The sequence below is a fragment of the Anabrus simplex genome, chromosome 7, assembly GCF_040414725.1.
Source record: "Anabrus simplex isolate iqAnaSimp1 chromosome 7, ASM4041472v1, whole genome shotgun sequence".
Classification (NCBI taxonomy): Eukaryota; Metazoa; Arthropoda; class Insecta; order Orthoptera; family Tettigoniidae; genus Anabrus; species Anabrus simplex.
Window position 1 is genome coordinate 244909864 of NC_090271.1, and position 72089 is coordinate 244981952.

The 72089-nt window shown below is 41.3% G+C and overlaps 1 protein-coding gene across 1 annotated transcript; it reads left to right on the forward strand.

Moving 5' to 3' along the window:
- Window positions 1-6148: 6148 nt before the first annotated feature.
- On the forward strand, window positions 6149-22093 carry Osi8 (Osiris 8). The gene is made up of 2 exons (XM_067152004.2): window positions 6149-6632; window positions 21777-22093. The coding sequence occupies exons 1-2, from the start codon at window positions 6149-6151 to the stop codon at window positions 22091-22093; spliced, it is 801 nt and encodes a 266-aa protein (XP_067008105.2).
- The last annotated feature ends 49996 nt before the right edge of the window (window positions 22094-72089 follow it).

Sequence of the window (72089 nt, forward strand, 5' to 3'; positions counted from 1 at the left end):
CTTGCTAAAGTAGGCAACTTATTTCGTTGCCAATGACTTCAAAATTCCACCTTGCACGTCGACGATGGATATAAACAAAACCAACTTTCGGCCACAGTCGGTGATAAGAGTGAAACCGAGCGAGTTGGCCGTGCAGTTAGGAGCGCGCAGGTGTGAGCTTGCAGTTCACCTTTCTCACATGTTAATTTAAGTATATTCTTTGTATTTTTCCTAATCCTGTCTCTATTGTATCTCTCTCTCTCTCTCTCTCTCTTTCCACATGTAAGTTGTGTTTAGATTCTCTCAAGTTTATAAAAATATTTATTCCGTTTTCCGTTTGGTAAATTTGTCGTTGTATTTCCGTCATGCTCTTTCTTCCTCAATTTGTGCCCGGTTTAACTTGTGCGATAAACTAAGTAAATAACTGGGAAACCATTCAGAGGGATCGTAAAAGAGGTCTTCCACTGACGATATCAGGAAAATAAGGAGAAGAGCCACGAAGGGCGTGAAGATGAAAGATTCCTTAACCCTCACAACCGTAATACCGTCAGCGTCCGTAAAGAATAATAATTGGCCATGGAAGCTAAGATAGAAGAGATGGAAATGAGGAGCCAGACGCAAGTAAGTGGAATAAATGCCCGACTCCATTAGGCGAACAGTGATAGCCGCCTCTTGTGACAGGCGGTATTTTTTCACCTCCCTCCCATAAGGTAGGACCCATGCAGGAAGAGCTAAATCGTCTTCAGCTTCCTTCATTTACTCCATCCTTGGCTAGAGTTGCAGTGCTCATTCGGTTCCTTTTATATTCTTGGTACAAAACGGTGGGAAGAATGACAGGAGAGTACTTGGAATTAAGAGATAACGTATAAGTTAGGAATAACCCGGATGGATGAAGCTGTACGTTTAAATCGGATTCGTTGGTGAGAATAATGGACTCAGCTATGGACGGTAAGAGAAGACGAGGGGGACCAACATGATGATCGTTAGACTCAGTCTGTAATGAGATTCCGCCCAATCTGAAGGCACATTACACAAAATACACTGACTGACAGAGCAAATGCAACACCAAGAAGGAGTGGTTCGAAAGGGATGAAAGTTGGGAAAAAAACAGAGACGGCACGGACGAATAATTGATGTTTATTTCAAACCGATATGCAGGTTACACAATGCGCACGGCATCGACTCAGTAGGATGTAGGACCACCGCGAGCGGCGATGCACGCACAAACACGTCGAGGTACAGAGTCAATAAGAGTGCGGATGGTGTCCTGAGGGATGGTTCTCCATTCTCTGTCAACCATTTGCCACAGTTGGTCGTCCGTACGAGGCTGGGGCAGAGTTTGCAAACGGCGTCCAATGAGATCCCGCACGTGTTCGATTGGTGAGAGATCCGGAGAGTACGCTGGCCACGGAAGCATCTGTACACCTCGTAGAGCCTGTTGGGAGATGCGAGCAGTGTGTGGGCGGGCATTATCCTGCTGAAACAGAGCATTGGGCAGCCCCTGAAGGTACGGGAGTGCCACCGGCCGCAGCACATGCTGCACGTAGCGGTGGGCATTTAACGTGCCTTGAATACGCACTAGAGGTGACGTGGAATCATACGCAATAGCGCCCCAAACTATGATGCCGCGTTGTCTAGCGGTAGGGCGCTCCACAGTTACTGCCGGATTTGACCTTTCTCCACGCCGATGCCACACTCGTCTGAGGTGACTATCACTGACAGAACAGAAGCGTGACTCATCGGAGAACACGACGTTCCGCCATTCCCTCATCCAAGTCGCTCTAGCCCGGCACCATGCCAGGCGTGCACGTTTATGCTGTGGAGTCAATGGTAGTCTTCTGAGCGGACGCCGGGAGTGCAGGCCTCCTTCAACCAATCGACGGGAAATTGTTTTGGTCGATATTGGAACAGCCAGGGTGTCTTGCACATGCTGAAGAATGGCGGTTGACGTGGCGTGCGGGGCTGCCACCGCTTGGCGGTGGATGCGCCGATCCTCGCGTGCTGACGTCACTCGGGCTGCGCCTGGACCCCTCGCACGTGCCACATGTCCCTGCGCCAACCATCTTCGCCACAGGCGCTGCACCGTGGACACATCCCTATGGGTATCGGCTGCGATTTGACGAAGCGACCAACCTGCCCTTCTCAGCCCGATCACCATACCCTTCGTAAAGTCGTCTGTCTGCTGGAAATGCCTCCGTTGACGGCGGCCTGGCATTCTTAGCTATACACGTGTCCTGTGGCACACGACAACACGTTCTACAATGATTGTCGGCTGAGAAATCACGGTACGAAGTGGGCCATTCGCCAACGCAGTGTCCCATTTATCGTTCGTTACGTGCGCAGCACAGCGGCGCATTTCACATCATGAGCATACCTCAGTGACGTCAGTCTACCCTGCAATTGGCATAAAGTTCTGACCACTCCTTCTTGGTGTTGCATTTGCTCTGTCAGTCAGTGTACATGGTAATCCTTTTGCTCCACGGAGCAATTATATTCTTTCCTTCTCTATATACTTCACCATTTCATGTCTAATAAGTACGCAAATAAAAAATAAATACTTGCATGCATAAATAAAACAAACATACTAACACAAATATATATACATTGTCTATTGAAAGAAGCGGCATGGATTAGTTAACAAGTTATGGCAACGATGGGATAGGAAAGGGATCAGAGTGAGAAGGAAGCCTCCGTGGCCTTAATTAAGGTACTGCCCTATCATTTGCTTGGTGTGAAAATGGGAAGCCACGAAAAACCATATTCAGGGCTGCCGACAGTGGGTTCGAATCCACTACCCCCCGAATTCAAACTCAGCTTGCAGACCCTATCCGCACATCCAACTAGCGCGGTGCACAGATTAGTAAAGGCACGGTTATTTATAGTAGTATTCCAAAGAGAGCCGTAGTGAAAGACATCGGTATTTATTTATCTTAATGCCTTTTAGTTCCGAGAGAGTCCGACTACATGGCCGACTCGTCTGGTGCAGCCCTTATAAGGCAAATCCTCCAACAAGGGTGGGCGGCAAATTTTGTGTATGGGAAATGAGTGTTTTTTCAGGGGAGGATTGTGTTGTGTTGTGTTTTCTGTGTGAGTTACGGGGATGTGGGGGACAGTACAAACATCGAGTACCCGAGACAAGGGAATTAACCATTTAATGTTAAATTCTCCGACCCGACTGAGATTCGAATCTGGGACTTTCTGAATGGAAGACGACTACGCTGACCATTCAGCCAAGGATCCGAACAAATACTTCAGTGAAAATAGTGTAAGTGAATGTCAGAGTGAGTGGTACAGCACTGACAGGCTTACTACCACAATTTGTTTGAAACATAACTTCACGTTAGTCATTACTGGGCATGAGTAATTCACCGCTTAAAAATCAAAGACAGTGCGATTTGTGCCTGTAATAAAAGGAGCTAGACAGTGAAGAATTAGATACTTCATTGTGATCCATTGCAACAAGTAACAAACATTTTAGGGTGAAATATGCTAGTGATTGCATCTCCCGCAATTTACACATACAGTAGAACCCCGCTTAACCGAACTTCCCTTAACCGTAACCCGGCTTAACCGAAATGCTCTGGCAAAATTGTATTTTAATATTTTCCTTTTACCTTCTCGTTCTTAGCCGTCGATATTAGTAATTCTCTTGCTATATGTGCTGAGAGCTACTAGACCAACCCTAATTTTAAATTATGACTTATGCCAGAATCACGTGTAGCATAAAACAAAACAGTTTCTTACCCTCTAGTTCGTTCAATGATACATTTTTTCTTGAACAAGCAGGAATTATTATTACTATTATTACTGCATTATTCGTCATGAAGTTTATGCAGACGACTCCGACCGTGACAATGGCAGTTTTGAGAATCGAGTTACAGCAGATGATGGATTTAATGCAATGGAGGTAAGATTGATTTCAAATGTTTATTGAAATACAGTAACCCACGCTTAAATTACAGTACTGTAATAAAATGACTGTATACAGTATTCAGTTCAGTAAAGCAAAGCAAAGCAAAGTCACCTCCGTAGAGGCCATGAAGGCCCTTGAAGGAGTGGAAGGTAAAGGCTTCTACCATTGTTAACCTCGGCACGTGATGGGGTAGAGTGGTAGTTCTACGCCCGGCCGCCTTTGCCCCCAGGAATTAACCTGGTACTCATTTTTGGTGTAGGCTGAGTGAACCTCAGGGCCATATGCACCTCCGGAAGTGGAAATCTCATTTCTTAAATTTTACGACTTCCTGACGGGGATTCGAACCGATCACGCCTTTACCGCCTCGGCCAGGCAGCCCCTATTCAGTTCAGTAGTAACAAAAAATTGTTTCATTATTTCAGATTGCTTTGCGCTTTGTTGAACAAAGCGATGAATCTACACCAGCTGATGTATTGTTGATTAAAAACGGTGGCTGACATAGCTGCATGACAGTGCTGCACTAAAAAAAAATCAGAAGAAAACCACTGATTTTATACAATGAGTGGTAATATGTAAACATGTTAATGTTAATATGCTGTATGCATCTTTGCTTAACAGATTTCATGTATTTTTATTTCAACATTTAACTTCAGAAAGTATTTACCGTGTGTCTTCTGAAAAAAACGCGTCAACCGAAGTGGCTCCGCTCCCTTTATTTCGGATAAACGGGGTTCTACTGTATATGGAATTCGGTAGACTTTGAATAACTGTAATAGAAAGAATATTTCATTAGAATGTAAGAATTTGCAATAATTTTTCTAATTAAGTGTTCATATGTAGAAATTCACACGTGTAATATTATTATTCGATGCAACTAATATCACTTGATGTAACGGAACATGCTCTAACAAAAAACAAAATGCATACATTCATCTTCACAGTATGTCTTTCAGTGTTCAGTCTGCAGATCTCTATCAATTAACTAAGCTCCTCCACAGTCCTCCATTTGTAAATAGCTCTGTGGCCTCATTTAGTACTGGTGGTGGTGATTATTTTAAAAGGAAGTACAACTGGGCAACCATCCCCTATTAAAAGTAATAGGAGGGAAAATTGGAAGGGGACAGACATTTCTAAAAATGAAGATATCGGCCAAAAAAAGACAAAGGCCACGAGGGGCTTGAAAATAAAAGACTCCCTAGAATTTGCAGCATAATAATGTCGGGGTCGAAAATAACAAGAGTTGATCAAGGGAGATCGTAGAGGACAGATGTAAGTGAGGAATCTGGTACAAGTAAGTGGAAGCAATTCCTAGACTCAGCTAAAGGCCCCGTGGTTGCCAACCCCCGCTGCCAAGTTAAGATACCCTGGGGCCTCTTTTAGTCGCCTCTTACGACAGGCAGAGGATACCGTGGATATTATTCTACCGCCACCACACACAGGGGGAGGTATCATTTTGTTCCACACATCATATCATTAAAAATTGAGTCTATCCAACGTCGCCTTAGTCTACCTCGTCTTTTCTCTTACCCTCCATGGCTAAATTATTTATATTCCTAGGTGACCTGTCCTCCTCCATTCACCTTAAATGTAATTATTAATTAATTAATTAACAGTTAATAAGTAATGCACTATCGGTCGCCTCTTACTATTTCTGTCCATCGTACATTTTCTCATTTGCCGTGATGGAACCTGACTTGGAAATTAAGTAATTAAAATCTAAAATGAACAATAACAGAGAGCGTTTCGCTGTTAACGAGTCGTTGGATATTTCTGAGGTAAGGCACACGAAGCCTGCGCTTGAGAGATATCGGAGTAGTAGACCGCATGTCATGGACTATTAATTGCGTTTTCTCTAACGAGAGTCATAAACTTGTTTCTGTGTGGAGAGCTTCTATCACGCACCGTGGGGGGAAGTCCATTTTCTAAATCTACGGCACTTGGTTTAAGGTCTAATACTAATAACTACACCTGTCTTCTCTTCTTACTTTCTTCTTTGCTTTTCTAAAATAACAGAGCATCTGCTCTACTTCTCCCCTCTCTCCGCTCTGTCCTTCCTATTCTTCAGTGTCTGGCCCCTTCCACTCCATTATACTTATTCATAACGTGATCGTCTTGCATCATGTCGTTTCTTTTCATCTTCTTTAAAGTGAAACCCCCCGGTGATGTTGGAAGAGTGGGGACTGGTCATATATAAAGTGAAGAGTATTTGATGGACAGCATACACTTGTTCCCTTCGTTCGGACACAGTGAAACAACATGAAGAGTGTGTTTGTACTCAGTGTCCTGCTGCTAGGAGGTGTGACCGCACGGAGTCTGGAGACAAACCATGTGGAGGATGAGTCAGGCAGGAACTTGGATAACGGGGACTCCTATTCTACGTCTTCACTCCTGGGTGACTTCCGTCACGTCTACAGGGTGTACAGTGAGTGTGCCGCTCAGGACCTGAGTTCTTGTCTCAAACTGAAACTCGTTACCGCCCTGGACCGTGCATCCAGGAGTCTGAACGACCTCAAGATTACAGACGGCTTGAGTTTTGTGCGTGATCCATCGGTGGAAGTTCCTCAGGATGGGCCGAAGACTGAACAGGAGTTGGAAGCGGAACTACCTCGCTCCCTGGTGGACAAGGAGGATTCTCTTGATGGGATGATCGTCGACAAAATTCTCAACTTTATGAAGAGCCACACCGTGCAGATGAAGTTCCCCTCTGCCGAGGATCTTCAGAGAAGCCTTTCTGAGGATGGTAAGAACAAATTAAATTATTTAATTATTTAATGTGTATTGTTTCCCTTGATTTTTTGGCTAAGAATTTAGGAAATATATCGGGGGCATGAATGGGATAGACGAGTTAGAAAACTGGACAGCCTTCAACACCACACCAATTCGTACGCGTTTCCGCTAAAAGTGCTGTGGAAATGTTATTTGTTAGGAATGGAAAGATAGAGACCTTCACTTAACTCAAAGTACAGCAGCGGAGTTTGCCTGACGTAGATATAGAAAACCACGGGAAATAATATTGAGGACTACTGGTGGTGGGATATTATCGTGAAATCTCAGAGGTTAACCAACATGGGGTACGGTCAATCTTTGGGTGATACCTGCTGGTAGGGGAGGGAAAATTAGCTCACCATCCTATCCGAAGAAAACTCCAACTCAGCATGTCTGAAGATCAGCAGGAGCATATAGAAATGAAGGGCAGACACGCATATGCAGACCTTAGGGGATGAGATACCTGAGTCCTATATCTTCCTGATTCTCCGTACAAGTGTCTACGGGTTCAAGGACTGCATACGACATAGCTTGATCCCTTGAAGTGCTATATATGGGACATTCCAGGTGACGTCGGGCAAAAGTCTGCAGGAAGAGAACTTGGATGTTTAAAAAAGATCACAAATTTTGACATACTGTAGATATAAATAAAAAAACGTCACAATCAGGATTCTGTTTAAAAACGTTTCTAACTATAATAGCGCTCACAGAAAGTGTCTTCAAAATTATCTATAATATTATTTTTCGTAACATCCCTGGCCCATATTTTTTCATTATCTTCATCATCATTCATCCTTAGAAACAAATAGTAGGATGAGAATTTATCTTTACGCATATAATATTCGTTTTTATCGACATGTAAATCATATGGGCTGTTCATATTGTTACTGACGTTATCATTTTTTAAAACAATATTCCATAATAGAAAAAATATTTGAATAAATGAATGTGTTTAGTTTCGGTATCCGCGAGTGATATAGAAATAAAAACAATAAAAAATAGCGATTGAGGAAAATTTCGCTAGCTGTAGGTCTCATGGTCTTGAAAACGTTCAAATTCTCTCGGGAGCCACAACGTTTGTGGGTTATGATGAGATTGAGCTCCCGCGAGAGGCAGGTAGCTACTCCACAAGCGGGCAGCCACGCAGCGCAGACATTTCAATCTCCTGACGACTGCAGTGCGTGTAGTGTTTCACAAATTGAGGTGTATGTTTCGAACACTAAAAAAACTAAAATCAACTTCACTTCCATACAATTACAAGAAGACCCCCAAAGTTTTATAAAGCTTTCCGTCTCTTGCTTTGAAGATAAAACCTTAGAAAGTTTCAAGATATTTTAAAATATATATTTTAACGTGGTTAAGTAGGTGAAATATAACAAATGTTTAAGGCAACTATTGTTGTATTTTATATAGAATTATCTTTTACAACTGCGTATAAATATAGCTCCTTTCAGTAATAGTTTTTTCATAATATTGTTGTGACGTCGGAGAAGTATGCTATGTTCAACATTTAATATAATGACGACTGTTCAACAGATGAAGCTGGTATTGAGCAGATATATTTATCTCCAACTGCTTTAATTTTCTAAGATATTATTTCAAAATTTCATAAAACATTCTTTTTCTCATGTTTGTTATCTGATTTCACACGGAATGCCTCTCAGAAGGAAATTCAGTAGGAATATAGTGTGGCGAAATCGAAATCGGGACTAAATAATCACCTACTGCTCTTTAGTTTACTTAAATGAGAATGTCAGTAGTGTTTCTTTTTAGTAAAATATGCATATAGTTGTTTCTACTATAGATTTCAGATTATAATTCCATTATAATTAATATAACATTATCTTATGTTGATTATATCATTTTACGTATTTCGCTATTTACTATGCATTCTTATTCAACTTCCTTATCTGTATTTTTTAAAGTCAAAATCACTGATTAAACAGAACAGAATAATTTATTCCTTAATTATAAGGGCCAATACATGTTATAAAATCGAGAATCATTTAATGAAGGAGGTCATGTCATTCACATTTCACTTTCTTAAACTGCGATGCTAACTAAGTTTTAAGATTTCTAGAAATACTGGTGCAGATTCAAGCAATAGCTACCATGATGATGTTCTAATTTCCCACCAATCAGTGCGAGAAATATGAGTCAGAATTCTTCAAAGTTTAATAGAGTGTTCAAGAACTTCCTCTTTCCTGTTAACATAGGAAATGAAACGCTTGGATGGTCAGTTTGTCACGACTGACTAATGATGGTCTTATAATTCACATTGTTTGGAAGATGCAGTCAGCTGATAGAAATGTCACGGTTAAATAACGAAAGAGCCTGAGAAGTGCCCGCGGTAAGAGCAGCACAGCAGCGGCCGCGATTCTCGTAAGGCATACTCTTTCAATTTCTAAAGTCATGTTGTCAGAATTTTTTAATCTTAGATGTCCTTAACTCCTTGAGACCCGAATTTTTGTGTGCTATACCAGTATTTCAATACAGTTTCAATATCATAATATTCTAACGAATCAAATAACACAGAGTATTTCTTTTCCTAAAGGGCAACATGGGAAAATACAACATTTGGATGTGAATAATTATCATTTTAATAAGTTTACTTTTGGTACACTATGCCTAAAGAACGAATTAGCAATGAATTGGGCTGCACGTGGTTGGTATGAAAAGGGATCCTCCAAATGAGGCTATTGCAGGTGGAACACTGTGAAAAACCCTGCAGACTTCATACACTTTTAACTGCCTGGGTCAAAATATGACTAGACGTGAGCAACGGAGTTGGGATAAAAGGAAAACAATTGAAGAGAATTCTGTAGAGAGAAACATTATTCTCTTTTATCCGCGTCACGGAAGGCTATCTACGATGAGATACCTGTTTTTTTGTTGTTGTTTTTTTACATTTTGCTTTATGTCGCACCGACACAGATACTTCTTATGGCGACGATGGGATAGGAAGGACCTGAGAGTAGGTAGGAAGAGCCCCAGCATTGGTATGAAAATGGGAAACAACGGAAAACCATCTTCAGGGATGACGACAGTAGGGTTCAAACCCACTATCGTCTGAATGCAAGCTGCTAGCTATGTGACCCAAGCCTCACAGCCACTTGCTCGGTATTGTACCTGTTTACTGAAATCTCTGCTCATACCTGGTGGACATGGCCAGGGGCGTCAAGTTGTTAGCCGGTTCGAATCCCGTTGGTGGGAGGCTATGAGAGCTGCTCGTCTTACTTGGAAACTGCAAGGAGCGAGGCAATATCTCTTCAGCCATATTGCTTGCTTTCATTGGTGGAGATAGCAGTGGTGATATCATACAGTTTCTAATCACTAGATTGCGTGCCAAAATTCTGAATTGATTCCCAAACCTGTGACAATATTCATATGGAGCGACGGCATATTACGCTGTACGTCGGAGGGAGATATTAACATACAGATAGTTGCTGAATGCATGTTCTTCAATGTGCCAAATTTTCTCGGCCACTCCGACAATTATCTCGTGGAATATTTCAGAAGTGACTTCCAGCCCCTGAGGAGTTGTGACGCTCCACTTCACGTGGAATGACTCAGTAATCATTGTTACTAACATAAAAAACGAGAACTAGTTAATTAGTACTGGCACTTGAGGGCACGCGGCCTGGTTCAGTTAGGAAGCAGGTTGGATCATCAGCAATAACACGTCCATCAACAGCTGGTGGGCAAAACAATAAATTGCGATAGTATTAGCTGTAATTCCTCCAACCGTTAACTCAGTTACATCAGCACGTTAAGTTCAGTATCTCCCATATGGAGGTCTGAAATACTCAATAATTTCGTATGCATTCTCACTAAACGTTTTCTAAACCCTATCGAGGATGTAATGCGAAGTATATAGTAACAAGTAGTACACCTCCATCGGGTACCTTAGCATGTTTACAATATTTAGACACTTTGGGGCTGACAAAACATAGCATTGAACTTCACCGTATCGGTTTCATTAAATAAGAATAAGGGTAGCCCGTGCCAAGCGAAATACTATATAAGCACTTCTTATTTGCTTTTGGTTAACTTTGAATGCATAAACCAATACTTTCAGAATAACGCATTCATTAGAGTTCAAGAATTGGAATGTTACATACAACAGACTGCATTCTGGCTTCGCAATGTGACGAGATTTTAATATTTTTCCTCAAGAGAGAGTGAAATGAAATAACGTATGGCTTTTAGTGCCGGGAGTGTCCGAGGACAAGTTCGGCTCGCTGGATGCAGCTCATTCGATCTGCTGCCCGTAGGTGACCTGCGCGTCGTGGTGTTGGTGATGAAATGATGATTAAGACGACACATACACTCAGACCCCGTGCCAGGGGAATTAACAAATTATGGTTGAAATTTCCGACCATGCCGGGAATCGAACCCGGGATCCCCGCGACCAAACGTCAGCACGCTAATCATTTATCCATGGAGCGGGACCTCAAGAGAGAGTATAAGGCAGGTTTGGGACGGTGGCATGAAACAGAATTGTTTCTTATTTTGGATAATTTACAGTGAGGTCTCATGCACTGTAATTTTGCGCATCTTCTTGGAGATTTTGACTGGTGTTTTCTGTTATCGCTGAAGAAGAGAAATGATCATTTTCTCGAAGCATATAGGATAAGGAATGATGAAATTAATTAAATTAGTAATCACCATATATTGTTTGTTGTGATGAAGGGATAGCGTGCCTGCCTCTTACCCGGAGACCCCGCATTTGATTCCCGGCCAGGACAGGGATATTTACCTGGATCCGAGGGCTGGTTCGAGGTCCACTCAGCCTACGTGATTGCAATTGAGGAGCTATCTGACGGTGAGATTGCGGCACCAATCTAGACAGCCAGGAATAACGGCCTAGAGTCGTGATGACCACACGACACCTCGAAATCTGAAGGCCTTCGGATTGAGCAGTGGTCGCTTTGTAGACCAAGGCCCTTCAGGGCTGTAGTACCAAGGGATTAGTTAGACATTTATATACTAATTATGCACATTAATTTGTACTGACAGCCCTATTTTTCTCACAGGTTGTTAAAACATAAGTAGTCAATACGGATTAGAATAACTAAGGAAATAAATTAAATCAGGAGAAAATGGAGGAATATCAACTGTCAATAACTACCTTTCTATGCTATTTCCACAGATGTTTGGAGTACGACATGTTATAACCCCTACTAATTTCGCAACTTCCCATGCCGTGTGGAAGAGTGGGCAAGGAATTACTTGAATCCAATTTTCATTCTTATCTGTTACTATACGAAATTCTAGATCTTAGTCACAACATCTAGGGGTTACTGCCTCCTCTGCGTAACGTAATCTGCTGTCCTCGAAGACTCGGGCTCGATTTCCGGTACTGGAAGAATCCCAGAATAGCAAGAGAGCTGGTATGTGGTTAAGAAAGGTACATGCAGCTCATCTTCATTACAGATGTGATCGAGCACACGACTTCAGACACTTTATGTAGCATGTTTAACGTTGTAAAAACATATGTACATATATTCTGGGACGCTACGATGAGAAAGAGACATAACTGTGAATATATTCGACATGGCTTCAATTACTATACAACCCCGGTATTTGCTTTGTGTGAAAATAAGAAACCATGGGATACCTTATTCAGGCTGGCTGTGGTGAAACCCACCTTCTTCCGAATTTAGAGCTACAGTTCATGTTGTAATAGTTTCTAATATCTCACGTTAGAAAGTGAACACGGAGAGTTAATATTGCGATGGGTGTCAAGGAGGTCATTGGCAATGAACTGCCCATTCAGTGAAAGTGCGCGTGTTAGAAGAGCGGTGCTGTTCACAGTCTGACGTGAGCTCAAGAGCTGAATACTCTCGCTGCTGGGGAAAGACAAACAACAGTCAACTGCGGATAGAGACTCACTTGAAAAATTGTGAAACATTTGTGGATACATCAAGCAATCATTAGACTTTAATGCCTGACATCTGAAATCGAATATTTCTACCGTCTTGACGTCAATTCACATCCTAATTTTTATTTATTTTACGTATTCAAAACGTGGGATTACAAAACTCTTTTTAGCATGCATCCACTTTAAAATTAACTAAATAACAAAATATGTGAAACAGAATGACGGGGGTAGATATAATTAAATGAGACGAGAAGCCCAGAATTCAGCAGTCCGGATAGTCTTGTCAGTCCCCGTTGACGCGCCACGCAATGCGCAATCTTCCTCTAGATGTCTGCAAATAAAAAATTGTTCCGGATTCTGCAGATTTCCGCAGACACAAAGCTCATATGCTATGATAAAGCTCCATATCTTAAGGCTGGTTAAGCGCCTTCCATGTTGCGCCTAGGAAAACTGATATATGATAATATTTCAGCACAGAACTCTGACCCGAAAGGTTCTGTCATCCAAGATTCAGTATTACATGAAATGTATCAACGTGTTTTCGCTTTAAGTGATACACGTTCTGCGGGTCGGTATTCCTCCCATCAATAGTGTCATATAGCTGTACTTCGAGGCGCAGCGACGATATATTATGTTATGACTATACCTCGGATTTGTAGGTTTTAATAGGTTAGAATGCAAATTAATTTAGTTTGTAGGAAGTGTCATGCAACCCGTTGAACCATAATGTACGAAGAGTAGCATAAATTCAGGGAGTTCTATATGCTGTACCCCTAATTTATATGCAAATCACATAGCATAACCGTTGCACAGTGTAGGGTATGCTTGTTACTGGCTAAAGTAAGTTTGCATTCTAACCTATCAGCACCTAATAATGCGGACTCTAGTTATGACCATGAGCAGACTCCCTCGTGTATGAAACTGCGCCACTGTTGTACTCGTCGAACTTCAGCTTTTTCTCGACCTCAGTCTCGAGGTTTGGGGTTTATATCCGAACATGGGGTGACGAGGATCGTTTTCGTGCCTCTTTTTCTTAACTTCTGCCGCTGCTTTTTCGTCAAACGTCAGGAGGTGCGATACCCCTCAGACAGTAAAGTTACTGCAATTGACATCTGTTACAACACTTCCTGCATGATTTAGAGCAATATAAAGTGGTCTTGCATGAACGGAAATTTGCCATGCTGGTGCAGAATACTCAGCTGCAGAGAAACATAAAGCAAGAGCAGATGTGCGGAGAGACGTCTCATGGCATTCTCCATCGATATTGAATAATTTCTCCTGAGAAACAACCCTTGTGCTCAAACAAGTTCAAGAACAATGTAGTCAGAAGAGATTTACAGCAAGATAGAGGAAATAAAGCATGATAGAAAGAAGAACGGTGTTCTACGGACATCGGAAGAGAATGGACTTCTACTAGACTTATATTCGAAAACCCCGATCAGATGTCCAAAATAAGTCTGGATTGTTTCCAAGAGACTGAGAAGGATATATAGTTAAAGGACATACGTGAAATCTCCGTAGTAGATGGAATTATTTTGCGTCTGAATAGCCAACTGTGAAGTTTTCTAGTGCATCAAAGTCTGCTCAGAATAAATTATGGGGGCTGCCAGACGAAGAACTATACAAAACTGGCAAAACAATAACATCACTCATCAACACTTAAGACGGCCGTAAACAAAGGAAAGGAATATAAAATTGATATAATATTAAATATATAGTACATAATAATAACGGTAAATGATATACTATGACCGAACGAGTTGGCCGTGCGGTTAGGGACTTGCAGCTTAGAGATTGCATTCGGGAGATATTCGGTTCGATCCCCACTGACGGCAACCCTGAAGCTCAAAGTCCCCATAAAGCCTATATGTATTGGTGCGACGTAAAGCAAATTGTAAAACAGAAACAAAACACAAAAAATGTTATACGATGACAGTTCTAAGTACAATGGGTTGATGGATGGCATTAAAATTTGGCCCACGCCTAAATGAAATGGAGACATTGAAGCTGACATTAGTGGAGACAAACAAAGGCTGGTGATAAATATATTTTTTTAATTTCTTTTAGTTGATACAGATTTTAAGTGACACCTTGGTATTTTTGCAGGAGTTCTGTCACCAGTGCCGTGAAGTCTGTCGTATTTACACTGTCAAAAATAATGATGACTAGACACGAAACCGGAATGTTTCTATGGAGTAAAACACTAATTTTGTGATCGGAAGCAAAATGACGCAAAATCACAAAATGATCGAGACCCATAACTCACATGTGAAACAAAATAAACATCAAATAATTTAGAGACATGCACAGAAGCATAGTTAAAACTTCACGGACTCATCTAAAGAATGACCTCTGACACACTCAAAAGGAAAAATCAAAATAGACACGATCGATCGACAAAATTCAAAACTGCCTAAATTGGCCGGAATCATATGAAAAGAAACCCAGCACAGGGCGAATTTTAGTTCCATAATTCATAATTGGCATGTTGTTTAGGAGGGAAAACTGAGGAAAGAAGGAAATACATGTGGAAATAAATTAAGGCTAGGAAACACCTGTGAATAATTTGCTTTCTCCTATTTGCAATAAAATAGGAATTATAATAAAAATGTTCCCAGCTACCGACAGGGCGTGACGGCTGGTTTCTCAATTAGTCTGGTCAATTAGTTTGTATTTTCAAAATGGAAATAACGTCACTGTCCTTCAGATTCCATGTAACAATAGACGTTCCATGACTATGGTCAGAGTCTCTTAACTTACAACAAGAGGTCTGCTAGCAAGACAAATAAAGGCAGCTTACGCGTTCAACTCGAGCTGGCGCACTACACAAGGCCACTGACTGCTACTTGGAGAACTTTCTGTTTCATTCAGTTCGTCGGACCTACCGCAGCCTAATTCACTGACATATAGTTAACAATTCCTCGCCGTTTGTTGTTATATTTACATTATGACAAATATTTTGTAAAATATTTTTCCTCGGAAAGAGAAACAAATGTCATGGATGTTACCCTTTTCTAAATCGTTCAACACCAGCTGAAGAGCAGTATGTATTGTACTGCCTGGCAGCTAATGTACACTTCCCAAAAAGTAGTGACTGGTTGAAAATATCATGGGCGCAACAGCTCCCAAGGGCTATGGCCTAACAAGCGACCGCTTCTTAGTCCGAAGGCCTGCAGATTATGAGCTGTCGTATGGTCGGCACGACGAATCCTCTTGGCCTTAATTCTTGGTTTTCTAGACTGGGGCTGCTATCTCATCGTCAGATAGCTCCTCAATTGTTATCACGTAGTCTGAGTGGACCTCAAACTAGTCCTCAGATCTAGGTAAAAATCCCTGGCTTGACCAAAAATCGAACCTGGAGTTTCCGCGTGAGAGGCAGGCACGAACGGCACTTGGTGTTCCCGAACGGTCGTCCATCTAAGTACTGACCATCAGCATAGTTGCTCAACTGCGGTGAATGACGAGAAACCGTGCATTCAGCATAGTATGGCCGTTGGTAGAGATTGGTTGAATAAAGTAAAATTCCCTAATGCAAACACAATCGAACACAATTATCATAGAGGTTCCTTGGCTAGCTGCTGTTTTGTGGTAACTGCTTTACGTCGCACGGACTGTTAGAGGTCTTCTGGCGATGGTGGGATAGGACGAGGAAGTAAATTTGACCTTAATTAAGGTAACATGGGAAACCAAAGAATGCTGCCGATGGTAGGGTTCAACCCACCATTTGCCAACTGCAAGCTAACAGCAATGTGACCCATACCCTGCAGAGAACTCCCTCGGCGTGCTGAGGTATTTCTGACGTAAAAATAAATCGAGATTTTTTTCTTTTAAGAAGTTCACAAACTTGAAGTTGCGTTTTTTCGCATTTAGACAATACATTCTGGCCAGTGGCCAACATTGATATGTAAGCATCCAAGTGTTACATCTGAATCCTGCGGGGTAAGAACATTTTTTTTTTTTTTTGCTATGGGCTTTACGTCGCACCGACACAGATAGGTCTTATGGCGACGATGTAAGAACATATCTTATACACTGTATTATTATTAAGAAACAAAGAATGGAAATGAAGAAGTCCTCTCCCTAGATTATTATGAGGAAAATGCTTTAGAATTATCTCAGGTCATAAATCATAGTTTTAAATTACCCTTACAGTATTTAAAAATAATAATATTATTGAGGGCAAACACTTTTCTGAAAGGATGCCGGAACACATACAACTAACTAAGAGTGTTGGCTGTCAAAGTACTGCTTCCCAGTCAGATTGCGTGCACCCATCAGACATCTTTTCAGTTGAGCTTAGAGAACCTCCTTCCTACCTTCAGTTTAGGATTAAAATCCTTGTTCATAGCTAAGAATCGAACACAGATTCTCCGATTAAGAGGCAGACAGACTACTCTTACATCACGAGGCTGGTTATTTTACGAGTTCCCACGCGCTTCAAAATAACTCCCATGTTATCTGATGGGGCAAGTCAATTCTTATCGCCATTTATAACGCCTAGAAGGTATGCACAGTAACTTAACTGCGAGGACGGACAAGTTGCCGGCTTAACTCCTAGCCATTCCAGTGCAAGGACACCTGTAGTATCACTACTGTACAACGTATCATCGCCACCCCGGGCTGAATAATCCTGCTGTACGGATAATAATGCGAATGGAGTTATGTTCCAACCTGGTAATTGCTCCCCATCGTTCAGAAACCTCTTGATTCTGATCACACTCTTGCAGTCACTTCCCAGTGTATTGCTAACCTCATGTCTCTTTATGATTCTATTGTCCGTATTTGCGGTGTTCATTATAATCCTGCAGAGATAGTACCGATTTAAAAATGATATGTCACGGAGATCAGGTCATGAAATCTGATTATCTGATTAAATATACATACATATATTCAGAGAATTAACACCTCCCCCGTAAGAAGGTTGCCCATGAGGACAAAGAATATGGGAAGAAAAAACCCTACAATTAGACGAAAGTGACGTCATTATGCATGCAGTTTTAAGTAGAGTGCACAACAGGCAGACATACCCACCAAACCCTGCCTTTCCATTAACCTAAATACTAAGCACAGCAACTGAACTGAGAAATAAATAAGTTATCTAATACGTAAGCCTGGCTTACTGGTGTACTGGTCGTTGGTTTAAGCGTCCCTAGGTTCGACCAGGCCGAGAATTTTAACTTCATATATGTAATTCCTTTGGCTCGGGGATTGGGATTTGTGATCGCCTTAATACACAATTTCATCATCATAGTATATAGCACGGTACCAACCACTACAGAAGCACGTGGCAGAGAAAAGACAAGTTTACAGACAAGAAGGGCATCTGGCCGTAAAACTGATCCTATTCACATTACTGCATAACCCAGACAATTCGAAGAATGCCATGAAATAAGAAATAGTTTTCTAATATGTGTCTCTCAATAGTTTCTAAGTCGTAGAATATGTGGTCAGTTATGCTGAAAATTGTTTTAAGAGGAAGTGCAAATTGGTAATAATCTTTTCTTAACACCAATCATAGAAAAAAGGACAGGTACGGCCTTAGAAGAGTGAATAGTGAAAGGCACGAAGGGTGTGAAAGTGAAATACAACCTAGGCCTCGCAAACAAAGAACGTCAGGTTGGAATGGAAGAAACGTTGGTCAAGGGACATTGGATACAAAATTTGAAACTTGGGGGGCCGGAACAAGTAAGTGAAATCTTTTTTAGACTCAATTAAGAGAGCAGTGGTCGCCAATCAACGCTCCCAATGTAAGAGCCCTTGGGGATTTCTCTTCCAGTCGCCTCTTACGACAGAAATGAGATGTGAACGTCTCCATCCACAGGGGAATTTTTACATACTAAATTATTATTTTATTGCTGGGGATGATTAGCTGAATGTCAGGCTCCTTACAAGAGCAACAATTCATGGTGTATTTCATTATTTAGATGGGAGATCATAATTATCTCTTGTACTCCTAAAGAACGTAGGAGATTCACAAGTCTGTCATAAAGAGGCTTCATGGAATGTCTTTACTTGTTCAGCGTACAGTGCAGAGAATGGGCATGAATTAACCTTTATTTTTACGAGTTTTTTATCCTCAGAGTTCCTTGAACTTCAAGCGCTTAGATTGTTCAGGTTCAATGACAGCAAGTACGTAACCACAAGGTCGCACGGAAATGAGCGGAAGACAGATGTCTGATATTATATAATTTAATATTTTGTATGATGTTGATGTTAGTGATTATTGTTTTAAGAGGAAGTACAACTAGACCACTATGCTCTACTGATGAAAGTAATAAGAGAGGATAAAAAGAGAGTGAAATCCTTCTAGACATAAAGATATCGCTAAAAGAATGAAAGGCGTCTAAATGAAAGACTCAATAGGTTTCAAAAACGGTATGCCGTCGGGGTCGAAGAGAAGAAGAGTTGACCACCGGACGTCAGATAGTAAAGATAAAAATGAAAAGACTGGCACAAGTAAGTGGTAACAATGCCAGACTCAGCTAGGGTGCCGTGGTTGTTACCCACGCTCCCAAGCTGACAGAACCTGCTGCCCCTTTTAGTCGCTTCTTACGGCAGGCAGGGAATACCGCCTCCATCCACAGAGGATTATGTAATGCTGTAACATATGAAAGAGAAGGGGCTCAGGTGGCAGAGCGCTGATTGTCTGAGACCAGGATGGGTGTTAGAACATGTGATCAACTACCCCATCTCATGTCGATAGATGACGAAGAACTCGCGCGAAATATAATTGCAGAATTCCAAAGCAGTTAGCGGGATGTGAAACAATAGCATAATCAGAAATTACCACCACACCGAATCACTTCCAAATCGTTTGCTGAGTGAAAGCAAATAGAGCACCTTAAATAAGCAGGAAAACCCGCCGCCGGTTTTTGGACACACACTATGCAACTGTGAGCCGTACAAAAAATAATACCACTGCCCAGTGAAGATTCAGGAAGTTCCACACGGTTGTCGGATGACTCCTTGCTTATTTATTTCACCATCCCAGACAACTCCTTTCACTGATTAACTTGGGTGTGGTTAGTAGTAGGCCACACGGAGTTCCAAAAATTGTAGCCTACTGGCCCGGTTTGGATGACAAGCATCTCCAAAGCAGGTCACTTGTACTTCCCTTTTGAATAGACTACAACATATTTATGTCCTTATTCGGACACACCGCAAGAAACCACATTCTGGTGAGGTGTAAACGGAGTATTCTTCGTAATAATTTAACAAACGATTTAAATGATCTTTCATAATCAGAGAACGAGTATATTGCCCCGCCTCAGACAGATATATTCCAATGGATTTAACTGCTTTTGCTTTTGAATGTTTCTTATTTAATTCGTTCTATGATCTAACATTTTATGCTTGTTGGTTTGTCTTTTAATAATGAAAGTGCTGGTATAATTCGTTTTTTAACCGAGTAGACTTTGCAGAGTCTGTTAAAGTTCTTTCTTCTTCTGCCAATACGAGCGAGAAGTACTCAGTACATGGTAGTTGTAACATCATAACCATCTTCTTCAAACTTTGGTATGGTCCTGATGGTGAACTATTTTTCCATATGTGATTTAGTTGTACAACCAGATTCCCTTCGTGATGTCAACCCTATGCAGAAGAATGCGTTTCTGTAGTGGTTCACAGTATGGTGTGGCGAATGTTTTTCCTCTTTAGGTGTAGTGAGATTTGAAGAAGTAAAGGAATATGAAAAGACAATCAAAACTGAAGAGGTGTAGGCCTATTTACCATAAAATAAACTCATGGACGTGACATAGTTTCTGGTGAAAAAGTAAACAAATATGGACAGTGAAGAGAGGGGAAGTGGTGATCTATATTAACTGTTAGAATTACTGTGTAAAAATAATAGATATCCTACACGTGATGAACCGGACGTAAATCTTGTTTATGACGCAGACCGTTGGTCCTTAAGAGCTGTACACGTAAAGAGAATTTGAAACAGATACTATCAACTCCTGTAGAACTTGAAATGATAATCTAATAAAAGTGATTGAATAAAAAAGAACATGGTTAAGTCAACAAAATATTTTAGAACCATCAGAAAGAGAAAGTTTGAATAGCATATCAATGTGTTTCGATATATTTTACTTCCTCCACATTATCATAAAACGGGTGATATTGAAGGCAAATGAAGTATCACATTATACTTCGTTCTTTATTTTCCAGGTTTCTGCTCTTTTGGCCTCAGTATTTTTCTTAACGTCCATTCAGCATCTTTCTACCATCATTCGTTATTTATATTATGTTCTTTTATGAATTAATCACCTTCAAGTTCTTAGATTTGTTCTGAGTTTTCTTTGTCCCTATTCATTCTGAGAGTACGTTTAAACATTTCCTAATATGTTTTGTACGTGCATAAGTACGGTCGTTCTGGAGCATCCAGTAACTCATCATAAAAATTGTTCATTCATAGCTTCAATAGATATTTTTATTTCAATTTCCGTACGTTTTCTTTGCTTCCTTCCTCACAACTTTCTATACTTATATTTCCCTTCGTCTCTGGAAGCTTCCTCAGTTGTTCCCAATACCTTTCACAAGTCTGGTAAAGGAAGAAAGTAAAATATTTCACGAATGAATAGATATAATCACCAAATCCCTACAGATTGTTTTTGTTACACATTACTCGTCAAGTACAACCAGCAAACCATCCTAGTAGGGGAATGGGTGATGCTGAGTACTTGATACTCCCTGCTAATGCATTGTACCCCTGATTGATGGATCGTTCGTTCTACTGATGAAAAATTAATAGCTCATCATCCTTAAGAGATAAAACTGGGAAGATTTATTAAAGGTATTTGACTTAAAGGTATGAGGTAAGTAATTAGAACATCTAGCCCAGAATTAATTATTTTTATATTACTTTCATTCCCCACCCTGAAGGGGTGAGGCGGGCAACCCAGAGAGATATTCACTGTCCCGGAGAATGGGCATGTTAAAGGAGGAGAGAAGGGTGGGTGAGGTGGATGGAAGTACGTTGTAAAATATTAGAGGTACTTTTTATTCTGTTTTGTATCTATTTCATGTAGTAGTCAACAAATATATCATTATTAACGTTCACTGTGCATGTGTGATACGGGAAGAGTAACAAGATTCGGGCAACACAATTAAATAACCTAGAACTATTTTCTGTGATAGTACTGTATTATTTGTTTTTAGATGTTAATTATAACACTTTGTAAACTGCAACTTTAAAACCTGTAGTCAAGTTTCACTAAACCCACCCCCTTGTTTCAGGTCGTGGCAAGAAGGGCAAATTGGGCGGGCTGCTGCTCCTGCCCCTCATGATGGCTGCCATGATGATCCCTCTCGCCCTTGGAGGGTTGGCACTCCTGGCCGGTAAGGCACTGCTCGTCAGCAAGTTGGCACTTGTGCTGTCCGCCATCATCGGACTGAAGAAACTGCTGAGCGGCTCTGGAGGCGGCCACGAATCTTCCTACCAGGTGGTGTCTGTCCCTGGAGGAGGTGGCCATCACTACGGCCGTAGTCTGCAGGGTGAGGCTGCGCAGCAACTCGCCTACAGAGCATACGCCCCTTCAGCCCCCGTGTCGTAAAGAAACTCTATCTCCTCCCCATACTGAACAAAACATTACCTTGAAGAACGCACACTTTTTGAAGAGAACATAATTATGCCATCGTCAAATAATGTATGTTTTATTTATATATTGTATTTATTTTGCATCGTCTAGTTGTACAAAAATTATTATTAACTCGAACGCGTACTTATGTACAGGAAATGCGCAGTACAGATCCTACATGGTAGATTTTATATACATAACTGCGAAAGAATTTCCTCGCTTATTCCCTATGTTGATTGTGGATAATTAGTTGAGTTACAATTAATTGAACAATTAATTGAAAAAGTCATATAAAGTTCCTGTTCAATGCCAAAGTGGGACTGACTACCATATCCTGGCCGTATTTAAACGCTTCTATCTTAAATTTTTCAGATCACAAATTTCATATTATTTGAACTCTCTACTGCTGCTCTTTCACTTGGTACAGTGAATGGAAAGAAAATAGACGATAGACGTACCCAATCTAGAATATATCTAACTATTCAAATTCCTTCGCATTTCTTCACTTAATCTACATGGACGACTCACACTGGTGCTAGTAACATGTTGAATGATAAATTGTAACTTCTCGAAATGTCTGATTTTCCATTTCCGTTAAGACGACAAACAAAGAATGTTTAGTTATTTTTAAAATACAAGATGAATATTTAGAAAAAATATAGTATTGCAGGATAAAACATATATTAGGTTTCAGTACTGAGAAATTGTGCTTTATTCTTCAGACTAATTTAACAATTCACGCTATGACTTAATCAACGACTACACAGACGAATGACAGTTAATTTTGTACAAAGAGGACTTGCTCGTGACTTCAGTTAATGAATGAAGTATTATATTATCAAACTAGTTTAACAAGATCTCTGAAATCGCTTCCTCTCTCTAGTAATTTTCTTTTTGTATATAGAACGTAACAATTTCTTAGCTTCACTAACTCGTTAGATTTGCCTTTTAACTCTACTGTTACTTCAACTTCTTCGGTTACTTCCCGCAGACCTTGTTAACATGCCCTTGCTTCGATATTCTCGTAATTGTTTGTAATTTAAATCTTCATCCTAATTAGACCAATAATTTATTTGAAGGGCCTGTAATGCTAATTTACAGTGTTCAGTATTGAGCCAGTTCCCTGTAAAAGACACGACAGCACTGACCCAGTATTACCGCTGTTCAGACGACAGACATGACTATTTCAGACACAAACTCAATATTTTTACAGATATTAATCTCAAGACCGCCACTGTTAAAAGTATATATTTATTTTGAAGATATTTAAGGTAATTGTAAGTTGAAGAGTTATTGTTAGTTATTTATATTGTTATTACAATGTTGTATTTATTAATGCACTTGTACCTTTGTAATAAAATATTTTATGAAAATACTTTTACTTATTTTAAGCTATGTCCATAATGGATTTACCTTACTGATTGTATCCATGAGCACTAAAATGGATGAAAGTTAAAACTAACTTGTGAAGACCTCAATGAGATACTTTCTTCATTCACACGTTGAAACACATAATGATGTTGTTTGAGTCATCAGTCCATAGACTGGTCTGATGCAGCTCTCCATGCCACGCTATCCTGTGCTAACCTCTTCATTTCTACGTAACTTTTACATCCTACATCTGCTCTCATCTGCCCATCATATTCATACCTTGGTTTACCCTACCCTTAATACGGCCTAAGCTTCCCTCAAAAACCAACCGAACAAGTCCTGGGTGTCTGAAGATGTGTCCTATCATTAACCAGTCTCTTCTTCTCGTCAAATTTAGCCGAATCGATCTTCTCTCACACAATCGATTCAGCATCACTTCATTCGTGATTCGATGTATCCATCTCACCTTCAACTTTCTTCCGTTACACCACATTTCAAAAGTTTCTTTTCTGAGCTATTTACCATCCATGTTTCAATTTTATACAATGTCAAACTCCAGACTAAAGTCTTCAAAAACACTTTCTAATTCATATATCAATGTAGGTCGACTGGCATCTTGAAAATGGTGCATGCAGATGACGGCCACTACTGTGTAAGATCTAGAAATAATAGCTGACGAGGAGAAGGTGGAACTCATACAAGTTGACTGCATAAAGCAGAACCTTGAGATCACATTAAAGGGGAAACCTCTTAAGCAGGTATCCATTTCAGTTACTCCCAACAACGTTTCCTGGTGGCATTTGAGTGTTTAATACCATTCCATAGCGCTGGATTCGAGCACATCAACGAAATCCTGTGGGATGAAATGAAATGGCATATGGCTTTTGGTGCCGGGAGTGTCCGAGGACATGTTCGGCTCGCCAGGTGCAGATATTTTGATTTGACTCTCGTAAGCGACCTGCGCGTCGTGATGAGGGTGAAATGATGATGAAGACTACACGTACTGTACACCCAGCCCCCCGTGCCAGCGAAATTAACCAATGATGGTTAAAATCCTCGACCCTGCCGGGAATCGAACTCTGGACCCCTGTGACCAAAGGCCAGCACGCTAACCATTTAGCCATGGAGCCGGATTCCTGTGAGATATTAAACGCACACACGAGTAACTGAAGGTATTTTAAAATTATAACAATATGTTTTTAGCTGAGGGTCTGATTAGCGCATTGATTTAGCAGCTAACTTTCCTTCGAACGGCTGAGGTTCAATACTGGAGAATTCCGGCTTGGGATTCCCAGCTAAGAGGCCACGAAGCGTCAGGAAGGTCCCAAAAATGACTGAAATGAACTAAGGAAACATATTATTATTATTATTATTATTATTATTAATATTATTATTATTATTAATTTTATTTGTAGTATTACTTGACTTCAAATTAAATTTTCTGAGGATTATTATATAATAATGAACATCGTTTCTGAAGATGTGCGTGGAAGGGAATTCAGGCGAAGTGGCCCGGTTGCGTTGACACAAGGAAGTAAGACAAGAGCTATGACTCAAGGCGCTCTTGAACTGGAGTAATTACTTTTTTTTTCTAACAAATGCGACGCAATAGGGAAATATACTGGTGGCAAAAATTGACGTAAAAACTTAATTACCCAATAACAACAACAACGAGAGTACAACAAGCAATTCCATGGAAAGAAAATAGTACAAGAAATACTACTAGTTTAACATTCTAAATCCAGCCTCATCATATACAAATTCATTCACAACTTAAGTATTCTTTTTTCTTAATCTGTTTACGATCTAGAAATAATAGCTGACGAGGAGAAGGTGGAACTCATACAAGTTGACTGCATAAAGCAGAACCTTGAGATCACATTAAAGGGGAAACCTCTTAAGCAGGTATCCATTTCAGAGGGACTCAGCGAGGGATCCCACCCTTACCGCCTCAAAGGCAGTGTCCTGGAGCGTGAAACATTGGATCGGGGGTTACAACTGGGGAGGATGACTAGTACCTCGCCCAGGAGACCTCATCTGCTAAGCTGAACAGGGGCCTTGGTGGGGGATGGGAAGATTGGAGGGGATAGACAGGGAAGAGGGAAGGAAGCGGCCGTGGCCTTAAGTTAGGTACCATCGCGGCATTTGCCTGGAGGAGAAGTGGGAAACCACGGAAAACCACTTCCAGGATAGCTGAGGTGGGAATCGAACCCACCTCCACTCAGTTGACCTCCCGAGGCTGAGTGGACCTCGTACCGCTTTTCAAATTTTGTGGCAGAGCCGGGAATCGAACCTGGGCCTACGTGGATGGCAGCTGATCACACTAACCACTACATCACAGAGGCGGACAACTTAAGTATTTCCATTGCTTAACACTACGGCTTGCAATACCATAGGTTGAGTTTAGTACTAGGGCTGGAATGGGGTCCACTCACCCTCGGGAGGTCAACTGAGTAGAGGTGGGTTCGATTCCCACATCAGCCATCCTCGAAGTGGTTTTCCGAGGTTTCCCACTTCTCCTCCAGGCAAATGCCGGGATGATACCTGGGACATGGGTGCACACCACGTGGCGATAGAGTGAGCACGCGTACTCGTTGATCGTCCACTGCTCACAGTCGTGCTGGAAACAGTGAAATGGAAGCTTCAAAAGAAGAGGAAAGGGGTGAAGAGCGTTTCCTGACAGCAGAAGGAGTAAAATGAAATGAAATGGCTTATGGCTTTTAGTGCCGGAAGTGTCCAAGGACAAGTTCGGCTCACCAGATGCAGGTCTTTTGACTTGTCTCCCGTAGACGCGCCATGATGGGAATGAAATGATGATGAAGACGACACATACACCCAGCCCCCGTACCAGAGAAATTAACCAATGATGGTTAAAATTCCCTATTCTGCAGGGAATCGAACGCGGGACCCTTGTGCCAAAGTCCAGCACGCTAACCATTTAGCCATGGAGCCGGACGCAGAAGGAGTGAAGGGAACGAACATTCGTCGAAGAATAGCACAAATGTACGGAGAGCACTGCATGTCCGTTGCAAATGTGAAGGCATGACACAAGCGATTCAGGAAAGAACGCATGTCATTGGCCGATGATACATTACCGATGCCATTGTCCAGCAGGTGGATGCCCTTGTTATATAAGACGGGCGCGTCATGGTAGCAGTCATTGCCGCAGAGGTCGGAGCGAGCGTCGGAATCGTTCACGCCATCATTAAAGACTGATTGAAATTTCGCTAAATGTGCGTCCAATGGGTGTCTCAAAGTATTCAACCAGCACAAGAAGCAGGTATAACGGACCTCTCTCTTAAACATATGCTGCGCTGTGCCAACGAAGGGAATAACTTCCTGTCACGAGTGGTCGCTGGAGACGAGACATGGTGCCATTACTTCGAACCCGAGTCAAAACGACAAAGTCTCCAGAGGAAGTATGCAGGGTCGTCACCATCCAAAAAATCCAATGTGAGCTAAAGGAGGCTCTGCGAGGACACTGACGTCAAGCAGTACGTTCGGAACTGGTTCCCAACGCAGCCCCAGGAATTTTACGAGACGGCCATTCACCACCTTGTGTCGGAGTGAGACAAGTGCTTCAACACTTCTGGGCAATACTTTTGAAATAACGGTACAGGTTTTCATTCTATAGCATTCGGCTCTTTTCTTTTTGAATGGTCCTTATATTTAAAAAAGACTTTTGTTAAATAATATCTCTCTGTCCTTGCGGCAGCGTGCAATTGTTGTAGGAAGATATCTAAATAATAAAAAAACTCTTGCATTTCTTTCCAACATTTTCGTAAATGTTGAATTATCGCAAAATATTTAACATAGGAATCCTTTTTCCTACTACATCGAACAGTGTGTTTATGTTCATGAATATATTTCGAGGGAAAGTCCTGTACAGCCAGACGTAATCTAGTAGGTAAGGTAAGGGTTATTCTGCCCGAAGGCAGGTCCGAACCTCCACAGAGGTGTTCCTGAGCCGGGGTCCTGTGGTACCAACCCACTCTTCCAAGCTGGAGTAGGGCTTCCGTAATGTTTCCTTGAATACCTAGGAGAAGAACGTCAAAAAACTAGGACACAGGCAAAAAATCCAGAACAAAAAATTTTGTTTTAAAAATGACAAAATTGTAAAAAAAAAAAGAAAATAAATCCATATTATACTTATGAGTCCGCCTCTGTGGTTTAGTGGTTAGTGTGATTGGGCGGTCACCGCCGAGGACGCTGATTTGATTCCAAGATCTTCCATGAAATCTGAAAAGTGATACGAGGGCTGGAACTGGGTCCACTCAGCCTCTGGGGGTCAAATGAGTAGAGGTGGGTTCGATTCCCTCCTCAGCAATCCTCGATGTGGTTTTCCGTGGTCTCCCACTTCTCCTCCAGGTAAATGCCGAGATGGTACCTAACTTAAGGTCACGGCCACTTCCTTCCCTCTTCGTTGCCTATCCCTTCCAATCTTCCCCTTCCCCCACAAGGCCCCTGTTCAGCATAGCAGGTGAGACCGCCTGGGAGAGGTATTGGTCCTCCTCCCCAGTTTTATCCGCACGCCAGAAGTCTTACGTTCCGGGACACTACCCTGGAGGCGTTCGAGGTGGAATCCCTCGCTGAGTCCGAGGGAAAAACCAACCTGGAGGTTAAACAGACTAAGAAAGAAGAAAGATTATACTTACGAATATTCAACATTGAAGGGAAAAATTTACAACTTCATTTAGTTATAAAAATTAGTATTTTATTAAACCATAACAAGTTTTAGGGGCACAAACACTTCAAATTAAATAATCATGTCATAAGGTAAGCTTATAAATAGGACGAAGTTGCTTAACACTATAGCACTGAATACTTTAAGTTTCACAATGAACTTACTTGCAAAATCAATAGCCCTAAAAGAGGCGTTTTTCCATTTTTGTTTCCTCTTGTGTCTAAAATATCCTCTAGTTAATACACATTCATTTCACCCTAGTTGTTATCGAACGATATCAATGTAGTAAAGAATTTGGCTCATACATTCGACCTGGTCTTAATGGCAGACTGTGCTGAGGGCTGCAATCTACGAAGGTTGGAACTTAAATAGTGGCAACTATTTGTTTACAACACATACGAGTTACATGTGAACAACTTTTACTGTCCTTCAATGTAGTCACCAGCGTTGTGTATAACCCGTTGAAAGCGATGTGGAAGACGTAATATGTATAACTTTAGCAGACCATGTTCTGTTGATGGTGCGAATGGAGTGATCAACTGTCTGTCGAAACTCTGTAACAGTTCTGAAGCGAATGCTCACGAATCGTCTGGTTTCGATCACTGTCCAGTAACGCGGCAAGAGCATGCACTTCTTCATTCGTAGGACGACCTGCCCGATGAATGTCCGCCACAGTTTACCGACAATCGTTGAGGCTTTTACCCAACGTGCCACTGTGCTGTAAGGCAATGCAGATTCCCCGCAAGCCTCTTGAAGACCTTGATGACACTGTCGTGCTCTACGACCTTTGGCACATTCAATCTTGATCCAACACCGTTGTTCCTGTTTGGAAAACATAGTGACAACGTTACGTTGGAGCGCTAGCTCACCCGCGACTGTGTTTCTCTCGCTTGTGCGCACGGGGAAGGGCGAGTTCATTTGCTCTGAGGTAAGGTAGGTATGTAACCAGCGTGTGCTATCAGCGACAATATTAGATTCCGTTGCATAGCGTCTCCACAGCAGTGTTGCCACTATTTAAGTTCCAACCCTGTAGTATTTTGGAACTTCAAATTAGGTGCAATAAACATGATATAAAAATTAGCCTTTCCACAACTAATGATGTCAGTAGGAATGAAACCTAAGAGAAGGGAATGTCATGTTGGGAAACAACTTGAACCGGGTATATGAGCATTAGAGTGTTGGTCATACTGATAAATAATTAGATATCTCGCTCCGATGTCATTTTATCAGCTACTGGAGTTAGCCAATCAGATCGGTTCGCGGGCGACTTGTTATGGGGTTTGCGAGGTGATGTTACCAAATCTGAACGGCTTATGACAGGCTTGAGAGAAACAATAGAAGAAATAAACTTCTGCAGGGGAAGGACTTGACAAGGACCTCCCTGCTGATAGGCTCGGCCCATAGCAAGCACACTACGGAGGTACTGGCTGAAACCCACGGTGTGTAAGTGTTTGATGCTCATTTCTCGGCATGACTCTGAAGCCCGACCAAGCCACGTGCACCACCTCATAAAGCCCATTTCAGTTCGCCCGAGAACGGCACGAGATATCGCCGTATTTTTCTCTCAAATTACCTATCAGTATGATCAACGTTCTGACGCCCATTTACTTGGTTCACGTTGTATCCGACCACCCTGTATAACAGGAATAGGTAGATCATTTCAAGTACTTAGATGTGTGTTCTCCCAGGATGGCAGTATAGCAAGTAAGATTGAATTAAGGTGAAGTAAAGCTAATGTAGTGAGATCGCAGTTGCCATCCACAGCAGTGGCATCTGGTGGTAACTGAAGCTGGGTGTTGCACCAAAATCTTCAGTGTCATATTTTTATAGCTTTCAGAAACAACAAGAAAATGAATTATCGTTTAGTATTGAACTAAATTCCTACTAAAACTGAAATATATCTGGCAATTACAACCCAGGAAATAAGAGGCTAATTATACACTATAACTACAAACCAAACCAAACCCCATTGCACTACAGCCCTTGAAGGGCCTTGGTCTATCAAGCGACCGCTGCTCAGCCCGAAGGCCTGCAGATTACGAGGTGTCGTGTGGTCAGCACGACGAATCCTCTCGGCCGTTATTCTTGGCTTTCTAGACCGGGGCCACTATCTCACCGTCAGATAGCTCCTCAATTCTAATCACGCAGGCTGAGTGGACCTCGAACCAGCCCACAGGTCCAGGTAAAAATCCCTGACCTGGCCGGGAATCGAACCCGGGGCCTCCGGGTAAGAAGCAGGCACGCTACCCCTACACCACGGGGCCGGCCACTATAACTACACTTACTCTTAAAATAAAGTTATTGGCTTTTCGATCCACTAACGACTTTTTACCATTTTCGGAGACGCCGAGGTACCGGAATTTAGTCCCGCAGGAGTTCTTTTACATGCCAGTAAATCTACTGACACGAGGCACCTTCAAATACCACCGGACTGCTAGTTGCTTTACGTCGCACCGACACGGATAGGTCTTATGGCGACGATGGGACAGGACATAGTTAGGAGTGGGAAGGAAGCGGCCGTGGCCTTAATTAAGGTACAGCCCCAGCATTTGCCTGGTGTGAAAATGGGAAACCACGGAAAACCATTCTCAGGGCTGCCGATAGTGGGGTTCGAATCTACTATCTCCCGAATACCGGATACTGGCCGCACTTAAGCGACTGCAGCTATCGAGCTCGGTACCACCACCGGACTGAGCCAGGATCGAACCTGCCACGTTGGGGTCAGAAGGCCAGCGTCTCAAGCGTGTGAGCAACTTAACCTGGCACAGTTACATTTGACTCACTTGAAATGAACATTTTCCGTCCGGTTTTTCATTGAAGCAAGATGTTGGTAATATTGTGGGTGGTCTGGTATGGCGTGGGAAATAAATTACCCAACAAGTTGTCCATGTGGTTAGGGTCGTGTAGCTGAGAGCTTCCATTCTGAGGATAGTGGGTTCGAACACCACTGTCGGAAGCCCTGAAGATGATTTCCCGCTGTTTCCCATTTTCACACCAGGCAAATGCTGCGGCTGTGCCTTAATTAAAGCCACGGTCACTTCCTTCTAACTCCCAGCCCTTTCCTATCCCATCATCCCCGTAAGACCTATCTGCATCGGTGCAACGTAAAGCAAAAATTGTAAATTAAAAATAAAAGGAAATGAAATTAGCTTTGCGAGAGGAGAGAAAGTAGGAATGAAGTAATCTCCGCAGAGTGGCGCAATCTAACGGGGATATTTGGAACTGTTTCTCGGTAGGGGACTTGCTAGTCTCGTGCAACTCCCTGAGGTCGATACTGGCGAGCATGCTACCTGATGCTATACAGGCTTAGGCTCGTCCCTGCTGAGATACATTGCCCCGCGCTGTCTGCTAGGGAGTTGCTGTAGGAAAGCAAACCCCCTGACTTTGATTCGAAGCCAGCAGCGTTTATTGGTCCGCTACAAAGCATTAGTACAGCGAACGATCGAAGATGGTTGATTTTGACATGTTTTCGAATATATGTTAGCTTCATTAAACAAAAACATTAGAAGAAAAGACGACAAATGAAGTAAAAAATTAATGGGAGTTATGCAACACTGCAACAATACCACACACCGCCCCTGATCAACAGTATTCTGTAGGAAAGAAATCAGCTCCCGGAAGAAGGTATCTCCTGACCGATATGTTTTATCCCTTAACCGGGGCTTTGGGTCATAAACGGTGTTGTGTTATCATGAAATGTACCACATAAAAATAAACACAAATGACTATTATTTTAAGTTTTTAATTTAGGGAAATTAAAGACATATTATTAAAATTTTAAGTTTTTAGAGCGTAAGTACCGATAACGAAATATTGTTAACGTTTGCAAAATTTGATTACGCACTATTGATTTTGCGTTGCTGAAATTTTGAAGAAAATCATACTTCAACGAACTATGCTTAAATGAAATATATTCAAAGTTATGTTAAAATACCATAGCCTATTGAAAATCATAAGTATCACATTTCATTGCTACGTCATTCACACAAACACTATATCTCACCTTCTCCACATTTCACACAATACTTCTTTTTCAGAAGAACGGGGACGCAGTGCACATCGGGTCCTTTCTAAAGTGTCTTTCTTTACTCATTCCTTTGGAACAGTCTTTTTCAAAATTCTTGAGTTTTGCATCCGTAGTTCATTCGGAAGTCAACCATTGACGAAGTATTTGATTGAGGTACGGTTTGGTTAGTTGCCTCGGCGATGATTTCAGAAATTCGAAGAGGGTTAAAGGGGTGCAGTTCTTGAGTGACAATGGAAGAGTCCACCCCAGTAATATTCAGGATGGTAAAGAAAGTAGCGAAAGTCCATATAAATGAACTTCTACTTGTGCTGTGGATAACACTCTTCTGGTCAAAGAGATATCCACTCCCCCTTTGGTATTATGGCTATGTGGAATGTCTGTTGAACTTTCTTCTTCTTCTTCTTCTTCTTCTTCTTCTTCCGCCTCTTCATCTTCATAGTTCTCGTCTTCATCAGAATTGGTATCATGCTCAGAATAAGAATCCGGATCATTTTCATCCACGAAATATTTGACACGTACTTCGTCATCTTTCTTTAAAGCATTGTTTATGAAGTCTATGGTCCTAGGATCGGACACTGGCATGCCGGTCTGAGATGTGGAAGCCATAGTAATGCCTCACACGAACATAAAGTACCAAACAGACTCTTCAAATGAAATTATAACACTTACTAAAATTTTTCTGTCAAAACAAACTTTGTAACTTCAATGGTGTCGTGGGGTCTTAAAAGGTACCGTGCAGTATTTAAATAGAGTCATCGAGATAACTACTGACTACTGAGCATTTTCGTTCCGGCTGCGAATTTTCCATAAACTCAAGGAAAGGTACAGAGCAGGGTGAGGGTGAGAAAGTAATGTGGAGGGAGTTCTAGGGGTGTACATTTCTTCTGGTCTCCTTAAAGACCCCAAAACAGCGTTTGAGGATGAGACCAAATTTGCAGGGAGTGAAATCTGGGTGGACTCAGGGTATCTTATTGATAAATAAGAAGTAGTAGACATGGATGTCGCGAAAATGATCTATGGTACGACCAGATGCAAAGATTGGTAGGAGGGTACTCGGAATGAGGAGATAACCGCAAAGTTAATATTAAACTCGATTGATGAAGCTGTTCGTAAAATCCGGCTGCGGTGGTGGGATCATATGAGGCGAATGGAGAAGTATAGGTTATCCAGGAGAACAATGGACTCTGTTATGGAGAGTAAGAGAAGTATAGGGACACCACTACGACGATGATTACCCCGAGTTTCTAATGATTTGAAGATAAGAGACAGAGAATTAACGGGGCCACACAGCTAGTTACAAATAAAGATTGTGGCGGCGATTAGTAAATTCACAGATGCTTGCATACTGAACGTTGAAAGGCATAAGTGTCTGTAATGAAGTTGTGCATGTATGAAGTGATCAAACCTGAGCGAAGGTTCGTAGTAGCTTCCTAGAGGTGAACCTAGAAAGGGCAAGTTTCATATCCAGGTGGCTCAAGTCTTACTGGAAGTAGATGAATATTGCCAGCTCAGTGGTAAAGTAACCAATAATCGTATAAAGAAGAAGGACATAGAATGTAGAGGATTAAAACCAGGTCTGAAGAAGGAAAATGTTCACACTTCAAATATATTATGCGTATTAGTTTCTGAAGACATGAGTAAGTGGCTCAGTCGCTGAAGTCTTGGCTTTCTGGGCTCAGGTTGATAGGCTAGGTGATATTTAAACGTGCACAAATATGTGAGCCTTGTGCTAGCAGATTTACCACCACGTCAAAGAACTTCTGCGGAATGAAGCATTCTCCAAAACCCATGAACCAGAAGTATTATTATTATTGCTATTAATATTACTATTATTATTTTTTAATTTCTTAATCCGTTTAATCTCCAGGGTTGATTTTTCTCTCTGACTCAGCGAGGGATCCTACCTCTACCAACTCAAAGGCAGTGTCCTGGAGCGAGAAAATTTGGGTCGGAGATACAACTAGGGGGAGGACCAGTACCTCGCCCGGGCAGCGTCACCAGCTACGCTGAATAGTGGCCTTCTAGGGGGATGGGAATATTGGAAGGGATAGACAAGGAAGAGGGAAGGAAGCGGCCGTGGCCTTAAGTTTTGTACAAACCCGGCATTTGTCTGGAGGAGAAGTGGGAAACCACGGAAAACCACTTCCAGGATGGATAATGTGGGAATTTAACCGTCCTTTACTCATTTGAGCTCTGGAAACTGAGTGGACCCCGTTCCAGCCCTCGTACAACCTTTCAAATTTCGTGGCAGAGCCGGAAATCGAACCCGGGCCTCCGTGGGCGGCAGCTAATTACCCTAACCACTTCACACAAAGATGGCCCCTTATTACTCGTATTCTTATTCATATTATTATTATTATTATTATTATTATTATTATTATTATGATTATTATTATCATTATTATTATTATTATTATTATTATTATTATTATTATTATTATTATTATTATTATTATTATATGTCCAATACTTGTCCCTTTTCTCTACAGGGTCGGGTATGAATTGAGATTAATCTTCGTAGCGAGTTTTTACAACTAGATGCCCTTCCTGGCGGCAATTTTATCAGAGGAGTTAATGAGATGAAATGAAGGAAGGGAGAGGGTGGAATTCGGTGCAAGTACATAGCTCCTACTCCTGTCGAATAGCACCGAAGTGTCTGCTGATGTTTTAAGGTCCATCCGACGGACTAATCAGTAACAGCGTCATATGCCCTCACTCAATATGAACACAGGGGATTGGTTTAGACTTGAATCCACACTTTGGGCACTCAATCTAGTAGTTAGAAATTGTTTATACCACTACCTCTCCTACTCTGCCGGTCAATTGATAATGACCTCGACCAAAGGGACTCGAACCGGTTATCCATGGAGTCAGATCATATATACTTGACGCCTTAACCGTCATGGCCACAAGACGGCCATTATTATTATTATTATTATTATTATTATTATTATTATTATTATTATTATTATTATTATTATTATTATTATTATTATTATTATTCGAGAAGGGGCTTACTGGTTCTTCCTTAGGAATGGAACGAGATGTGGGGCTCGAACGCAGGCGTGTCTGGAAAGGCTGGTCCCACTGCCAATTTGCCACACTCTGCTGAAGCTCTGTCAAGAAGTAAGGCAATATTCGGCGAACTTCCCGGAACATATAAACAAACATACCATTTTATCAATTTCATTGCTGAGCGCTGTAATGTGGAAGTTACCTGAACTTTTTCATATTAGTTCATAACTCTGCTAGCAGATGCCAGCGCAGTCCTGATTACCACAGCGACATAGTTCGTTTCCCCGTCTCTCAATGCGGCTAAGCGCGGCAGTCTGGGTCGTTGAATTGTAAGTATCCTAAATTTAATTTAAAAGGAAAATATGAAAGTTATGAGGGAAGTCGTAACGTTTTAAACAACAACCAGTACCCAGTAGTAATTGCGCTCGTATAATGTAGGAATTGGGACACTAGAAAGGAAAATTATTTTTTATAAACGAACTACCTTTTCCTCTTTATCTGTTTACAATCCAGGGTCGATTTTTCCCTCGGACTCAGCGAGGGATTCCACCTCTACCACTTCAAGGGCAGTATCCTGGAGCTTCAGACACTGGGTCGGGGGATACAACTGGGGAGGACGACCAGTACCTCACCCAGGCGGCCTCACATGCCATGCTGAACAGGGACCTTGTGGGGGGGATGGGAAAATTGGAAGGGATAGACGAGGAACGGGGAAGGAAGTGGCCGTTACATTAAGTTAGGTACCATCCCGGCATTTGCCTGGAGGGGAAGTGGGAAACCACGGAAAACCACTTCCAGGATGGCTGAGGTGGGAATCGAACCCACCTCTACTCAGTTGACCACCCGAGGCTGAGTGGACTCCGTTCCAACCCTCGTACCACCTTTCAAGTGTCGTGGCAGAGCCGCGAATCGAACCCGGGCCTCCGAGGGTGGCAGATAATCACACTACACCACAGACTCGGACTTGGTCATTTTTAAGGAGGAAAATAATATTTCAAACATAAAAATTAAACTAATATATATATTAACTTTACTTATAACTATTTCAGTTTAAATTATTACAAATTGTTTAGAGAAAGTGATATTTGTATGCTTTTAATCACATACTGTATGTCTGCACCAAGGTTTTTGAATTCCTTCTTTCTTTCTTAATCCGTTTACCTTCCTGTGTTGGTTTTTCCCTCAGACTCAGCAAGGAATCCCACCTTTACCGACTCAAGAACGTGACATTTTGGGTCGGAGGATACAACTGAGGGGGCGACCAGTATCTCGCCCAGGTGGCCTCACCTGCTATGCCGAAAAGGACACTTGTGGAGGATGGGAAGATTGGAAGCGATAGACAAGAATGAGGGAAGGAAGTGGCCGTGGCCTTAAGTTAGGTACCATCCCTGCCTTTGCCTGGGAGAGAAGTGGGAAACCACGGAAAACTACTTCGAAAATGGCTGAGAAGGGAAACGAAACCCTCCCTTTCTACTCAGGTGACCTATCAAGGCTGAGTGGGCCCCTTTCTAGTCCACGTACAACTTTTCAAATTTCGTGGCAGAGACGTGAATCGAACGCGGGCCTCCGGGAGTGGCACCTAACCACACTAACCACTACACTACAGAGGCGGATACAAAACATAATAGAACTTTAAAACAAACATGATTAAATACATCAGTAGTTCGCTTTCATTCCGCTTATTTATGTCTAAGATGGTCTAAAACAGTATGTGCCTCCAGTACATTGCAGAATGAATTATGAACACAAAATCAAATGGGAGAAATGCAGGAGTTAAGAAAATAAGGCAACTGGTAAGTTACCATGACCAGCATAGTGATCGGATTATTCTTGTCGAGATAGATACCACATTAGTGCAGTTCTATATACCTACTACTACCACCACCGATGACTGAGAAATCGAAAGAATATTCGATTATATTTAAAAACATTAAATACAATATATAAAAATAGATGATGATCTACTCATGATGGAAGACTGGAATGAACTGGCTGACTAAAGAATACAATGTAATGTAAGACTTTAGTTAGGAACCATTCCGGCATTTGCCTGGAGAAGTGGAAAACCACGGAAAATCACTTCGGAGATGGCTGAGGTGGGAATCGAACCCCCTCTACTCAGTTGACTTCCCGAGGCTGAGTAGACCCCGTTCCATAGCGGGACAAAGAAATGAAAGAAGTTGTCGAATGGTAAGAATTGTACTGATCACTATTTAGTTCTTACTAATACTCGTTTCCAAGACTACAAACTGTACGTGGACAAGAGCTGGGAGGGTATCAAATGGACTTCATTATGATAAGGTAATTTAGAAATCAGGTGTTGAATTGCAAGATCTTTCCAGGAGGTGCCGTGGGCACTGATCACTACTTGGTGTGACATGCCATCTGAAGTTAACGAAAATGAAGAAAGGAAGGAAGCAAAGAGATGGGATGTGGACAAATTGAAGCAAAAAAGATTGACGGGTTGTCTCAAGGAACATGTTTCACAGTACCTAAACGACAAGGCTGAAAGAAACCCAGTAGCTCTGAGCTTGCATTTGGGAGATAGTGAGTTTGAAACACACTGTCTTCAGTCCTGAAGATAGTTTTCCGTAGTTTCCAATTTTCACACAACGCAAATGCTATGGCTGTACCTTAATGAAGGCCTCGGACTCATCCTTCCCACCCCTAGCCTTTCCTTGATCCATCGCCGCCATAAGACCTACTGTGTCCGTGTCGATGCGAAGTGATGATATACTTGCGGCGGGCGGGGAGTATTTGGGGTGCTTGGATTCAAAATTGAACTGGACGTCTCAGTCCCATCCAATCTTCTCAAGAAAGAAAGAAAGAAAGAACTGGACGCATGGGAAACAAAGTTATCTGTCTAAACAACAGCAACAAGAAGAAAGTTAACTGTCACAAAGAAAATGTTATACGGATCTGATATGGATTTGTCTAGGGCAGTCTGTAATACATTCAAGCGTGTGAAGGAAATATGCAGAAACATTGACAATGGCATTAATATTCTCAGTGAACAACGTTTTAATGTACACATACAATCTTCTGACGACAGGAAAATGCAAAACGCAGAGGAAATCATAGAAGTTATTGATAAAGATATGGAAATTTTAATGTATGAGGTTAACGGGAAAAAAGAAGAGTTAGGAAACACGCTCATAGAAACAGATGAGCTCCTATCATCAGCAAATGAGTTTCTAAATTACTTTGAAAAAGAATTTGCAGTTCTGGAAGCTGGAAAACATGGCTATGAGTCTAAGACTAATGAAAATATATCTACTAATTCTGGAAGAAAAGTTGTTACACCCGAAGATGCAGAGAAACCAGACCCACGTATGGGTGCAGAAACCTGTGAATTTGTAAGAATGGAATGCTATTTTGAGGAGGAAAATTTAGATGGTATTGATGTTACTCCAGGTTTGTTCAGAAGATGCAGGCCATTTTTAATTAAGAAATGAGCTTGCTATTGAGACGAGATATCTGTTGTACGTTTTGACTCGAGAAATATTACAGTAACTTCCTGAAAACCCATCATTACTGTTGAAGAAAGAACTGTGCTGGTGGAAGTATCTTCAAAACTGATTACTGCCATTGAAGAAACTACTGCTCTACAGTATTTAATTTATATATTGAATGAGACTGCGCTCTGGTATTATGTAACCGAATCAACAATTTTTGTATGATTTTATTATTATTTATAAATAGGGAAAATGAAAATTATAAATAATAATATGGAAGCCAACCAGGCAAAACGTAACGCATTCAAATGAAAATTATGTACTAGCTGATGATGGCCGTTAAGGAAAAAAAAAAAGTGAAGCCACTTGTGTTAAAGAAACACAGTAGATAATAGGCGGACAATCCTGCACGATGATAACACTAGGACTGCTGAAGGAAAGTTAGGACGAAAGACAATATCGTGTAAGGAACAATGAATAAAAAGAATGTAAAAAATGAGGAGGCAGGAAAGAATACAGACGACTAAAGAATAAAGCGGATAGCTAAGAAAGAATGGCTGAAAGAGAAGTGCAAGGATGTCGAAGCTTTAATGGTTTTAAGAAAGGTAGATGCTGGATGGACGAAAATAAAGGAAACCTTTGGAGAAACAAAAACTCTGATGGAATACTACTTCTAGGAAAAGAACAGAAGGTAGAAATATGTCACAATTTTATTCAACAACTGTATCAATAGAAAGAAGTATATGACAAGGTATGAAAAAAAAAAAAACACACTGTTAATGCTGGTCAAATGGGAGATCGTATAAAAAAAAAAAAACCACTCTTAATGCTGGTCAAATGGAAGATCGAATTTTTGAGGTCATTTGAAATCGGCAGGCTCTTGGAAGACCTGGAATTGATGATTGACTGACTGCCTTAGGAAAAACCGGAATGGTAAGGTTATTCCACTTCGTGTGCGAGATAAATAATAATAATAATAATAATAATAATAATAATAATAATAATAATAATAATAATAATAATAATAATAATTGTACCGGGCGGTACACCTCCACGCCACTAATTCAAAAGGTGCGCCAGTTGAAACTCCTCTGCTGGAGGAAACCTGAACTTTATTGACGGTATTAATTTTCTACTTTCTCAGAAGATGTCACTACCTGTAAATTTCGGAGTTCTGGAACTGTGTCATTTTTGATGTGTTTTTGTTTTGCTTGAAGTAAGAAGTGTGAACTTTCTCTTCTAGACGACACTACTGAAGAACTACAATAGTGCACCCTAGTGCGAAGAAAAAGAACTGTTCTTTGGAGAAATTTTTATTTCAAAAGTTTGTTTCTTGTTAAATTTCCTTCTGTTATGGTTTAAGTTGGCTGTATACCCCTCTCTTTCTCCTTGTTTTGTATTCAACCAATCCCGAATTTCTTAACTTAATTTTCCACCAATAATGTGTTTCTTCTTCATCTTGTGTAGGGGTTTCTCTTTATTCTCCAATAAAGTGATTGTGGGCGGGTGTTCTCATTCCCCTAACGCCTAGAACCTTCCGCGAGAGTATATAAACTGCTGATTTTAGGGTCTCTGCGCAACTTCTGTTCCATCTTTCAGTGTGTAAAGTACATAGCAGGGGGCGGGAAGCGCCTCTTTCTTCGGCAGCGGTCAACAACAAGGTAATGGCCAATTAATAACTTCTTTCTTTGCTAGCTCAGCAGTTTAACTCTCGGGGCGGGTCCGAAGTTTTTCCGTTATGTAACCTTCCTTAAAAATGTAAAGAATCTGGTATCTATTTTACCTTTTAAACTACGTATTGGGATAGAGAGTGCTTAACCCTCTCGATCTCCCACTCATATTGTTTTGAGGTGAACTTTTTTCTCAACCTATTCTTCCTTAACATTATGTAAATTTGTTTCTTTTCTAAAGTCACCTCCGTAGTATGGGATTAGCCCTTGCATCAGTGGCCTAAGATGCCAAATTAGGTTTTAAACACAAAGTGTATTAGGAGTGCCGATCGCCTCCTCTCAAATTGTTATTTTGGAGGTCATGTAATCAACCTTCTTTTCATTTAATAGACCTCAGTAGATTGGGTATTTTACCCCTGTGTCTATGTCCAGTGAGGACAACTCGAAGGTGGAGTTTGGTGTGGCCTTTGAGAGGCTTAAAGTTGAGAGCGAGTGGCTCTTTTTGAAAATTGAGTGTTGTATGCCTCGTGGAGGCTTTTCAGTGTAATTTGGAGCAAGGGCTCCTAGGCATGAATGGGGTTTTCTGCCCCTCTGTTGAAACTTGTGTTTGGGGTAAAACTGAGCTGATTGCCCAAGCATTGTGAAGTCAGGGCGCGAAGCCCAAATCCTGTAAATATTGTAACTACCCTTTTGACTTGCTACTTTGTACCTGCCATGCTTATTATTTCCTTATTTTGAAAAGAAAATATAACCTTGTTAAATTTTAAATTAATTTTACTTTCGTAACTTGAGACCCGTTCACATCCGCACCTTCTTTCACCTCTACCTACCACGGAAAGCTCCGTAACAACAATAATAATAATAATAATAATAATAATAATAATAATAATAATAATAATAATAATAATAATAATAATAATAATAATAATAATAATAATAATAATATCTGCCTCTGTGGTGAAGTGATTAGTGTGATTAGCTGCCACCCCCGGAAGCCCAGATTCGATTCCCAGCTTTGGCATGAAATTTGAAAAGTGGTACGAGGGATGGAACGGGGTCTACTCGGCCTCGGGTGGTCAACTAAGTAGAGGGGGTTCGATTTCCAGCTCAGCCATCTTCAAAATAGTTTTCCATGGTTTCCCACTTCTTCTCCAGGCAAATGCCGGGATGGTACATAAATAAAGGCCTTCCCTCTTCCTTGTGTACCTTTTCTGAACTTCCCATCCCCCAAGAGGCTCCTGTTCAGCATAGGAGGTGAGACCGCCTGGGTGAGGTACTGGTCCTCCTCCCCAGTTGTATCCAAACGATCCAATGTTTCACGCTCAGGGACACTGCCCTTGAAGCGGTCGAGGTGGGGTCCGTAGCTGAGTCCGAGGGAAAAACCAACCCTGTAGGGTAAAAGTATTAAGAGAGAAAGAAAGAAAGGAAGAAAGAAGGAAATAAATAATAATAATAATAATAATAATAATAATAATAATAATAATAATAATAATAATAATAATAATTGCGGATAGCCTCCGAAGAGGCCTGGTGCAGTTATTTCGAGCTGAGCCCTCATTGGCGACCTGCGTGATTAAGTACCACCCCCGGAGGCCCGGGTTCGTAATTTGAAAAGTGGTACGAGGGCTGGAATGTGGTCCACTCAGCCTCGGGAGGTCAATTGAGTACAAGTCGATTTGATTCACACCTCAGCGATCCTCGAAGTGGTTTTGCGTGGTTTCCCATTTTTCCTCCTAGCAAATGACAAGATGGTACCTACAATAACTTAAGACCACGGGCAATTCCTTCCCTCTTCCTTGTCTATCCCTTCCAATCTTCCCATCCACCCACAAGGCCCCTGTTCAGCATAGCAGGTGAGGCCGCCTGGGCGAGGTACTTGTCATCCTCCACGGTTGTATCCCCGACCCAAAGTCTCACTCTCCAGGACACTGCCCTTGACGCGGTAGAGTTGGGATCTCTCGCTAAGTCTGAGGGAAAAGTCATCCCTGGAGGGTAAACGGATTAAGAAAGAAAGAAAGAAAGAAAGAAAGAAAGAAAGAAAGAAAGAAAGGAAGAAAGAAGTGTGGGAAAACGTAAGGCAATGACAAATTTACTTTTATCTTAATTGATAGAATTACGAGTAAGAACAAGCCCACGTACATGGAATACGTAGATCTCTAAAAGGCATTCGACAAGGTTTTTCGGACCAAACTATCTGAGATTACGAAGGTGACTGGAATCTGATAACGAGAAAGAACGAATAGGCCTATCTGCAATCTGTACTGACGTTAGACTTTAGCGTTAAGAACAGAAGACCTTAAGATATAACCAGGAATCCAGAAAGGCAAGTCTGCAGTTTGTCCCCTCTCATACGTTTTTAATACAACAGGTGGTAAAAGAAATCAAAGAGGAATTTGAAGTAGGAATCATACTCCAAGGAGAGGAAATCAAAACTTTGAGATTTGCCGATTATATTGTTATTTTATCTGAGTCTGCAGAAGGTCTAGAGAAATTGCTTGGAGGAATAATAGATTAAAGTAAATAAATCCAAAACAAAAGTAATGAAATGCAGTTGAAGGAAGTCAGGTGATGCAGGAAATGTAAGATTAGGAAATAAGTCTTAAACGAAGTAGATGAATATTGTGACTTGGATAGTAAAAAAACGAAAGATGGCAGAAGTAAAGAGGACATCAAATGCAGACCAGCACAAGCAAGGCCTTTCTTAAGAAACTAAATTTACTCACTTCAAATATTGATATACAAATGAGAACGTTTTTTTTTTTTTGAAGTATTTCGTCTGGAGCGTGGTGCTCTTTTGGAAGTAAAACATGGACAACACCTACTAGCTTGGAAGGAAAGAGAATAGAAACTTTCAAAATTTAAGCAGGAAAAGAGATAATAATCATAATAATAAACGTATAGCCTCAGCTACCGTGTGCAGACGTTCTAAATATGACTTCATGTGGGTGTCTGCTAGTTAATTTCGACTTTCCGTTTTATTCCTGGCCTACTAGATGGCAGAGTAAACTGAATCTCTCGTCGGCATCTACGGTTAAGATTTTTTTTTTTTGCTATTTGCTTTACGTCGCACCGACACAGATAGGTATTATGGCGACGATGGGAGACGAAAGGCCTAGTAATGGGAAGGAAGCGGCCGTGGCCTTAACTAAGATACAGCCCCAGCATTTGCCTAGTGCGAAAATGGGAAACCATGGAAAACAATCTTCAGGGCTGCCGACAGTGAGGCTCGAACCCACTATCTCCCGGATGCGAGCTCACAGCTCCGCGCTCCTAACCGAACGGCCAATTCGCCCGGTGGTTATGTTTTTAATGAACTTTGTCAGGTAAGCACCACATGTGTTACCAGAGATATTTGTTTGACGACATCGTACGACATGGAGTGGCGAATGGACATAATTTTCGCCCTTCAAAAATCCGACTATCTGTGTCGGGTTTGAAGCCCCTGTCTTCGGAATCCAGAGGCCGACACTCTACCACAGATCTACAGAGGCATCTAAACGTAGAAATAGAAGGATAGAACACATCTAGGCACACCGAGGACTTGTTCTTTGGTTTGTGGTAATTTCTGTATATTGTTCAGTTTGACGTGTGGACGTTTCTGTTACTTGTGTCCTTATTTGATTGGGTTCATCAGCCGTAGACTTTTATGTAACTTAGTGGATTTTCTGGGTACTGAGCATTTTGATGTGGACCAATTAACCTAGATGATATCTAAAGACCATACTTAGCTTCCAAATTGAGAAATCAAGATGGATTGGGAACGTGTTCCTTGAAGTTCTCTCTCACAGCGGCTAGTGAGCGATATCAATACTTCCACGGATGGTAGTCGCTCTTACTTGCGTATCTGGTGTAAGCCTAGGGTCAGTGGAAATCTACAGAAAGTAGCATGTCTGAGAGTTACAAATCTGAGTAGGCCTACCGATTTGCTGCAGTCCACCAGTGAAACAAACTGAATTGATTTGTAAGCTGAAGTTTTAAGGACTGCACGCCAAATTGGCCACCAATTAATAAAAGGACGGCCAATATTTTAGTCCATGCTTGAAATTCGGGCTGGATGGTATCCATGAACTTCAGATTAGGAGCCCCGTGGTTCCATTACTGACAGTGAAAGCAGTATGTCTATATATTGAACGCTTCGCTAGTTATTTGAGGTGGCAACTTAGCTGACTAATCCCGTATAATGAGACATTGACTAAATTCCCCTAAACCAATTGTTGCTCAGTGGCAACTAGAGTTGTCATATATTTAGAGAAATGTAATAAATGTAATCATTAAATTCGCATGACTGTTTGTATTTGCATCTGTTTTAAACACAAACATCTCAGTCACAAATTTTTAAGCTGAATTCCAATTTTGTGTAGTACAGATGATATTCTGTTGCATGATTTTCAGTGCCTCTACATCTATGGCATGAAACGTAAGTACTATTTTTAAATATGTATTTTAATTTTGAAATCTCACAACATTTATTTTATAAACTTTATGTTTCAAAGTTAGCGTAAATTCGTAAAATTTGTATTTGCATCTTTTACAATGCCACTGAGATTGCAATCAATATTCTAGATGCTTCTACATCCGTAAACATATCTTGTGAATAAAAACTCTTTTTAAACCACATTTGTGGCATTGCTTTTGGGGCTAAGATGACCAAGCGACATAGACCTGTACACGTAAGAACGTCTTCTCTCAAGTAAAAAAAAAAGTTTCTTTGTTTGTAAAGGAGATTACAAATACCTATTTCCACATCTGTAACATCTTCAGGTTTTGAGATATAAGTATCCCCATAAAAGGAATTCAACCCCTTTATCAGCCTTTCCTCCTTCTAGGAGGTCCGTTGTCTGTAATGTCATTTATTTCGCCAAGTTTTGATATATTTATCCGTTTCAGGTCAATTCCAGACGGTATCAGTGGTTTTAGCTTTCGTGTCTGTTTGTCTATCTGTTTGTTCCACTATCACGGGTAAACGGCTGAATAGATCTCGACCAAACTTCATATTTAGAGTCTATTCATCTAGCAGCAGGTTTTGATTTACATATCTTTTAAAAGTCACTGAATAGACTGGGGGTTTATAGGAAGACTAGGAGAGTGCTTTTCAATTTTCTCTCAAAATATTTAATACTAGCAGTGCCCGCGACTTCATACACGTGGAATTTTCTGACTTATTTAAGCTCCTTAGCATACAATGTTTGATGTGGTAACATTGAATATATGAACAAAGAGTGGCATTGAACAATTTCGATGGGCTTAAATTTTTCAACAGAATAAGTAAGTATATCATATGAACGCTTCTCTGTAGACAATGTTTGATGTTATATTATTGCCTGGCCTTCTGAGCCCAACTTTGTAGGTAATTACATAGATATTTAAGAATTAAATGTTAGCCCTTTCACAAACATACCATTTCTTTATAGCCTAAATTTTAGTGTATCATTCCCCGACTTAACATACCGAGTTTCATCAAATTCTCTTCAGTCAACACTCCCTCTTGTCTTATTCTTCAAGAGATAATTTCTTTGCGATTTCTTAAAATCATCTTCACAATTTTCCTTGTCGGTATGGACCAATGGCCATGCGGTTTTTACGCCTTAAAACAATCACGACGAAAACTATTGCCAGAGAACACGACTGAACCATATTTACATTTTAGCAATACTCGGCGTTGATATGGAGTAAGCAACAGAAGTATAAGTTCATGAATTCTATTATCATAGTCGATATATGCATACATCCATAGTCTAGGTCATATTGGACATTCCGACTGGTGATGAACTATGACTTAAACGGCATCCAGATTGTCACATTTCCTCTCGGGGACCTTGAAAATTATCTAGGTGATAGGGGTGCCTTGCCCCCACAGTCGTTATTTTTTTCAGATACTAAGTCATATGTGTACCAAGTTTTGTTGAGAGCTATGCTGGAACATACATAATTTCATCCGTAATCTCGATCATTTTGGAATATTCTTTTCCACCCCTCCTCACCGCCATGCCGATGGGGATGTTCTTGGTCTTAAATTACCTCTGGAGTGTGACTATTCACATGAATTTCTATGGATTATACATTAATATAGGTCGTTTTCTATTATTTTTATGCTTCACCCCTTTCCATCCCCGTCCAAAGGAGTCCTATGAGTGTCTTATACAACAGTATAGTAAGTCACATATGTACAACAACGGTACAGAAACTGCCTAAAGAATGCTAAATGTTACCCAGGAGCAGACATTTATTCTGACCATATATTAGTTGTAGCAGAGGTAATGATTAAATTGAAAATAGTATGGAAAGGAAAGAAGAGAGAAGAAATTAATATTGAGAAACTGAAAAATAAAGACAAGTGTAGAGAACTAGAGGATGAGCATTGTAACAATAATACGTTAGGAAATGAAACAGAAAATATAGAAAGGAGATGGGAAACTTTTAAAAATGGGATAAAAGAAGGAGCTAAGAAAACGCTTGGAGTCAAGGAGAGGAAAAGGGCAAAGAAGGAGTGGATAACATCAGAAATGATAAGTAAAATGGAGGAACGCAGAAAATGGAAAACAGTAAATACAGAAGAAGGAAAGCGTAACTCCAGGAAGTTACATAATGAATTAAGAAGAGAAACAGAAAAAGCAAAGAAGACAGAAAAGTGTGATGATATAGAGCAACTGGAGAAAGAAGGGAAATATGACTTGATGTACAAAGAAGCAACAAATATAGTATTCAGAGAAAAGAGAAGGAACAACAGCAATAAGGAAATAGAGGCTACAGATGGCACAATGATATATGAACCCCAAGAAATAACGAAAAGATGGGAAAAATACATAGAATGGCTATATGATCGGGACAATCGACCAAATGAAGAAGAATCAGAGGAGGAAGATATCGTTAAAGAGGATGATAAAGGGGAAAACATACTGAGAAGAGAGATCGAAGCATCACTGAACGAGATGAAAAATAGAAAAGCAATGGGAATAGATGATATTCCTGTTGAACTGTTAAAAGCGTTAAATAATGAAGGAAGAAAGGGGTTGATTGGATTATGTAATCAAATATATATGACAGGAAAATGGCCAAAGGACTTTAATGAAATCATCTTAATCCCTATGGAAAAGAAAAAGAACAGCAAAAAATGTGAAGAACATAGGACATTGAGTCTAATTTCACATGCAGCCAAAGTCTTACTGCGGACGCTCAACAGAAGGATATATGGAAAGCTGAATAACTTTATAGGTAAAGAACAGTTTGGTTTCAGGAGAGGAGTTGGAACAAGAGACGCCATTGGACTTCTGAGGGTGATAGGAGAGAGGTACATAGAGAAAAACAGGAAGGTTTATGCTGTATTTATTGACCTTGAGAAGGCTTTTGACTGTGTCAGATGGGACAAATTGATGACAATCCTGAAGAAACATGGAGTTGATTGGAGGGATAGAAGGCTAATAAAGAATTTGTATTTAAACCAGAGAGCAAGAGTGAGAATAGGAGATGAGTTGAGTGAAGAAATTGAATTAGAAAGAGGTGTAAGATAGGGCTGCTCTTTATCACCGACACTGTTCAACATCTATCTCGAAGAAATAATCATTGAAAGTTTTAATGGAAATAGTGGAGTTTGTGTTGGAGGTAGGAGAGTAGAATGTATAGGATTTGCAGATGATATGGTTGTGATGGGAGAAAGCGAACGTGAAATGATACAAATGTTAGATAAACTCAACATGAAACTAGAAGAATATGGAATGAGAATTAATAAGAAGAAGACCAAAAGTATGATAATTGGAGGAAAAGGTAGTTGTCATATTAGTATAGGAGGAGAAGAAATAGAGCAAGTCAGTAACTTCAAGTATTTGGAAAGTATGATCAGAGATGATATGTATTGCACAACAGAAATTAAGAAAAGAATTGCCATAGCAAAAGAAGGCTTTAGGAAAAAATCAAAATTATTTTGTGGACCACTAAACAAAGATTTGAGGAAAAGACTTGCTAAGTATTACATTTGGAGCATAGCGCTGTATGGCGCAGAGACTTGGACATTGAGAAAGAAAGATGAGAGAAGATTGGAGGAACTAGAGATGTGGGTATGGAGGAGAATAGAACGAGTGAAATGGGAAGACCGGGTAAGGAATGAGGAGGTATTACGAAGAGTTGGAGAAGAACGAAGCATGTTACAAACCATTAGAAGGAGAAAAATGAACTGGATCGGACATTGTTTGAGGAGGGACTGTTTACTGAAAGAAGAAATAGAAGGAATGGTGAAAGGCAAACGAGGAAGAGGAAGGAAAAAATATCAAATGTTGAACAATATCCAAGGAAATAAATATTTGGACACGAAAAACTTGGCGCAGGCCAGGCAATAGTGGAAGAGGTTCATCCCATGACAAGACCTGCCATAAGGCAGAACACCTAAATAGATAGCTATGCCCAAACGCACATGCATAATCTCGCTGCTGTAGAATCCTGGAGCTGACGTTGCCATGGTTACGGTTGTTCACTTCTTTATCCGATTCCTAGAGCAGGGGTAGTGTGGTGCCAATACCTCCATAACGGTTGAGTTTTAGGGCCTTAAAACATGGTTTTCGAGCCCGTAGAACTTACCAAGTTTTGTTCTTTGCGTGAATGGGCTTAAAGTGAGCTTTGTGTCGTCCTTGTACGACAAATTCGATATTTCGCCTATATTAGTCTATTATTCTTATATCTCCTCCCGTCGTCCTCTCCTCTTCGAATTGTTTTGAAAAAAAATACAGCCAATGTCCCTCGGGGATTATGTGTACCAATTTTGGTTGGCAGCTATGTCAAAAACGTACATGCATAATCTCGCTGCTGTAGAATCTTGGAGCTGACGTTGCCATGGTTACGGCAGTTCATTTCTTTATCCTATTCCTAGAGCAGGGGTAGTGTGGTGCCAATATCTCCATACCGGTTGGTCCGATAGAAATTCATCAGGTCATTCTTCATCAATCTCCAGCACTCCCTTTGGAACCTGCACCTGAACATCCTCTTCCTCCCACCAGTCTCCGGAGTCCGCCGTACTCTTAACAATTCACGCGCTCTTCAGACCCCACTAACTGGTACCCACGTCTATGTCCTTGAAAATCCAACTCAGAAATTCCGCTCCCCACACAACATACTTTCCACCCCCGTATGTTTATTATGCACAGTGAAGAGATTGCAGACAAAAGGCCAACCACCAACGGCGTTGTCATCAAGCTGAATGGAGACCTCGCCGCCAAAATTTCACTCTGTCAATTGGAGCATGTCAACTTGGTTCCGGTGCCTCCTTTAAGCTTCTGTCGGAATAGCGTCCAAGATACCACTCCCACCACCCAGACATAGCCTCTTCAGTTTGTGGTTCGTGGTATAGATCCAACTATCACCGAGGAGGAAATAGTCGCCGAATTAAACTCTGAAGGTATCCCAGCTCGTAAAGCCTTCCGAATCCGGAACGCATCAGGCCCAACGTACATGGTAAACATTCTACTATTTACCACCGCAGATCTTGACAGGGTGTTGGCTTCGGGTGTGTCCAACTACAATGTTGAATCTTCATGTGACCCCCCCCCCCCTCCACCACCTCCACCGAACGCAACTGCGAAAGATGTCTGATACACAACAATCACACGACGAACAACTATCGAGCTATGATCCATATATACGGGCATTGTTTGCAGAACGTTCAACCTATAAGTGGCCTAACTCTGAGCAACTCCTGTGGAGAAACACAGCCGACCTACGCCCTCAGATGTAATGCTCGTCCGGACCGTCCCTCTGATAACCCTGAACTCATCGCACCTACCGGCACAATCGATTCACTTACCAGTCCCAGCCGTTCTCTTGTCCCCTCTCCTACCGTCGAGGATTTAATCAGATTCGTCACCATAATCCTCTCCAATATTCGCCCTACCACCGTCCTCTAATCCAAACACACCTACAAGCTGCCGCAAACCAAACCCTTAATGTTCATTTTCAAACTTCACATTCCGGCCTAAATACTCACTTCCACTTCACTCCCTTGGGAACTCTTGTCTGAACCCTGTCCGTCATTCCGCACCCCACCCCTAACTCTCCTCTTCAGAGCATATTGCAGCATCCAGTCAGCAAACAGAACAGTGATAGGGGAAGAAAGCTTCAGCACCACATCGTCGGCAATCTCCAATCTCTCTTCACCTTCCAGAGAATCATTTTTCGTTTTCTAACTACTTTGTAATATTTACTCTTTCTTATCAAGTCATGTACTTTTTTCACATAAGAATATAAATGTTTATGTAATACCGCTCATGCTTATGAAAAACAGGAAAAAGATAAAATAAAATAAAGTTGAAAACCCCTTAGTCAAGACGCCAAACCCCCTCCCATCTCCTCCTTCTTCACATCCTTTACCCACGTCCTTCCTCCAACACATCTCCCAAAGACGCCCACTTCTCTTGGCCATAGAGACCATAGAGAGGTCTAGGTGGCCCGCCCCACCCTTTTAAAGGAGGGGAATGAAAACTTACGTTTAACATATGTCCCCTGGCACAGGGAAGAGCGAAATATAGTTTCTACCGAAGTCATAGTGTTATTCATAGCTGCTGAGATATGACTGGTGCAGAGCACAACTAGTATTACACATAGGTCCAACTGTGTTGCAATAAAATAATTTAGTCCAGCGAGGAAAGCAATGGAAAACTATCTCACTTATCATCCATCCTATACCTGTAATATTTAAAGAAGAGTTTTGGCAGATAGGAGTGGAGGGAGGAGCATTGCATGTGCCACATTTCCGTATTCCTTTCTTCTTCCCTTCGCTTGCGGCACACATTTTTCGTTCTTTCAGACCGCTGTATTCTATTGTTCATAATTAGAAGTGAGAGATTTGGCAACTCCAAGAAAAATAAGCCGGCCAACAGGCTTATCTTCATAGCAACCGCAGTGGATCCGCCTATGTTTGAATGGCAATCATAACCACTACTTTTTTCTCTCCACCCAAGCAGACAGTAAACGGACCTCCATGAACTGTGAGAACGCATCGTTAAATATTACTACCATAGTTCACCTCAGTTTCACACTGAGATTATTGTTGTGGTTTTCCAAATAAAAACGCATAATCATTGGTGGTGTTAATTGAAGAGCTATGACCTTGGAGGAGAGAAAGGTGAGTGGAGTGGCTCGCTCTACCACGACATATTGGTCTACAGGTATACACGTCTGGTGTAGGTTGAGTGAAATTTCTCATTTTTAGACTTCTGGACTTCCAAACGGTGTTTCGAACCCACATCCTTTGAGATGAACTGAGCATGCCTTTACTACCTCGACTAAGCAGCACTCTCAGCTGTCCTTAAATCCTCCAAAGTTATGCACGCAGGGCACTTGAGGAACTTCAGACGACGGCTGGGGCTGTATCCTACTGAAGGCCACAGTCATTTCTGTCTAAATCCTAGAGGTCTTCGCTGTCCCTGAGTCACCGATGACCTGTGTGGGTTATTGCCTGCCACGGATCTTTATCACTACGAAGAAAAAAGAGATGCATAGTCATCTCCGAACAGACCATGAAGGTCCTTGGAGGGGTAGAGCAGTTAACTCTACAACCGGACGCCTTCGCATTTAGAAATTAACCTGGTACTCATTTGTGGTGTGCAGAGTGAACCTCAGGGCCATATCCACCTCTGGAAGTAGAAACCTCCTTTCTTAATTTTTCGACTTCCTGACTGGGAATCGAAACCTTGTCCTTCCGTGCGAACCGAGCACGCCTTTACTTCCTCAGCCACTTATTTATAGCTACAAGCCGAATTTAAAAACAGAAATAGATTAGGGCAGTTTCAAATGGGGCACGTTACATGAAAATGCTTATCTGCGTCTTTCTCAAAACTGAATTTATTTATACACATGTCTTTTCAGAAAGTTCATAGAGTCAAAGTTTCTGTGCTTTGAGGTTAACGTTTAGTACAGAAGTTCATCAACATACAGGAAACAGAAGTTGCTGTGGATCGAGATGTCAGGGGTATAAAAGGGCATATTTTGATTTACTAAAGAAGTTGCTATCGTGAGTAAAAGGGGAAAACATACGTTAAATATCGTAAGATAAAACGCAACGATAATGATAATTGGAATTACAACCAAAATGCAAGTTATGAAGTGACTTACATAGTGATCGTACAAGTAAAATACCTATGAAATATAATACAAATTGTTATGCAAGGAATGTTTTTAGCAATTCAACAATTAATTTTATTAAATATTCAAGAACTAAGAAAATTTACTTCACATTTTGAAGATAGACTTATGAAATTCATAGCAGTTATTGGTGAACATTTCATACTGATGATATTTAAACTTCCAAATTTCAATTTTGGCTAACTTTGGGATTTCGTCACGCGTGGAAGGAAACGGAAAACAACATTCAATTATCAGTTCATTCAAACACCCGGTTCACTTAAAACAGGGCGATTAAAATCCAAACAACTATCACAGAATACAACGTTCAATTCAGAGGACAGTTCCTACAATAAATAAGAATCCGGGAAACGTCTGTTGCAATAGTAAATTATCCTCTCACATCGTCATTTAAACAATTAAATTACATTTTTTTAATGTTTTACATTAATTTACACTTACTTTTAATTTTAAGTAGTTATTCTTCTTTTTTCTTTGTTTGTTTCTTAATCTGTTTACCCACCAGGGTTGGTTTTTTCCTCGGACTCAGGGAGGGATCCCACCTCTACCGCCTCTAAGGTAGTGTCCTAGAGCGTGACATTTTGGGTCGGCGATACAACTGTGTATGAGGACCAGTACCTCGCCCAGGTGGCCTCACCTGCTATGCTAAACAGGGGCCATGTGAGGGAAAGACAAGGAAGATGGAAGGAAGCGGCCGTGGTCGTAAGTTAGGTACCATCCCGGCATTTGCCTGGAGGCGAAGTGGAAAACCACGGAAAACCACTTCGAGGATGGCTGACGTGGGAATCGAACACTCTCTACTCAGTTGACCTCCCGAGGCTGAGTGGACCCCGTTCCAGTCCTCATACCACTTTTCAATTTTCGTGGCAGAGCCGGGAATCGAACCCGGGCCTCCGGGGGGTGGCAGTTACATCACACTAACCACTACGCCACAGAGGTGGACTTTAGTTATAATGCTCAGTATATTATGTTTATGCAGGTGTATAATTATATGGTTTGGCATAATAGTAGGCTTAATAGCCTCATCCCCGCCATGTTGCTATAATTGCCCCGTTTGTCTACGGGGACGAGTATGAAGCGAGATGAACCTTCGTAGCGAGATTTTACGACCGGATGCCCTTCCTGACGTCAACCTAATCAGAGGTGTTGATGAGATGCACGATAGGAGGATGTCAGAGGGTGAAACATGATGCCTGCACATAGCTGACTGCTGTCGAATAGCATCAAGGGATCTGCTCAAGGCTTAACGTCCCGATCCTAAGAACAAATCACCATCTAGAGCGTCATATGACTTCAGTCCATACGGAATTCCATATGGAACTGAATCTAGGCTTTTGGCACACAATCTAGTGATTAGAAATTGTATACAACCACCTTTCTACCCAGCTGGCCAACATTCTGATGGTGAAAATATCTTCAGCCAACGGGACTCGAACCGGATAACAATGCTGTCAAGCCATAGGGAATTTACGTCTTAACGATCATGGCCACCAGGCGGGCTATAGCAAGACAAAAATAAACCAATAATAATAATTGAGAATTCTTAGGAGCGGCTGACTCCAACGACACCGGTTGTGGTACGCGGGAAGCCTTACTTACCCCACTGTGACTGCAGTGATGAACCACATATTGTGAATCACATAGCCTTTGAATTCCCCCTCCAAACTTTCAAAGGTACAATAAAAGATATCCACAGACCATCAATACTCCAGGGCAAGTAGATACACTTATTTATATAATGTGATCTAGGACATTCTAGGTTTGCCAAAAGACACGGAATAATACACAGTAAACATTTTGATGAAAAATGATTAATTTTTGGACCAATAAATCAGGTTAATCTACGGGTTAATTATCCATGTTAAATAGTATAAAGTCCATATCAGTAATGTCGAATAAATCGAGACGGAGTAATTCATTATTGAGACGACTCTCTCATCTTGCAGATTTATCGACAATTGATATTTCTGTCGCCATATCACGAAAGATTCGAGAATAGTTCCCCTCGTGCCAATGAACAGTCCATTCGTAGTAATATTCCGAAGGTTATAAGACTCAAGGAAGAAAGGGATGGAATATATCTAACAGAAAGTAATAAACAATTGACAGTGACCTGCCATTGCCTTCACATCTCAACGAAGTTACCATCTAAATTTCCATTTGGATATAAAGATGCGAATAATTCATGAACTTGAGAATGAGCTTATCTCTTCACTCAAACAAATAATCGTGTGTACGTTCCCCGCGTTATAATTCACTAAATAAAAATTGTAAAAACTTTACCTAATACTCCCTCATGTCTCAAGACTTGGTCCTTTGATGTTCACTCTTTGCATCAATGACTAACTAAATTAATAACGTTTCATTGTTATAATCATAATGAAGTCAATGTCTTAAAATGTATTTATATAAAATCTATTTTACTTACTTTTCATATCCGGATTACACGACGTCCATTCAAAACGCAGCTACGTCGACTGCATTAACATTTTCACGTAAAAGATCTTCCTTTGTGCATGGTTAACATACATTTATATAAGTCAAAAAATCCTGCATTACCCCACAAGAACAAAGGGTGTTTTCTTCTTCCGGGAACATCCATCAACACCTTAAATTAGTTTTGAAACCAGTGTACAGAGCAAGTTGAAAATCTCCCACAAAGCGAAAAGGCAAATTATTCCCCGCCGGCAGTTCTTCCTTCAGTGGAGCGATCGGAAATTGGTTCTTGGCTCTCCATTTCTGAAGCCTGCTGCCTTCCACGCTTCTATTCAAGTAGTGTCCTTGCCAAAAGTCTATGATGGAATCGAGGTCTAGATTTGGCCCGTTGATCGCCATACATTCGGTGCCTAGGACCCGTCTTTTGTTTCTTCCTCTCTGCCTCTGCGGCAACTTCTCTTCTTATAGTGAGTGGAGGAATGCCCGATGGTGGACGGGAGTTGGTTTGAGGCAGCCTGTTTGGTTGAGAGGTTCAGTCATGAGCTTATTCACCATTAGGCTTTGCAGTAGGATGTTTGTTTCTCGCTATACCGGGTGGTTCACCAGCCCCTTGCGATTTAGTTTTATGCAACCCGCCATTTTACACGGACCTTCTCCCTGAATCCGTAGTAACGAAAACATTAGCCCTCTGAATCATGTTCCATTAAAAGTCGCACACTCGGCATCTTTAAAAATTATATTTTGATTCAGATTCATTCATTGGGATTTGCTTGATAGGGACGATCTTGTCATTACATTAACCGTAAAATTTAATAAGAATCTTGAGACATTTTAGATAAGAAAATGATTCATATTTGGCATTTCTCGTAGTCATAAAGATGTTAACTATTTTCAGAGAAGGAGAGAAAAGACATCTTGGCACATTCCTCGGCTCACTAGAATGTGGTGTTATTAATTGCGCAACGTGCGTGGACCTAGCCCACTATCGAGGTCAAGGAGTTGGCAAGTCGCTAGAGGCCATTGTCAGGGCTGGTATGCGGGCATCACACACCTGGCCTACAAATATGTTTTACTTACGATAGACGAAATGAATTACAAAGATGATAATAACATATCTTTACGGGAAATATTAACTACGAGCATTTGTACCCGTTCTTCACTCGGGAAGTTACAGTGCAAAACGTTTTCTTCAGGAATTTAGGCGAAGTAACATGGCACTATTCACATGTTTAATGCGAGATGTTTATATTTTACAACCAAAGTGCGTGGCAGTAACGTGGAATATGATGAAGCTGAACAAAGTCTAGAGAGAATGAGGATTATTTCGAATTTATTGTAGGCTACGATGAAGCTCCTGGTCCGAAGATCTACGAAATTCTCACTGGTTCTCAGGCTGCATATTGTATCTCTGATCAATGGCCCAGCGCTCTGAAATTGATGATATCTCTCTTAATATCTGCCCTGTCGAAAAGAGTAAAATGGCCTTTATATTTTTTTCCCGTTACCCACTTTAAATTAACATGCATCATTTGTCCGACGGGTCTTGAACTAAAAAATCAAATTGTTCTTAATCATCAGCTTATTATTCGTCGTACGATAAATACGTGCATGGTATAAATCAACGGAAATAACGTAGTATTACAAAATTTTCAGTATGTTTATCGATCTAATGTTAACGAAAATATTTGAGAATAATCTTCCTATAAATACAAACTCCTAGTGATTACCGTAACATCATATGTACCTGAACACACAATCCTGAGTGAGTAGATTGCAAATACATAGCTTGGTTGAAATAAGTCCAGAAGTTTTACACCTTTAGGAGTATACAAATGAAGTACACATCCAAAATGGTACAATCTGTATGACCTCACCAGCAATCACACACCAATAAGTTGTTATTATTTTTTTAAATTTGATATTTTGACCGTGGGATAGCAAAATGCTAAGAATGGGAAGGAAGTGACCGTAGCCTTAACTAAAGTACAGCCCTAGCATTAGCCTAATGTGAAAATGGGAAGCCATATTCAGGGGTGTCGACAGTAGTGTTCGAATCCACAATCTCCCGAATGCAAGCTGACAACTACGTGACCCAAACACAACAGCCACTCGTTTGGTAACATGTTCTTTTCACCTACAGATTCACCAATTCTGGAAAGAGAAAAAGTTATATTTGCTGGGTTTTTTCCATTTTCCCCACTTTTGCTTGCCTGCACACGAATATTTCGCAGACATGTTGCTCCAAGGTCCTTGGAAATATTTATGGCGTTAGAATCTTGTATCTCTTGAAAACAGATGTACAGCTTGTTAGCTAATCTAGAACCTCATTTGCATAGCTGTGTGTAGAACTAAGTACAGACTGTATCACACAAGTTTTAGTTTTCTCCCCTCTGCGAGATTATGTTGACACTGAAGGCAGTTCATGATGAAATTGACTTTGGTCACTGTTCCAAACATGGTATGTGTCCACACTACCCTCTGTTATAAATCTGTTCACTTCCTCCACAAACTCTTGATATTTTTCTATGTTCTTACAAGTGACGATTATAGTAACATGTCTGAATAAACTGCCATATTCCGCTCATACCACCATGTTCAATTACAATGTGAAATTACATGCTTTTTTAAAGTTTGTAATTTTGATGGCCTGCTCCCTTGGAAGCAAACTCCTTCTCATCCTTCGTTAGTCATATAATTCAAAATTAACTTGCAATTTGATTTCTTCTAATGCACTTAGAAGGCACGATTTTTATAATCTTCATGAATGTATTCCAATATGCTGTCTTCAATTTCTGCAAACACTGGGCTCAACACTTTAGTTCGAGATATTTCGTAATCACTTTGACATCACGGTTTCTGTTACTCTGGAGATGAAATTCTTCTACTGCTTGAACAGCTGCATTCAGTTGAAAGCTCTCCTTCAAAATCATTGTACGAGTATCTATCCAGCGTATTGTCATGAATGTCTATGTCATCCCCATTATTATTTCTTCACTGTTATGGTATGAAACATTTTCCTCATGCTCGATTCCGATTGCTTTTTTTATATGCAGCATGTCGCAACTTTGTCTCTAATATTTTGACAATATATTTGCCATAATATTAATGAACACAGTTTACGCTGTAATCTACAACCGAATACTCCACGAAACTGCAGCTATACTTGTCACACGCTAACAGGCAACTGCTGTTTTCCAATAATTCTCCGCAGCTTCAGTGCAGTTCAGAGTGTTCAAGGTCAATGGTTTGTACTCTGAAAGTGAAAATGAATCAAAGTACAGTAAACCGAATACAGTGCAAATGCAATATCAATGAATGATATCTGTAAGAAAGAATTCATCTTTCGAACGGAACTATCTTTACATCGGTCGGTTTTCATACCAATTTTGCTGTATGTCAGTGAAAGCTTAGTGAAGTCAAGATACCTTATTCATAAGTTGGAAGTAACAGACATGAAAATAGAGAGAAAGATTTTCAGTATAAACCCTGAAACAAGCTTTAGAGGTGTTTTGTGTTTGTTTTACATCTCACCGACACAGACAGTTGTTACCCTACGATAGGTTTAAGACTTAAAAACCATGACCACCAGGTGGGTTACGGGAAAAAACAAATAATGAATACATCTGGGTGGACTCCGGATATCTCGTTCATGAGTTAGAAGTAACAGACATGAAAGAATCGAGAGTGATTGTTGGTACAAACAGATGGGAACAATGGCAAGAGGGTACTCCGAATGAGGAGATAAATAATAAGTTAAGGATGAACTCGAGGGCGAAGCTGTACTCATATACCGTATTCGGTGCTGGGGTCATGTGAGACGAATGGAGACCTAGCAAAATAATGGACTCTGTTATGGAGGGTAAGACAAGTAGAAGGAGATTATGATGGCATTAATCAGACTCAGCTTCTAACGATTTAAAGATAAGATGTATGGAACTAAATGAGACCTTACAACTAGTTACAAATAGAGGATAGTGGTAGCTGAAAGGCATAACTGCCTGCAAACCATTTTCACTTTCCCTATCCTAAGCCAAGAGACAGTTCACTACAGATCAGATAATGGTCCGTATCATCAAAAAACTGGAAAACCCTCACATTCATGACATATTTGCTATATTCAAAGTTGTTTAAGACTAATAGTCTAACAATATGGATCTGGTACCCCTACCCTCCAATGTGTAGCGATCAGTAGCGTTATGCTTGAAGAATGTATTCGTAACTGCTAAACCCATACTAGCACAGAAATCTCGCAAACGCTCCCCATTCCCATAAGCTGCCATATATTCCTCATATTTATCAATCACCTTTTCGCATCCTTCGATTCTATTTCCAACTCTAGCATTTATATCGCCCAATAGCAATATCCTGTCCTCGTTGTTGACTTTGACTACGATGTCACTTAATGCGTCATAAAAGTTTTCAGCTTCATCTCCATCTGCACCCTGACATGGTGAATACAGCACACCGAGACAATTCTCGTCCTAATTCCCCTAACTGCCAAATCTATCTACCAACATAATTCGCTCATATATGTGCCTAACAAGAACTCTTGCGTGCAATGATATTCCTAATGGAATGTCCCACACTACACTCTGCCCTTAGCTTTTTAACACCCGGCGGTACACGTTATAATATTTTCCTAGTTATCTCCCCTTAACCGAACATCATTTATTCCTAACACATCCGGACGCATCCTCTTTGCTGACTCAGCCAGTTCTACTTTCTTAATTAATATTGAAAACTTCCCATCGAATTCCACTTCGCCAAGTTGTTTCCAAGGAGTCGCTCGCCTATCAAATGGAAATGGGACTCCGTTACTCCCATAGGTTCGAGGCTTGCTTAAAACAATCTGAGCGTGTTCGATGAAACTTTTGTGAAGCAGGATACAACCTTTACTTACACATAGTCCCAGTGAAGATTTCTCTTCTAATGGGTTAGGGACCACCGGCCGCCAGAGCACAAGGAGAGCCATGACTCAGAATATGTCCCATTCCATAGCAACTGGTGTCCCCACACTCAGGACACCTTACTTGCTCTCGGTTCACGAACTAGGACGTGACCACAGTAACTCACACCAAGAACCATAATAATAATAATAATAATAATAATAATAATAATAATAATAATAATAATAATAATAATAATAATAATAATAATAATAATAATAATAAATGCTCCAAAATTGCTAGGAACAGATGTTGGTTCAATCGAAAGGGTAAAGCAATTCAAATATTTGGGGGAAACAATCCAAGAAAATGGTTTGGAAAAATTTGCGATAGAGGCAAGGATATACAATTTGGAAAGAGCATATGCTATAACAAAACACACATACAACAAAAATGTTTATATAAAAATCTTAAAATAAAGCACTACAACACAGTTGTGAAACCATAATGCTTAAATGCCAGTGAATGCTTAGTAGTACTAGAAAGAAGAATTATAAGAAAACTATTAGGCCCTCTAAAAACTACAGAATATTGGAAATTAAGAAGTAATAACGAAATTTATCAGAACATATATATAACAGAACGGAAGAGGAGACCGCTATTTTTTGGACATATTTACTGAATGGACGACAATAGACTAACCAAAAATATCTTCACTTATCTTTGGAAGAAAAAGTCAACACACCTGGATTCAAGAGATCAAAAATGACTTGGAAAGAAACAACATCAGAGAAGAAGAAGTAATGGAAAGAGAAATTTTCAGGAAGAAAGTTTTTAATATGGAAGAATTCCAAGGGAGGGAGGTAAAGAAAACCGGCACAAAGTGGTCTGAAGGAAGAAAAAGGAAACATAGTGAAACAATGAAGGAATATTGGAAGAAAAGGTAGGAACTACAACAAAGGATGAAGAATTGAAATTGGAACGCGGTCCCTAGTAGGCCCTAACGCAATAATAATAATAATAATAATAATAATAATAATAATAATAATAATAATAATAATAATAATAATAATAATAATATATCAGCTAGCGTACACAGGCATTCGACTTGATGCTATGTAGGCTGACTCCTTATCAATTTAGACCTTTCTACCAGATGGCAGAGAAACTTAAAGTCTGTTGTGTGACCCCATTTATTTGTGTTTAAACACCTTTGTCGCATAAACACCAAACGTGCCCCCAGAGGTCTTTTTCACGTCGACATCGTATGATAGGGAGTGTCCAATGGACTTTTTTCGTCCTTAAATATTCGGACCAGGTCCATCGGCTTTAAATTCTGGATCTCCATGTCCGGAATTTGACATTCTACCAGTGTCTCACAGTGATAACAATATTAATAGTGATTCATAGCTTTCACCCCTCGTCTTAGAAGCCTCTGTAAACCAAGTAAGTTGCGCCTACAGCATCTTCTTGCAACTGATTTCCTGATTCTTCCTTGAAATCATTAAAACCCGAGCCTTTCCAGAGCCTCTTTGGTACTCCTCTTCCTCCCATACCCACCACATCTAGTCTGTTAGCCTATTAGCCTCCATCAATTGTCCTAATTTGGTCTCACCAACACAGGTTCATTCCTAAGTTAGCCTTCATATTTTCTTTGTGCTAGCCGTCTTTACTGCACCAGGAATCTCCTCGCTATCTTCAAATCTCCAACCTCCCGCTTAATCACAAGATACTTCATTGCTTGTGACTCATAGGAAAAACGGGTCAGTGTGTGGTTGTGTTAATTTGATGGTATTATGGTGTCAACCTCTGTTTTGCGACAATATAATCACAGTATTGAAGTATAAATCGCAAGCTGTTAATACTTTACGGTTTCCTTAAGCACCTCTACCTCCATAGTCCTGTTGTCTTCCTTGGGACCGGGTTTGATTCTCAATTCTCTCTCCTCTCCCCTTGGCACTACAGCCCTTGAAGGGCCTTGGCCTACCAAGCGACCGCAGCTCAGCCCGTAGGCCTGCAGGTTACGAGGTGTCGTGTGGTCAGCACGACGAATCCTCTCGGCCGTTATTCTTGGCTTTCTAGACCGGGGACGCTATCTCACCGTCAGATAGCTCCTCAATTCTGGACCTCGAACCAGCCCTCAGGTCCAGGTAAAAATCCCTGACCTGGCCGGGAATCGAACCCGGGGCCTCCGGGTAAGAGGCAGGCACGCTACTGCTACACCACGGGGCCGGCCTTTGATTCTCAATACTACCAGAAATTTAAGACTAGTGGCAGGCATGATATGTGGTTATACTGGTAGTAGTTGCGGCCTACCATCAATGGGGGCCTGGAAAAAGCTGCAGCATCTCGGGACGAGGACACGATTATACATATACCTTAAGCCTATTTTGTACGATGATCAAGGAGTATTTTTGGTGTTATGAATGAGTGATAAAATATTAAATTTTTCCAGAATACTTCCAGTTGTTAGGCCTAATATCTATTTAAAACGGTGCTATGAGGTCATTTTCATATAAATATTCTTATTTGTGATAAATGCAATAACATATTGGTACAATAGTCCTCTTTTGCCGAGACTTGGTGTTTAGAGTGCACTATGTCTTCTAGTATGGACTAGAGCTATTTTGTTACTTTCATTGATCTGTCTCAGCATTTTCCTTGGCTTTGACAATATGAAAGTAACTGAAGTATGAGAGATGTTAGCAAGCCATTTCGTATGCAGCCAGTTCGTACTGCTGTTGCTTATAGGGTCGGTTGGTGCATGCATTTCAGTGGGCTTGGCAGACTGAGACACTAGATGTAATAGCAACTTTTCCCTCAGTGACGAAAGCAACGGGAAACTGCATCACTCCTCATTATCCTAGTGCGTCTCTTCAGTGATAACTAGACCATCTATGACAGCTAATGGTGGAGTTGTTCGGGGATCCAACCAGCCTTCGGGCTAAAGACTGAACATATATTGCTATAGATTTATTTAACTGTAGTTTTCATTTCCTTATGAATCATCATGCAGTTCAATAAAATAAGGTATGGAAAATGTATTTCAATTTATTATAAACAGTTAACGTAATAATTCTACTAAACATTACAGTTTTGTATTTTATAAGGCAAAAGAGTTTGAGCTTTCATTACGGATTTTTTTAATTACACGACACAAAAATGGGAGTGTCTTGTTTTGAACACAGCATCACAAGGATTATACATCTGACAAAACACAAAAGAGTTTCATCATGTCAAAGTGATATGATCATATTGTTGCCACATATTTAAGAGTTCTTTCCTCTTTAACTCAGAGAACAGGATATATTCGACATTTTCAATTTTACCAACATGAGTTCGTTTTCAATGCAGAAGCTTGGTGATAAGCTTGTCTGCGAATTAGCCCTGCATAGGCCCTATCTATATACTAGTAAAGATACTAAAACTCGAAGCCATGATAAAAATAGAAAGGTGGCTTAAGTGAGTGTGAAGGAGATGACGCTGATGAAGAAAGTTGCTATGATTGTCCGTTAATTTTAGGGGGACTACCACATCAATCGAAAGGGGGGAAAATATTTTATAGATATAACAAGTCACAAACTATGAGAATTGGAAAAGAGCAAAAAATAATAAGGATTAAAATAGACAGGAATAACGTTACATTTAAGGCTTGATCTCGAAACATATCAGATTATTGCAATGAGACGGAAAGACCCAGAGTGAAACATATTTTTTACCATTGGGATATTAAAGACAATGTATGTATTTGGGTCATGTGACCCAGACGTCACCTCCAGCATTTTGTCTTCTGGGAAATACGTCATTAACTTTCAGCACTTACAGAAGGAAGAACTCCGTTACCCACGAAGGTGTCCACTCCGAAGGCAATATTTCTTCCTGTCTGAGGGGACACCTAATGGGAACTATTGGTTATCAGATGGTCCAGTGGAACCTCTGAAAAGGAATCCACTCGGGATAAGAAAGTAAAGTAAATGTACTTTAACTGAACCCACCCAGGAGCTCTTAACTCGGGAGCGTGGGGTGTGCGCCTTTCCGAGTCTGCCATTTCTTATCTTTACTTGCCTCGAACGTGGCTGTGCGGTTTGCATCGCGTAGCTATCAGCTTGCATTTGGGAGATAATGGGTTCGAACCCTACCGTCGGTAGTCCTGAAGATGGTTTTCCGTGGTTTCCCATTTTCAAAACAGAAAAATTGTGGGGCTGTAATTTAATTAAGGCCTCGGTAGCTTCCTTACCACTTCTAGCCCTTTCCCATCCCATCGTCGCCATAAGATATATCTGTGTCGGTGCGACGTAAAGCCAATTGAAAAAAAAATATTTACTTGTCCCATACTTGTTCATTTTTCCTGTTCGACCTCACTTGGCTATCTCTTCTTCTCTTCTGACCTCGGTGGCATTAGTTTTCACAGGCCTTCGTCGCTCTTCTCTTATTTTTTCCGATACCTTCGGAGGTTCGGATCACTTTTCGTTCCTCCACTGTTAAGACGGAATGTTTTCCTCTTCGTACTACCTTTAAAAACATCTTCGCACTTCTACGTTTTGTCCACTGCACAGAGAAGCATAGGATCATGGATATGTGTTTGGCCTAGCAGGGAGCACATTGCATGCGTCCCGCTCGTTTCGTTTCAGTTCGGTGTCCCTCGTGTCCGCTGGCATGAGTTCGCCTGCCGCACACATCTCCCGTCTCTTCCTGAAGCAGTCAGTCAACCCGGCTTGGAACAGCTCATGTATTTTTTATAGCAATATCGAGCTCTTCGTCCAAAGACAGAGAAATTATCATAGCCTGCGAAGAAAAGAGAAAGGAAAGAATATTTTGATTAAATGAAGTAAATTTAAAATAGGGAACAGTGTGGTGAATATTACATTCACTTTCCAGAGGGTACGTGATGACGACAAATTCTTTAAATATTTCAGAATGCCAAGCTCCAAGTTTTGGAGTTGCTAAGCGTTCTATCCCTCCAAGAAAAAGGGAATCAAATTTCAGAAAACCAATATCACCTGGTGAGTGACCAGCAGTAACAATGAAATAAATATATTCCTTTCATATTTTATTTAACAAGATAACATGGCAAAAGTAAGGAGAATGGCATAATACTATTAACCAGTGTACCGTCTGTGGGAGCAGTCAAATTTTTCAGTTCATATTGCGTCTCTAGAGCATTAATCTCAGATTAAAATTCAATTTGCTGCAGAGGACTAAAAGATCTAACAGTTTTTCGACTGTTTCATAAAACGCTTTTTAGGGAATACGCGGGATTTCTATCCCCTTTTGTATATTTGGCATTTAAAAAATTGTCCAGCACATCGGCCACAGACGTATCTGACCTCTTTCTTCCCATAGAAGCCGTGGATGGAGTTTCCGCCTCACTATCACTTCTTGTCGATTCACTTGATCAGGTCCTTGATATATCATGATAATCAGGGTATCCTTATTGCGGCTTCAAAAAGCAGTTCTTTGTTGATCGCACTAATTGAATTCAAATGCTAGCAAAGTAGTCTACCTTCCGTCTTCTGTCAACTCTGCTTGCGAGGGCAAGCTCGACAGAACGAATAGTGGGCGTAGAAAATGCTGACCGGGTGAGTTGGACGTGCGGTTAGGATCGCGCAGCTATGAGCTTGCATCCGAGAGATAGTGGGTTCGAACCCTACTGTCGGGCAGCCTGAATATGGTTTTCCATGGTTTCCCATTTTAACACCAGGCAAATGCTTGGGCTCGACCTTAATTAAAGCCACGGCCGCTTCCTTCCCATTCCTAGGCATTTCCTATCCCATCGTCGCCATAAGACCTGTCTGTGTTGGTGCGACGTAAAGCCACTAGCAAAAAAAAAGAAGAAGAAATGCTGCAGCAGCTGTGAGCTTATATTCGGCACCCCACTGTCGGCAACCCTGAAGATAGTTTTCCGTTGTTTCCCATTTACACACCAGGCAAATGCTGAGGTTGTACAAATTAAGACCACGGCCACTTCTTTCCCACTCCTAGGCTTTCCCTGTCCCATCGTCGCCAAAAAACCTATCTGTGTCGGTGCGATGTAAAGCAACTTGTAAAAATTATAATAATAATAAGAAGAAAGTGCTAAAGCTTGCGGAACTGAAGCAGAGGGCAGCTGAACATTTGATTACACGTGAACATAATATCCAACGTGAAATGAACGGAACGGAACGGAAGCTTGTGCTTCCTGCTTTAGAAGACGAGGGAGCGAGTACATATTCTTTGGCTCCCCTGCTAGTAGCCTCTTACAACACGCAAGATGTATAACTCCACCCACAGGGCAGTAAAAGAGTTCCGAGTATTACCGCTACTACTAAATGTTTTGATTCCTCCCCTGAAGGGGGAGGCGTGCCTCCTAGAAGGTGACGTCGTCTATCAGGCCAGGAGATTCGTATCGGGGAAGGAGATATGCTGAGAAGGTGAGAGTGTTGCCGGCCGTGGCTTATACAAGGAACTGCCTCGGCATCTGATTTAGTGCAGGAGAATGGATAACCATGCAAAACCATTCTCAGGTCAGTCGATGGTGGGTCCAGTCCCACTCCGTCTCCCAAATACAGAGGTGTAGAGCCACGGTAGAGCCTCCCATGCTCGGTTGCCCCATCGGAGTGCAGAGCTGTTGGACCACGGACCAGCCATGACCACATGAGGGCCGAGATCCACTTTGCATCCGCCGACCTCCGAGTAATAGAAAGAAGAATGTCCCCAAACGAATTGTAAGTCTCATGAATTGTGAGAAAGTGAAAGACCTACTAGACGTCGTGAATATGTTATTATTATTATTATTAAAATATTATAAATGGAGAAAGATAACACGGTCCCTTCGAGCAAGTATACCTCAAACAAGAACCTTTAATGGACACTACTAGCGAAAGACACCTCACGTTCTATGGATACCCACAAGGACAGACGAATCAGTATAACCAACATAATCCACACAACAGTCACATAAGGAAACAACATCGCTTTGATACCGACAGTCAAACAATATCTCGAAACTTTCAACAATCCCAAAACATTAATATAAGACAGAAAATTGATACAAAACCGACAAATCGAGTTTAAGGGAAAGCTGAGAAGAAAGAGAGCGGAAGACATTAAACTACATTTCATTTTCTTATTATTATTCTTCCGCGACAATTTCCTAGTCCGTTAGAATAGGCACGTGATTTGGATTTGACCAACTTTTACGGCTGGATGCCCTTACTGAAGCCAAATCTATATGGAGCTATGTATTCACTACTGCGTGTTACTGTGCTGTATTGTGTGAAGATTGAGAGAAAAATACACTGACTGACAGAGCAAATGCAACACCAAGAAGGAGTGGTCAGAACTTTATGCCAATTGCAGGGTAGACTGACGTCACTGAGGTATGCTCATGATGTGAAATGCGCCGCTGTGCTGCGCACGTAGCGAACGATAAATGGGACACGGCGTTGGCGAATGGCCCACTTCGTACCGTGATTTCTCAGCCGACAGTCATTGTAGAACGTGTTGTCGTGTGCCACAGGACACGTGTATAGCTACGAATGCCAGGCCGCCGTCAACGGAGGCATTTCCAGCAGACAGACGACTTTACGAGGGGTATGGTGATCGGGCTGAGAAGGGCAGGTTGGTCGCTTCGTCAAATCGCAGCCGATGCCCATAGGGATGTGTCCACGGTGCAGCTCCTGTGGCGAAGATGGTTGGCGCAGGGACATGTGGCACGTGCGAGGGGTCCAGGCGCAGCCCGAGTGACGTCAGCACGCGAGGATCGGCGCATCCGCCGCCAAGCGGTGGCAGCCCCGCACGCCACGTCAACCGCCATTCTTCAGCATGTGCAAGACACCCTGGCTGTTCCAATATCGACCAGAACAATTTCCCGTCGATTGGTTGAAGGAGGCCTGCACTCCCGGCGCCCGCTCAGAAGACTACCATTGACTCCACAGCATAGACGTGCACGCCTGACATGGTGCCGGGCTAGAGCGACTTGGATGAGGGAATGGCGGAACGTCGTGTTCTCCGATGAGTCCCGCTTCTGTTCTGTCAGTGATAGTCACCGCAGACGAGTGTGGCGTCGGCGTGGAGAAAGGTCAAATCCGGCAGTAACTGTGGAGCGCCCTACCGCTAGACAACGCGGCATCATGGTTTGGGGCGCTATTGCGTATGATTCCACGTCACCTCTAGTGAGTATTCAAGGCACGTTAAATGCCCACCGCTACGTGCAGCATGTGCTGCGGCCGGTGGCACTCCCGTACCTTCAGGGGCTGCCCAATCTTCTGTTTCAGCAGGATAATGCCCGCCCACACACTGCTCGCATCTCCCAACAGGCTCTACAAGGTGTACAGATGCTTCCGTGGCCAGCGTACTCTCCGGATCTCTCACCAATCGAACACGTGTGGGATCTCATTGGACGCCGTTTGCAAACTCTGCCCCAGCCTCGTAGGGACGACCAACTGTGGCAAATGGTTGACAGAGAATGGAGAACCATCCTTCAGGACACCATCCGCACTCTTATTGACTCTGTACCTCGACGTGTTTCTGCGTGCATCGCCGCTCGCGGTGGTCCTACATCCTACTGAGTCGATGCCGTGCGCATTGTGTAACCTGCATATCGGTTTGAAATAAACATCAATTATTCGTCCGTGCCGTCTCTGTTTTTTCCCCAACTTTCATCCCTTTCGAACCACTCCTTCTTGGTGTTGCATTTGCTCTGTCAGTCAGTGTATTATGATGAACGCAAACACGCAGAGTCTGAGCCAGAAAATTAACTATGTGCAATTAAAGTCCCCAAACTGTTCGGGAATCGAACCCGAAGACTAGCACACTGACGGTTCAGCAAAGGACCCAGACAAGAATCTGAACAATAATGCCAAAGAATGAGAGAGATGTGTCCCAGGAAGAAGCTCTTATGAACGGACAAGCAGTCCATGGTTGCTTCATCCGGAATGAAAGAACAATTTTGAAAAATTATTGTTATTATGCCAAATACACTATAGACAATACTGAATACCTCCGTCTTCTCCCGCACCAAACTGAGAGACACGTTGACAGTGGCACATCTGTTGGCCTGACTTTAAACATCAGGCAGAAAGACTGAAACTACAAAAGTTGCATGTTAAAATCGATAGAAATAATGACACTCAATAATGAGTTCGTTTTTTCCCGAATTTTTGGCAGAATGGTCAGCGTTGAAGCCTTCGGCTCGGAAGGTCCCGAATTCGATTCCCGGCTGGATCAAGGATTTTAATCGCGTCTAATTAATTCTTCTGGCTAGGGAACTGGGCGTTTGTGCTTGTTCCAACACGTTTCTGTTCATATTCAGACGACACACTACACATCCATCCAGCACAGAAACATGCAATAGTGATTAATATATCTCGGTTTTTTAGGTGCTAAAATGTTATTTTAGCTACCTACAGAAGACTCTTAAGTAGGTTCTGAAATACTTCTAGGAGCTTCAATTTTCTGTATTTTAATAGGCATGAATTAAAATTCTATGTTTATATTTCTATGTTGATAATAACTCGTTAGGGAAATATAAAAGAAGTTTCACTCAGCTCTTTGTTGCAAACGACACAGAATATAATTTTACCTCCGATGTGAAATTCGGAAACTTCTGTAACCACCTTTTAATTAAAGATGACTTGGAATCTGATACTTTCGGCATAATTCATAGTGTATAGTGTACAACTAAACTCAGTTTCAAGGCCGTCCAGCTAGGTGCGCTGGGAATTAATGTCTTGCGATAACTCGCAAAATGGAACGTATTCTCTACAGTGTATTTGATTATACTAATAATCTGTTCAGAGCCACCAATTTTCAGTCTAACTGAAATTGTACTAATTTTAAAGTTCCGATTACTCTGCACCTAGCATCAAAAGGTGACAGTTTTAACAGACGGGTGGAGCGTGCCTCGTCAGAGTTCCTTAACTCGCCAAGGATCGATTGGTGGGGTGCCAGTTCCGTCGTTCATAAATAGACTTCTTCAGCCGTTATCGAACCCGCGGTTTTGGGGATCACGGTTCGAACTATGTACCTTTTATATAATGTTTAGTCTTCAGAACACTATTCGAATCCGGCCTGGGATGTACGTGTGGTTTACATTCCGTGTCAAGTCACAAGTTCCGTTTGGTGACACACATCTCTCTGAACCTGATGTAACACACATGTTCAATGCAGTCATCTCAATTGATTGTTCTCTTAATTAATGTCCCAGTCAAGCGTTGACATTGTAACAGACTCGACATTTTAACCAAAGAAGAAGATCAATAATGTGACCAAATTTATGTTTACAGCTTTCGGGCTCCAGTGAGTCCTGCTTTCGCCCTAGATTTCTTGATCACATTCTCCTTCGATGTTATACTAGGGAAAAATATGTGTAAATTTCTCCACAGTACGGAAAAATATAGAATCTTGGATATATGTGTTTGGGCTTACAAAAAGAGAGAACGAGTACAGATTCACCGATTTTGACAAAATTTTGCATGGACGTTCTATATCGAGAATAAAGAGACACGTGTTTCAGCGTTTTGCTAGACACTCCCTAGCTTGTGAAAAAATGGAGGTCAAAATTGATGACGGAATACAACTTTGCAAGGACCGAAAACCGACACCGTGGTAATATGGCAACCAGTGTTCGTCATCTGTCTTTTTTTTTTGCTAGGGGCTTTACGTCGCACCGACACAGATAGGTCTTATGGCGACGATGGGATAGGAAAGGCCTAGGAGTTGGAAGGAAGAGGCCGTGGCCTTAATCAAGATACAGCCCCAGCATTTGCCTGGTGTGAAAATGGGAAACCACGGAAAACCACCTTCAGGGCTGCCGATAGTGGGATTCGAACCTACTATCTCCCGGATGCAAGCTCACAGCCGCGCGCCTCTACTCGCCCGGTGTTCGTCATCTTCGTCCTCACGTTATTACCACGTGCCAGAACTCTGCCTTCTATATACAGTAGGTACAACTAGGCGACCCGTGGTGGCCAACCGATGCTCCCAAGATGAAATCCGCTAGGTCCCTGTATCGACGCCTCTTACGACAAGCAGGGGATGCCGTGTACATATTCTACATATTAAAAAAAAATCTTACCATTTTCTAGCTATTTTTTGTCTACCCCACAATATATTCACCAGACATCCGCTACTATTAATCAATTAATTATAATACTATCGTAGATTGTACGGCAAACTAATTAACAACAGTAAATTTAGGATATTTTAATTGATCATTAACCCAAGTTTCATTTAAATCTGTCTGGTCTAACTACTGTTAATGAGTTCAATAATCAACTCTTTAGCTCTGATTATTAAGCCGAAGACTTCTTCCAATGCGTATTTCTTCCAGAAATATTCTGCTGTTGGTTCATATTTTTTTTTCTGAATGAATGAATGAATGAATGAATGAATGAATGAATACTGATCTGCATTTAGGGCAGTCGCCCAGGTGGCAGATTCCCTATTTGTTGCTTTCCTAGCCTTTTCCTAAATGATTTCAAAGAAATTGGAAATTTATTGAACGTCTCGCTTGGTAAGTTATTCCGATCCCTAACTCCCCTTCCTATAAATGAATATTTGCCCCAGTTTGTCCTCTTGAATTCCAACTTTATCTTCATATTGTGATCTTTCCTACTTTTATATACGCCACTCAAACTTATTCGTCTACTAATGTCATTCCACGCCATCTCTCCGCTGACAGCTCGGAACATACCACTTAGTCGAGCAGCTCTTCTTCTTTCTCTCAATTCTTACCAACCCAAACATTGCAACATTTTTGTAACGCTACTCTTTTGTCGGAAATCACCCAGAACAAATCGAGCTGCTTTTCTTTGGATTTTTTCCAGTTCTTGAATCAGGTAATCCTGGTGAGGGTCCCATACACTGGAACCATACTCTAGTTGGGGTCTTACCAGAGACTTATATGACCTCTTCTTTACATCCTTACTACAACCCCTAAACACCCTCATAACCATGTGCAGAGATCTCACGGTCAACTTCTTTTGGCTGTTCGAAACCTATTTGAAATAGTATGGATGGATCGATTATGAAACCCGACCTTTTTTTTTTTTTTTGGTCGATTGCAATGATATCCACTCTTCTTGTTCTCCCGTTATCAGCAATGCAGAGACTTCCCCGAATACTTCATATATTTTTTCTGTAAGGGAAGCTGCTTTATTGCTCCTAATTCGCTGGCGGCTAGCGTTACGTAAGATCACCGTGTGGACAAGAACATAGGACTTGTGCTAATGTTTCCGTCTCGCTGCACTATCTGCAGGGGGTTACGTGGGGTTTAATGTTTTTGAAGTTAGGACTAGAAAGGGACAACATCGGAATTCGCTTTT

Bases quoted from the DNA above. Each gene is read 5' to 3' on its own strand.
- Osi8 (XM_067152004.2), top strand. From the start codon at position 6,149: ATGAAGAGTGTGTTTGTACTCAGTGTCCTGCTGCTAGGAGGTGTGACC. The intron at 6,633-21,776 runs GTAAGAACAAAT...CCCTTGTTTCAG, and splicing joins GAGAAGCCTTTCTGAGGATG to GTCGTGGCAAGAAGGGCAAA.